A 71,873-nucleotide genomic window follows, 5' to 3' on the forward strand; every position below is an offset into this window, starting at 1 on the left:
ACAGTGCATTTGCAATTTGGAAAGCTGTTGTGGCCACAAAACAATTGTATTGGAGGGTTCATTTAAAAAAAAAAAAAAGAAAGAAAAAGATGCTGAATTTAGTTTGAGAATCACCCTTCTTATTTGATCTAAATCTTAGCTTTGCAATAACTACACTTCCTGAGACTATTTTCATGTAGCTCTGAGAGGAAGCATAAGTAACAAACCTACTAAAGAGCACGATGGAAACATAAGGTTGGCTGTGACTGTGACAGGCTGCGGCACGGGGGATTTCTTGGAATGAGTCTGTGTTCTGGCACAGCCAGTGCCTTGGTACACTTCACTGGAGCTGGCAAGCAACTGCCTCTAGAGACTGATGCCTGAGCACCCTGGGCAGGGAAAGAGCTGTTCCCAATAGGAGGAACAGTTCTCTGCAGGGAAAGTGCTCAGCCAGTGCAAATCTCTGTGCTAGAGCCCTTTCTTGACACTGTCTTGGAAAACAAGAGAACAACCCTGCAAGAGCCTGGTGTGAAATGCATTGGATATGTCCTTCTGTCTCTTGTTTGTGGGGAGGTTTGTCAGTCCCACAGCAACAGGAAGGTGAGCACAGGCAATGGCTGCTGATTTTTTACATTAACTGAAACAATACAGTCATTTCATACTTGAATAGGAGATGATCATAGAGCGGTTTGGGTTGGAAAGGACTTTAAAAGGACCTTAAAGCCCTTCCAGTTCCAACCCCACCTGGCCATGGGCAGGGACACCTCCCACAGGACCAGGCCTGTGCCAGTGCCTCACCACCCTCATAGTAAAGATTTTTTTCCCTACGTCTAATCTAAATCTACCCTCTTTTAGTTTAAAGCCATTACCCCTTGTCCTATCACTACACTCCCTAACATGAGTCCCTCCCCAGCTTTCCTACAGCCCTCTTTTGGTACTGGAAGGGCACTATAAGGTCTCCCCAGAGCCTTCTCTTCTCCGGGCTGAACAACCCCAGTTCCCTCTGGCTTCACAAGAGAGGTGCCCCAGCCCTCTGAGCATCCTTGTGGCCTCCTCTGGACAATGATGAGACATTGCACCCTGGCTGCAGCAATGTGATAACTCTGGACAAAGAGGTTTTGTGGCACAACTGCCCTGAAGACACATCATCTGAGAGGAGCCAGAGGGGGAGCATCAGGTTTTGGCACAGCAGAAAGGTGGGAAGGACAAGAGCAGAAAGTGCTGGAGTGACACAGACACAGCAGACCTTGATGCCACTCTGTTAGCTAGAGACAGTAGAAAGAATGAGGGATTTCATAAAGATACTTGCTCAAATTAAATCCCTTCTGAAAGAAAGCAGCATTTGGAAATCACTCAGGGTTACATTTGCTTTCATGACTCTGCCACTGGAACAAATCTATTCATCACAGCCCTGTATTAATGAATTAGTTAATTAAGTAGCTCGTTATTTAATAACACAGATTGTAAGTGTGATGAAATAAAAGTCCCCTTTGTAGCTAGAGGCACATCTTTGCCAATGAGCTAAGCAGTTTGTAGTTAATCAGGCATGCTTGCTGTCTGACACGGTCAGAATTTGCTGAATCACAGGCAGTTTATTTCCAAGGTTATTGCTTACAGTCATTTCTTGGAGCTTGTCAAGGCCTCCAAGCCCAGGAAACTTAGAAGCTGTCCAAGGGCATGTACACATGGAAATGCTCAAACTCATTAGAGGGCACCAGGGCACAGTTATTTCTGAATCAGCACTAAATTACCTGTTGGTTTATATTGCCAGGTAAAGTGCTGATGGATAGGTTGGTTCATTAATAAGCAATAAAGCCCCAGAGACTCTAGCTTTAAGATATTGAAAAAGGCAAGGACATAATGGAAATATGGGTTCAATGTTTGACACTGGTATGGCTTCCCTGGGTGACCCTAAGAAAGCTCCCTGATTTACATCTGCTTTGAGATACCTGGGAACATTGCTTGGTATCCAGGTCAGGGTTTGTACTTCAGCTCCACATTAGGAAGAGATTTGTGGGGCAGCAATGCTCACCTTTATCTTGGTCATGTCAAAGATGGCTGGGTGTGAAGGCTGAAGAAATCCTCAGCTTGCTGGTCTACTGGGGCCCTGGGACTCTGGGGCAGTGCAGAGCACTTCAGCGTGCAGTTGAAGCCTTAGCCTCTCTTTGCCTCAGGTTGTGATAATGTTAAACAAGCCTAAGAACTTTTCCTTGCCTTACAGAGGATGTGCAAGCACTGTAAGATGCTTAGGTACTATGATAATAGGAGAGAAGGGGGAATAGGCATCTAGGAGACGTTTATAGGCCATGAGTGTTTCTCCAGCAAAAATAAGTTAATCTCAACAAGATGGCCAAATTCCAGTTCACGCATATGCATTTCTAAGTTGTCTTTGTGTAAATTACCATCTCCATGAGTTCTGGCACTTGAAATCAGACACTTCTCCCACTAGTCCTCCTGCTGTGATCCTCTACCATCATCCACGTTTTTGTTCTTTTCCCCTTCACCTCCTCCCTTCTGACTAAGCTCTCGGCTGTGATTTCTCCCTCCTTTTGCTCCTTGAAGCAAGTCTGTTCATTATTTATTAACTGCCATACTCTTATACCATCTGTCTCAACTCGTTATCCATATTCAGCTTGTCAAATAGGCCCTAAAAGGTCATTCTCTGGAATCCTAATGTGTAGTCTGGCCCTCCTTATATAGCTCTGTGCTGCTAAGCCATTGGTTTCCAACTCCTACTGTTCGACGTTCCTCTGTATCTCACAGACACCCAATTTACTAGTCTGTGTCCTTAACTTCAGAAAAGCCGTTTATTCTGCTTGACTGATGCTTGTTCCTTCTTTCATCTGCTACATATTCACTGTGCCAGCTTGCTGCAGCACATACTGTCTTAGCTATGACCTTTAAAGCATCTGTACCAAAAGAATATCAGGCTTTAAAATATAATCTCCCTTAACAATCTAGGGGACTTTCTGTCCCTCGGTTCATAATGTAACGTGGCAGATTACAAGTTCAGCCCACAGTCACTCCACTGTGAAAGTCACCACCACATCAGGCAGTTGGATTTTAGTGCCTGATGTGCTGGAAACCAGAAACCTCCCTCAGCACACTCAGGATGGAATAGCACAAAAAAGTGTAACAGCATTAGAGCAGTAGAGCCAGGTTCTTAATGTGAATCAGGATGGCTCAATGAAAAACAGCTGGACTCCTGACATTCATACCACATCCAGCTGTGCCCCCAAATTCACAAGCTATTGTAAACGCATGATCTTCAAACATAACTTCTCTTCACAGAAATTATGTTGCTGTAGCAAAGTAATGCAGGATGCTCAGAACATATTAAAGTAGGTGTTTTGCCACGGTAAAATAAAATTTACATGGTATGGACCTGCACAGGAATATGTATAAACCACCACAGATCAATAGAGATTATCCAGAAACCATAAGACAACTTAAGTTCAATAAACTCTGTAGCAGAGAATTTTGAACTGCTTTCTCTGTTAAATAATTAATCTGATCTGCTGGTAGCGCACCAAATTGCTTGAGCTCTCTTTTCCCTTCATTTCTCAATATACTAGGGCTGTATCAGCACTGATCATCCTCCCATTTACAGCATAAGCAAGCTGAATAAATGAGTCCCGTCCCAGAGATCCCAGCAGCACATTAAAGAAAATCATTGATTTTTACACTGAACAGAGGACTTTTACCCTACTTGTCCTACCTGTGCTGCAGGGGAGCAATCATTAGGTGCCATCTGTACTGCTGAAAGCCAGTTCTTTAAGCCAGGTGATTTCAAGCCAATGACTTTCAAACATCTTGCTCTCCTTTTAACTCACAGCTACTCATGCAGGATCTGTGGCACAGATAGCTTGCTTAATAAGCTCCAAGGAAAGTTTCTGAACCTGTGTTACATATCTATCAAATAACTTCTTAATAAAAATCTCAGGAGAAAATTGTTTTTGTTCTTAGTTTTCACTTAATGTAGAGCTCTCCTCTGAAGCCACAACAAAAGAAACCTCTTTATCCAGAGCTCAGACTCTTTTTAAGATAGGTACCTGTTACAGACGTGCATGAGGCAGCTTTGATTTTTAAATCTCTGTTGTCCAGACCCAGTTAGCCTCTTGTGAGTATTTGCAGTGACAGCTGATTGCTATAACAGTAAACAAGTAGCTTTGCACCTGAAAACCATTTATTGGCATGCCTACACACACATACAGTGTCTTTAGTGGCAAAGTAGCTCCCTTTTGCTTCCAGCTACCATGTGGCTGATTAAAAAAAAATAAATAGAAGACTCACTCACCTGCCTTGATTTCTTGAAATGAAACAGCTCTGCTTTCTGCTAGATTTTCTAAGAAATTCAGGCTGGAGCTGACATTCCTCCAAATCCAAGAGTCTCTGACCTGGGACTGTGATGTGGTCCTCTCTCAAGAAGGCCTGGTGACCATGGTTTCTTTTGGATTTTATTTGCAAGGACAAACATTTCTTCCATTCTTGAGAGACTGGAGAGGAGATGGGAGGAATCAGGAGGATTTTTTAAGTGGTATATACACTGTCCATTTATCTGACCACGATCATATATGAACTATATAACTTCTGTCTGAAGAGCTGACCTGTATTTGTAAGGAGACCAGATCTTCAGTGAATTAAATCATCTTGATTTACTGACTGGTGTTCAGATCTGAGACCATCCTATTGGAAACTCCTCGGGGACTTGTTTCTCATCATCACCTTAGGATTAGGATACTTGATGGAAAGAGAAAGCAAGGAAAGAGACTGATGAAAACATGCAAGACATGGCCTATATGGGTACAATTACCTCAAGTGGTCAGTAGGGCTTTTTTTTGTTGTTTGTTTTGGTTTTTTTTGCCTGAGTGATATTCCCCATGGCCAACTGTGTCCAAAAGTATTTCATAATCATATACTCCAAGACTTTTTTCCCCGTCTGGTTATTATTTTGTCAGTGAAGTAGAGTTGCAAAAAGTCAAGCAAGAATTAGTGAGGATTACAGCTGAGCTCTGACAGAGATGGCCTGAGATGGGTTTATAATCCTTAGGTATGAAGCAAGAGCTGCTGTTATTACTAAGGAATAGATTTTTTTTTCCCCCTGTTAGTGGATCAATAACCTGTCAGAGCTGCCATCCTTCCCTGGCCATCTCCCACTCTCCTCTGAGCAAAATTTGGACCATTATCCCCATTCCCTGACTTCTGATTTCACTTGCTTTCTACCTCTCTGCCACCTTATCCCCCTCATTCCTTTTTTCTAACTGCACTCACAAATGTATTCTCTCCAGGTCTTGCCACTTTTCCCTCTGCAGGATCCTTGCCAAGAGCCCAGCCTTGCCATCTGTCCAGGAAAATGATGATTCTGCAAAGCTCTCTTCTGGATGTTGAACTGTGTAGCTGGAGCAGCAATGTTACTGTTAGCAAAAATATATATATATATAAAACAAAACAAAACAAAAAAATAATCAGAGCCTTGTGATGAAAAAGAGCCTTTTTCTGCCCCACAACAGAGGTCAAATACTTTCAGTCACATGCATATAAAGAACAGGGTTACTTTTCCTATATTATATTTTTCTATATTCCTTTCTTAACAACATCCCTTAGAGAATATTACATAAATGACAGTAAATTTTCGTTGATAAGAAAAATGTCAGTTTTTCAAAACATGATTTTTTCAGGTAAAAAACTGTTTCAACAAACATTTCTAATAAAAAATGGATCGAGTAGCTGACAGGCTGGCACTTCCTAAATTGTTTTTCCTTTTGAAACAATTCTCCATGCTTTTTTTTTGTTTGGTGTTTATGAGAAGGGCAGTCTTCTGCCATAGGTAAGGTGAAACAGGGAAAATAATTTTTAATAGTTAAGAACTGTGAAGCTGGACTGCAGAGGTCAGTGGACACCTGACAAAGACCTTGAGCCTCATTTATAGAAAAGGGAACACAGGGAGCTCATCTCCCACCTGCAATTTATTTAGGCTTTTGGGGCACAAGTTGCCACCTATTCATGCAGACACAGCTGCAAAGGGTTTGAGCAATCAAGTGACAATGTTGTGCCCTTCCCACTGGGAGCTGGGGACCCCCAGGCAGCTAAGTGACAGTCCCCTAAGGCTGCTCAGAGGGTCTGCAGCACAGTGCTGCAACACCTTAATCTAGCAGTGTGGCGACCAGACCTTGCTACAGCCCTCAGTCTAGTGACACTCGTGTAAATGTTGGCTGTCTGAAACCCAGGCTAGTGCTCCCCTGGGAGCTGCGAGTTGTTAAGCATCTCAAAAACCTGCTCCTTCACTTGTACAAATGGAGCCATTAATTGCATCCTCATTAAGAGGATAAGATTGGAACTTTACAAAAGCCAATAACACCGATCTGCGCTATTCCCTTTCCGAAAGGAGGATTTCCTCTCCAGCTCCTTCACAGCCAGCTTTGTCACTGCAGTGTCCTTATGGCCGCAGCAGGATCTTGGGCATCTTCCCACTGCTGCCAACAGAAGGCAGCTCTGGGGGCAGGGATGTTTTGCCAGAGGAGTTGTCCTTCAGGCAGAATATTAAACCTCTCTGCTGTCTGTCTTACAGGGATTTTTCTGATGAATGCTAAAAATCCCTTGAAAGCAATCCTGCAGTGTTCCTGCACTGCTCCCTACCATTCCTTCCTTTGCACTAGCATTAACAGAGCCTTCCCCTTCAGCTCCGTGAGACCTTCCCCTTTCTGAACGGGGAAAGGCAGAGAGGAGAATCCAGATTTCAGGTCCTAGCTTCTCTCTACCCCCACCACATACAATTATACACTCACAGCTCCCATAAAGCAATGGCCTTGATCTTCTTGCTTTGCCAGAAACTCCCTTGTGCCCCAGGTATTCCCAGGTACTTTATTTATTTGAGTCCAAAGCTGTGGATAGTGGGGACAGAAGCACTTTGAGGAGACCCAGAATAAAGTTTCTCTGCCTCTGCCTCTCTCCCCTGCAGACTCCACCTTAGGACCTTACAAGTGTTGCATGTTTAAACCTTGCCTGCATGCCTTGGTTTGGTAGCGATCATTTTAAAAGGGTCCAAGCTTGAAATAGGCTCGATGTTATGTGTACATTTGTCTCAAGCTTTCATGCACCACTGTGAAGCATAATTACAGTGATCCAAGCCTGCAATCTTTATGAGAAGCCATGATTTCTCATCTCAATGCTAAATGGGGCTGCTAATATGAGTAAGTGCAGCTTAGCTCAAGTGAAAGGGTGTTAAAGAATCAGGTCTAGAGTGAATCAGCCCCTGCATTCATGGCAATGGAAGGAAGCAAGTAGTGTGAATTATCTAAGTGAAATATTGAAGAGTACTAAATAACAGCCTGCCTCTGAGCACTGCCCCCTCTCCTGGGGGAATTCTCCCAAAATATCCATCCTACAAGTTCAATAGGAAGCCAGAGACTCTTATTTGCTGAGTCTTGTTTTCTGAATTACACATTCTTCCTCACACGGGTGGCAGTCACTTGTCTATGGGACTCACCAGCTCGTGTCAATATTTCCTATGCTGCCCATGATGTGAGCGAACTCATAGAGTAAAAAACAATCTTTGTGTATCAGCAAAAGAACACAGATGCTTAAACAGATGCTTTTCTGAGTTTATTGTCTTTTGTGCTCCTGCGTTTGTAGGAGGCAGAGCGCCCAGCTTCCAGCCATGGCTTTTTAATAGAGAAGGAAAAGATTTCCAGTGCTCGGTCTTCAAGAACATATTTCACTTTTTGAAAAAGAAGGTGTAAGGCTAGAGGTAAGGTCTGTGGAGATCTAGAATCTGATGAATCCTACTCTTAATCATTAATAATACTTCATTTCCTAAGACCAATTTTCAACCCACTTCTGAAGCAACCAGAGGATGAGAACAGTGAGGTCACTGCAATTCCTGCTCTGATGTTTGAGGTCACTTTGAAATATAACCTGCCAACAAATGATGCTTAAAGACTTCCAAAGCAAGGTCTAATGATCCTTAGCACATATTGTTCTTCTTCTATTTTTTTTTTTTAAGGTTCTTTCCTCTACTTTTCAAAAGAAGTTATGTCTCTATGGAGCTACATTTTCACTGCCTTGGAGAACATGCTGTTCAGTCATGACACATCTCTGTGTAATCACAAAAGTTACTTCAAGACTGGGAGGTTCTGAGACTCAAAAGTACCCTTGGATTTTTTTTTTAACCATTAGTGGTGACACTCCAGCATTGAAACAAGAGCTGTAAAGCTGATTTAAGTGCTTTTAATGACTGTAAAATGTATTAATTCCCCTCCATATTAACATTTCCACTGTGGGTGCAAATGCTTCCTTTTACTGCTACATGCACTGTAGTCTCCTAATCTTTCTGACTTGACCAGAAAGCCTATGGGATTTATTTTATTTAGTTTTTTACTTTATTGATTACTTCTTCTGCCCTGGAATAATGCCCTACTGCCTTTTTAACTTCATACAAAATGTATTGTGTGATTCAGCATAAAGAAAGGAGCAGGAAACACATTGAAAGCAGTGACAAATGACAGAGCATTCAGAGCAAAGGAGGATGCTCTGGAAGGGCCTGCAGAGACCGTGTTGTAGTTATATGACATGAATATAGAGGTAGCTAAACAAAAATGAATAGGAAGCTTTAAAAAATTTTCTCAGAGCAACTCCCATGAACAGCATAGGTGAGACTCTTCCTTTTATCCTGAACATATGGGATGCAAAAAATCCAAAGCACTTGTAGGAGTGATGCCCTTCTGAGCACGTTTTGAGAGTGCTTCTACCGAATTTCTCCTCTGGAGTCATTTTAGCTGCATGTACTTTAAACCCATACATGTCTGCTAAATAACATCACAAAGTGCAGGGATAGCACTGTTAGGTGCAGTGTGTGCTTTTCTGCACAGCTCTACAGCGTAACTGTGTGGGTAACAGCCACACGTGGCACTAAGGAACACGTGGTGGGACTTAGTAGGTTAGATTCATGGCTGGACTGGATGATTTCGAAGGTCTTCGAACCAAAATGATTCTATGATATAAAAAGTCATGTATAGCCCAAGTCATTTTTTAGCTAATGTACTTTTTATTTAGGCAAGTAGCTCAAAGCTTGAATTGAAGTCCACATTTCTGTGCATGCCTACACTGTGCTGGCTCCTCTAGCGTGACACTACTCAGTTTCCCATGTGAGACTCCTTTCAAAATCCTTGTCTACAGCTGTGTGCAGCAACAAACGCACAATGCTGGAGAGCCAGCTGGCTGAAAACAGCTTGAAAAATAATGGAAATCAGGTGTCTAAAATCAGAATGTGTTTAGATGTGACTTGGCTTCCCTTGGTTTCCCCTGCAGACTGCAGTGATTCCATACTAACTTTGTTTTTTGCTTTCTGTGAAAATCATCCTCCATCGATGGTTAGATATGGGAGAGCAGGGCTTGGTGGGACTTTGGGTGACTTTATCTTGGCAGACACTGCCTGTTAGTTGTACATCTGTCACACAGATGGGTAGACACCAGGGGAAGAAAAAAAAAAAAAAAAAAAAGAAGAAGCCACCAAATAAAAGTAATTTGGGGATCTGGATGAAAAGGAAAACCAAGCTCATATTTTGTGTCATTATGATGTTAACCACTCCAGATACTCAGGATGAGCATGCTCTGGGTAGGTGGCTATACACGGATTTGACAACTAGAGAGCTCTCTTCAAGCAATCCAGCTCGGTACTGTTCTGCTCTCTGCAGAAACCAGCACCACACGTGGGAAGTAAGACTTCTGGGAATGGCAGAATTTGAGACCACACATTACCTTACAACCTCCTTTAGATTCCTTTACAGTCTATGCTAGGTTCTCACTTAGCTTGGTAATTTTTCATGCCTGTTTTTGTTGTTGTTGTTGTTTTTTTCCCTGAGGCTTTGGGTTTTGCAGATGCAAAACCACTCCCCAAACATTCTGTTGCCATTTTTTGCAATGGAAAAAATGTGCGTTCAAAATGTTGGATGTTAAACTCAATGCATGCGTGCTTGTGAGCTTACCTTTGTCTCATTGCTATTGTTCCCTCAGGACGTGACCTTCACCCCCATGATGAATAGAGGAAAAGCTGTCAAATCCTCCTAGCTCCCTGGCTGTGCAGTTTGCTGTTCCCTTGCTGTTCACCAGCCAGCAGCCCCAGCTCTTCCCACCCAAAGCAAGGAAGAAGCCAGCAAGTCACAAATGACAGCTGAAAAGTGAAGCATTATCAACAACTGCGTGAGACTGTCAGAGGGAAACTTTATATAGAAATTCTCCCTCGGAGCCTGGGCAGCCGTGTATCACATCACTTCCAAAGAACAGAGAGAAGACATGCTCAAGTAACTCAGAGCAAAAATCACACAAATCAATACATATATCTGAGTATCTGCACACAGTGACCCACAGCACCAAGAACTCTGCATTCACAATGGATGATGGCTACAGAAACACAAACCTCTATCAGGGGGGCAGGGACACAAACCAAGTTTCGGATGACTATAGGTACCAGGATGGTAACTACGAAGGTTACACACCCAACAATGGCTACTACCGTGGTGGGGACGAGCCCACTCATGAAGAAGATGCCCAGAGTGATGTTACAGAAGGGCACGATGAAGACGATGAGGTCTATGAGGGGGAGTACCAAGGGATCCCACACCCAGATGACATTAAAGCCAAGCAGAAGCAGCGAGCTCCTGCTGGGGATGATGACTACAGAGACCGTGCTGACCTTATGGCAGAGAGGATGGAGGACGAGGAGCAACTTGCCCACCAGTATGAAAACATCATTGAGGAGTGTGGCCACGGACGCTTCCAGTGGACGCTCTTCTTTGTTTTAGGGTTGGCACTGATGGCAGATGGGGTGGAGCTGTTTGTGGTTGGATTTGTTCTGCCCAGTGCTGAGAAGGATATGTGCTTATCCAGTTCGAACAAAGGCATGCTAGGTAAGTGCCACTTGCAAACTGCTTTCCGAACGCAACAGACTGTACTTAGGACATCTATTTCTAGTGAGACCAGCTTTGGAAACCCTTGGTGGCCCCTTTCTTATGTTGCATGTCGTGCAGAGTCATAGCTGGGTGGATCTGATTTGAGAGGGGATTGCAATCTGCTGAGAAGGCAGCTACTGTAAAACAGCAGCAGCATCACGCCACATCTCAGCCCACCTTATGAATGTGCTGTGGACCCGGTACTGGCCACCACAGGCTGGATCTGAACCAGGCAGCTCACAGTCAGCAGGTCCACAAGGCAAAACTCCTTGAGATGTTCAGGGTCAAATATATAAAAGGTTAAGGTTGGCTTTCCCTAATTAAGCATCTAATGACTCAGATTTCAATGCTTTTAGAAATTAAATGGTAATGAGAAGTCCACAAGGCAGTACCATCCGAGTATGATGAATATAACAGGCAGGGGTCAGCTCGGTCTGGATCACTTTGCCGTCACGTTATGGCTCCTGATGTTGCCCTGCTCTCCAAAGTTTCTCACTACACCCAGGTTCCCCTTTTCTTTAGCTGGAAGTCCTGGCTGGCAGATCAGCTGTGCAGACAGTTCGTTCTACACGCTAACTTCTCAGCCAGGGCAGATTGCTAATATGTGCTGGGTCAGAAATAGCCTACAGAGGTTTCTCCTTAGGTCTGTGGAATGAGATTAATGTGCTGCATGGAGATTAAAGGGCCAAGCTACTGACAGCATCCCCTCTGCATCACCATTAACACCTCCCTGCGGTCAAAATACAAAGGCTTATTTATCGTGAGTGAGACTGGGTAGAAAGGTTTGGATGAACACTTTTTTTCCCCTTGCACATCATAAGCCAAAGAAGGCAAAGTCTCCCAGATCTCTAAGAACCAGGAAAGCATCCAGCATGTCCCGTAGTGAGAGCCAGCTGTGCAATAGTACAGCACATCTGGAGGGAAAATAAAGTAGGTCTTGGAAGAGCTGCTTTAGGACGAGATGGTGTGTCTGAATAGAAGTGTACCAGGGTCACAGGGAAATCATCATGGCCTGCAGTGCATACTATATGACCCAGAAGACCTGCCTGATGCAAGGTAAATGCAGATTTGGGATTAGACCAAAGGCCTTGGCTCCATTTTATTTGTATTATTTTCATGTGACAAAGGTGTTATATAATTACCCTTATATAGACCTCTCTACTTGGTGTATCAAGGTCCTAGAGACTCCTCTCCTCTCCTTTTTTTTTTTTTTTTTTTGCTTGTTTCTTCTTTTTTCATCTCAGGATGCTTATTCCCATAGTCAGCTAGCTTTGTTCCCGGTTTTGTGCCTGAAAAGGTATGGGTAATATTTTTTTGCTTCTCAAACCACTTAAAATTTCTAGCTCAAAATAGCTCGAGTCAAATACCTAAAATCACATTGCTCACAATTGGATCTTGATTTCAAAGGGACTTCCAAATTGAGCAGCTCCCTATGGAACACCAGGCTGGGTGCCTTTTCAGTGACAAGACCTTTTTTGAAAAGCAGGTCATTTATTCTGGTGACTATATAAAAACTGAGATCTTTTGAATCTCCGACCCCTTAAATATCCATCTCTGCAGTCTCTGGCAGGCACCAGAGTTAAAAAACTTCAAATGTCACACGAAAAATCTATCTTTGAAGTATTTCTGGCGCAACTACAGGTAAAAAAAAAAAAAAAAGAACAAGAAACTTCCCAAGAGAGATCTTTTCTTTCCTGCTTTTTCCAGCTCCGTATTTGCAAGGCTGAAAGTTCAGGGTGTTCTGATAAGCTCTGGACAAACAAGGAGACATTTGGGTCCATATCCAACTTAAGCTCCAGCTCACTGCACATTAACTGAGCTAAACCGGAATTCCTAACTGGGGGAAGAGCATTCCTCCTGCTGCTTTTTCTCCCTGCTTAGAAAGACAGCTTCTGAGAACCTGGTTCTGCAGAAGTTTTCTCTGTCCTTAGCCTGTTCCTATTGAGGGATCTGCAGTCAGAGCTTGCATTCATACTATTTTGTTGTTTAAGCACGAGGAAAAAGAAACAATTTTCCTAACAACAAGAAAAGTTTATTCATCTTGGTCTGAGACAGACTAAAAAGAGAAGAAAGTGGATACTGATGGTAACACCCATTTGTTACTGATGTGTGTTGTTCACAAGGAATGTCTGTGATTCGGTGTCTTTCTTGTTAACACACTTCCTCAGCAGCTGGGTATTTCTCTGCTGCAGGTTCTCTTGGATTTGAGGTTTGCCAGATGATCCTTTCTAAAAAAAAGGAATTAAGTGTGGCTTAGAAAGCATGAGACTGCAGAGCACTGCACTGGTACAAGCAATGATTACTCAAAGGCATCAAGAAGTGAGGATGCAAGGAGGCCAGAGCGTGTACGGGGCTGCTGGTGGGCACAGGACAGTGAGTTTTGGGGCAGAGCTGGCTCCAGCACAGCCTGGTGTCCCAGGCTTCGTCCCTGCTCGGAGCAGCTGTGGGTGGACACTGAGGACAGACAGACACCGACTCCTGACAGGCAAGGCTGGGGAAGTGCTATTGATGGAAATGAGAACATAATCTTCCTCAAAACCTTTCCTGGATTAGCTTCAGCACCCATCCACTGGTGACAAGAAGAAGCTAACTGCTAACGAAGCTCAGGGCCTCCAACATATGCTCGCTCCTCTCAGGGTTTCCATTCCCTCAAAGGTCTTTGGGTTGTGCTATTGCAAATTGATCTTGCTAATACCCGGGGTTCGGTGGCACTTACAAGCTGACTTGTCACAGAAATGGGTGGCAATCAAGGAGCTCTTCGCCTCCATTTCTGCCTAATGTGTGGTGATGAAATTGTAAGAGTGTGTCTGCACCGAGTGGAGGGAAGGGTCAGCAGGGAGGCTGCAGGTTTCCCTTACATTATCTTGAGGTTTTAGGAATATGGGGTCCTTACACACACACAGGCATTGCTGTCCCTTACCTTATCACCAGGTAACAATAGGTCCCTGCAGAAAGCTCTTGTTTATTCCCAGATAACTGTTCATCTCAACACATATTTGCAAAGGAAACACAATCAGCTTATCCCAGGTTTATATCAGTTTATCCAGGTGGCGTTAGGGTCGCTTCCACACAGCTGCAAATGGTTAAACACCTGAAAGGTCTCAGCCATAACCAGTGAGGCCAAGAGGGAAAAAAAAAAAAAAAAAGGGAGAGAGAGAAAATAAATCAGGTGAGTAATTGAACTCACACAGAAATAGGAAGGGACAAATGAGAACTAAAGTAGCTGCCCCCTAAAGACCAATTTAGCAAAGTTCAGCTTTTGCTTAAAGGACATTTCTTATTAAATAATCTGTGTATTGCTTATTTTTCCTCCCTCAGAAAGCAAGAGTGGAAAAATATCAGGGAAATTATGGCCAAATTATGCAAAAATTACAAATAAACAGATGCCCACAGTGTTTTATGAAATGTGTGAAATGAATTTAGCACTTCTTAGAAAACGTTTACATTTTGTTCTGAAAATAAACACATCTACATCAGATGCAAATTAACAGCTATTTTAGCCCTTACTATCCCTCGTGGGACAAAACACATATTTAGAATTTTTCTGTGATGTGAATTGTTATCTTGAAGATGACTGCAGGGGTATTAAAAAAAATTTAAAAAAAAATTGAAAAAAAATAAAAAAATTGGAAAAAAAATAAAAAAATGAAAAGAAAAAAGCGCCAACAACTCTAGGTGTTTTAGCTGTTTGATTTTATAATTTTTAAAACTAGTCATTAAGTATAACCTTGCTAACTTGTAACATTGTTTTAATATATTCATTTCATATAATTGCTTTTGCTGAGCTTTCCTCAGCAATAGTCATAATAATAATCCATTTGTTAAATTTATTGCACTAGTATATTCTTTTTCAGTATATTTCAGTATATTCTTTTTCAATATAACATATCCTGACAGAAACAGTCTGTATTTTCATTTGATAAGGACAATCATATGGAGAGTTATAAATTTTCTATTTGCTGATGTGCTGAAAAGCACACACCATAATTCTTTGGAGAAATATCGTATAAACGTGCATCTTCAAGTGCTATTAATCACCTCCCAGAGGACTAAATCTTATGTTGGCAAGCATGGAGTAGTAAGTACACTTGTACTTACTACTTACATGTTTTAAACTTTCTCACATCAAAAAACTGAAGGCACAGTCAGAGCATCAGACTTCCCAGACACCAGGGCTGCAGTTGTTATCATCATTTCACAGTTCAGTAAACTGAGACAAGAAAAATGTAAAGCCCTTTGCCCATGACTGCAAAACATCCACACCAAAGCTGAGAGTAAAATCTGTCTTTCAGGCACACGGCTCCCCTTCCTTTTTATGGTATAGTAATAATATTTTAAGGAGAATATCATCTTACAGACTCTTAGACTCCTAATGTTAGATCAAAAAAAAAACATTAAAAAAGATCCTATTCGTAATTATGCAGTTATGCAGAAATTCAAGAAAAGGATGCTTTCTCATCAACTGCGATAAAACCTGACCTCATCTTCTCATTGACCTGAATTCACCTGATATGACAGTAAATCCTAATTCCCTCAGCTCAGTGGTTTTTCTCCACTTCTTCTTCTTCTTCTTCTTCTTCTTCTTCTTCTTCTTCTTCTTCTTTTAATTAATTAATTAATTAATTATATTTTTCTGGATAAATGCAGACCAGGAGCCCAGCTATGGCTCCCCTGCTTTTTCCCACCTCCATGCCAAAACCCACCTTGACCTCCCTGCACGGGCATCCCGGGCATCCCGCACGAATTCCTGGTCTCACACTTGTTCACGGGCAGGAAAACTCCCGTGGCCCAACGACAGCAAGCATCCTGAGCAGGAAGGATGTGCTGGGCAGAAAAAAAAGGTGCTTTTGTGATTTGAGAACATCCTGCACCTCATGTGGGGCTGGTATGGGGAGGGCTGAGCCCCCCTTTGTAAATGCTGCAGGAATTTCATCTGCAGAGAGCCAGCACAAACAAAAGCAGAGAGGCTAGATGGGGGGACCAGATGGTCCTGTGACTGTTGTAGTGATGGACAAGTCCTGTGGGGGGCTGTGAAGCCGGATAAGTGTAAGCAGCCACCCACGCCGTGCTGGCAGCGCTCGCTGAGGCGTTCGGCGTGCGTTGCCTCTCTGGGGCCGTGCCGAAGCGCTCGTGGATTCACGCATCCACCTTTGGCTTTCCCGTGCAGAATCCCCTCAAACTCTACAGCTAGATTTGCTCTGTATCCACCCCCAGAGCCCTGAAAATGGAAAACTGCCTTTCACAGTTGCAATCCTTTCTCGGCAGTAGAGCCATTAGCGTAGACGAGGTCTCTCTGCTGATATTTAATCAACAAGGCGAGTGCAATGAGACTCCCCTTTCACTTGATTCCTGTTTAAAAGATCAGTGCAATTCAAGGGTAAGGACTAATAAGCCTACAAGCAAGGGCAGATAAGAAATTTCCCTGAACTAACCCTCTGCTGAGACCGTTCTCTGGGAAATGCCGGCCACCGTTAGAGCACAAGCCAGGCAGGACTGCTGGGTTTTATTCCTCTTCAAATCACTCACACACAAATGGGTCCTGGCTTTGCCTCATCCTTCTCCCAAATAGGCCAGACCTGACTCACAGCATTTCGGTCATGTCCATTAAATGCATCCTTATATAATAGATGCTAAGCTCATAAGAGTATTCATAAGAGAGTTTCAATTTTGTTTTTATTACGGTTTGAATAACAAGATGAATAAGGTCCTAATCCTTTTGGGTTATCAGAATGCTTTCCCCGTTCAAAAACGCTCTTATTACTGTTCTGCCAGCAGCCTGTGTATTAAATGCAGGTAAGAAATCCCACGTTCCTGTGGCTCCTGGCTCTGTGTGGACCTGTTGGCAGAGGTGAGCTGCTGCTGCACCCCTACCCATCAGCTTCCTCGCTGTTCTGACAGCCCGAAGGGATCTGGGACTAATGCTTCCCATTTGCTGCTTGGATTTTCCATTTATTCCTTGAGTCCTTTGCACAACTTGAAAAGGATTCTTTTAAGATGTGCCTAATTTTTAAGAACTTTAATCCCATTAATGGTAAATGAAAGTAATTCAGGCTTGTGATGGAGATTTAGGTAAATCTTGAAATTTTCCTTTTCTTTCTGAAGTCTTTATGAGTTTGTTTCTAATGATGCTGAAACAGTAAAAGACAGTTTGCACATACATAGGCACGTCCTGCATCTGTCTTTCTTTACTCCTAGAACTTTATCCTTTATGTCCATGATTCCTGTCTAACATGGAGCACATAGCTTCAGTAAAGGCTAATAAATTTCTTAATGTGAAAATTCTATATATGTTACCTCTTTTCCAGTGGGAATAAGCCCAGTCAGTGGTCACATATTTTCCTTATAACTTCAGCATTGGATGACTCATAACCCAAAATTTATTCTTAGGATTTCAGCTCTTTGGTTTTCCACAGATTTTATGGGAGGCTATAGCAGACTTTCCCGCAGGCATTCATTATACTCCATTACTCGTGGAACAGTCTGCAAATAATGGCTTATTCAGAGTTACCCTTAACATTTCACCCATCCATTGCATGTGTTCATTTGGAAGCTGATCTCTCCTAGCACAGCCTAAGCTATATGGTTTGAAGCTGAGGTTTGAAGTCAAGTTTCTGGTACGGACAGTTGTAATGTTGTTCCCTAGAACAACTGGTAGACAGAAGGAACACAGCAGAAGAAATACCATTTAGTGATCACTTTTCTTGGCCCAATTCTCCTTAAAATTTGTGTTTCCTTGTTTCGTGATGGTTCTCTTACAAAGGAAACAACCATTGCCACATTCTCCTGGCAGTACTCCAGAAGACTGTCACTCTTACATGGACAAGTAACTAGTATGAGTAGCAACTAGTATGAGTAACTACTCCACTCAGCCCTGGGTCCCCATCACCTTATTGAACAATTTAGCGTCTTACTGGCAACAGTGCTGTGTGAGTCAGTGATTTGGGGATCCTGGTAGTGTGGGCAGTGCTCAGGTCGGATCTGACTGAGCAATCTTTCCATCAGCTTGTGTTTTTTTTCCCCCAAAATTAATGAAGTTATGTCATGCAGTCCATAGTGCAGGGCGGCCAGACTTTCTGGCCCAGTGGTTGTACAGCTGTGGCCGTACACTAGCCCCCTGAAACAGCTGAGAAGTGCAGGATGAAGGCAGCAGGGAGCCAACAGGAAGGGGAGCTCTGTAAGAAACTTGCTGTCTGCTGGAAACGCTGTTGGGAAGTGATGCATGCAACTTTTCAGAAGTGATTCGCTGTGGAGGAATGACAGCCAAGGTGGGGTACTAATCCAGGACACAGGAATCTGCAAAGCCTGAGGTAGTTCTGTACCTTGGGCCCCAAGATCTGTTAGTGGATGGAGTGTTTTATTGCAGCTGCCCCAAAAGAAGGTTTAGTAATATTGGCCGGAACACGCAGTCTTCCCAGAATGGACCTCTCCATCACCATAAAGTGTCCTGCTGATTTTGTTTCAGCCCCGGAGTAAGCATTTATCTAACCAGCATCCTTCCCCTCAGAAACTGGCTGAGCTAACAGTCCCTGGTCATCCCTCAGGCTACCTTTACTAAAGATTTTCATTGCTTTAAGTTTCTAAGGGACAATGCACCCATTGGCTTATCACAAACAATAACCAATTAAGGCCTCGTGCTCTTAATGAGTTATTGATGTTAATAGCTCTGCTGTGTTTTACGCTGCTCACTGGATGCTGTGTTGCAGAGGTTTAATCTTCCCTCCCATCACAAGTTTGGGCTTCTGGAGTAAGGGGAGTCCTGTACTGGTGCTTAGAGCTGGCTGAGTCTTTGGGAATAATGAATACAATTTGAGAAAACCTGAGAAATCTCCACATGATCAGTCTCTTTTTTATGTTCCTGATCAGGGAGAACTTTTTGCTGCATCTGCTGTGTTCTGGACACTGGAAATCATATGTGAAACATTTTAACTGCCCTGTCTCCAAACTGTCTTTCCACAGATTTTTACACTTCTCAGGGCTTGGTGGATGTGTTAAGCTCTGGGGAGCACAAGCTGTTGATCTGATGAGTAGGTTGAACACAAGCTACTGCAAGATGGCAGATACAGAAAGGTTTATATTCACCATATCCCTGTGGTCACTATTAATGAGCCAAATTACACTGAAGACCAAGTCAAACCCTACTCCTGAACTCCACTCCTATGTCCATGGCATCCTCTCTTCCCTCCAAGCTGGGAGGCTGCTGAGCCCTGGACAGAGCTTGCTGCCTTGCAGCAGCTAGGGCACTTAGCTGTAAAAAATCCCAGGCTAGAAGGGCTAAAAGACAGTAACAACATCCTCCACCGCCTCCTAATGAGGGACCTTTTCTGTTGTTAAGAAGCTTTGGATCAACATCTGTCATCCAGGGATTTTCTCAGAAAGGAAAAAAAAAAAAAAAAAAGCAGCAGCAACAACAACAACAATAGAAACACCCTTATATGTGTATGTATAGGCAGATTATTATTATTATTTTTTTAATTCATCTGGGTCTGGTGACGTGGGCTGAGCTGCGCCACAAGCCCTGTGTGCTGTGCTGTCAGGTGGTGGCTGCGATGCACAGGGTGCATCCTCACTTTGTGCTGCTGGCTGCCCTCAGCACTGCTCCATCAGATGTAGCTCAGGAGCCAGGGTAAAAGCATTAAGCCTCACGGCACTGCATTAAGGTTCTTCCTTCAGAAAGATTTTGTATTGAAAGCTTTTTTTTTTTTTTTTTTTCCTCAGCTCTCCCTTGTAATTTGCACTCGAGTGAACAAGAGGGAGCCCGAATCTAGTAGAGAAAGAGATCCCAGGTCTCCAGCTGTGTGTGTATTGTCTCTGAGGGCTGCAGGTGACTATCTGAAGGCCTTGCACACCTTCAGCTCCCCTCGGCAGGGCAGCAGGGCTGAGCAGGGCAGGCACTGAGCAGGGTATGTACCGCACACAGCCGAGTGCTCACCGTGGAGGTACAACCACGCTTTGCACTGGCAAAATCCCACGCCCCTGCTCTGGTATAAAGGCAGTTAAGGAGCTAGAATACATCAGTCTTTCACCTTTGACACACAAAATCCTGATTGCCCATAAACATCGTGTGGATAGAAAAGAAAGCTGAACTGTTCGCTGAGAGGTGATCCCACCATCCTGCGATGGAACAAGGTGTTTCAGAGTCTGAACTTTCCTACTTGTGATCAGTGTGAGACAAGCATCCTTCAGAATGCCGCAGTGGCTCTCTGCTGCATAGCTTTTAATTTGGTAATGTATTTTACATCAAGTGCAGGCATTTGCAAGCAAAAGAAAGACAGAATCAGCTGCCAAGTACCTCTCTGCATTGGTCCTTAGCTAGCTTTGCTGGATGGTACAAAACAGACTTTGGCCATCTGACTGATTGTCTTGCTATAACATTAATGAATTGCAAAAATATTCATCATCACCTTATTTCCCAAGTGATGACTTTGTCAAAACAGGTCCTGGGAGAGATGTTGGCTCTCAAGAGAAGTCAGCACTTGGATCAAGGTGTGGACTGACCCTCCAAAGAGCTTTGGAGACACATGCTCATGTCTGACCCCTTCCATCCTTACATGTTGTTCAAACACCTGGTCCATTTGCTGCCAGCTGCTGGACTAACCAATTCCAAGATGCTATGCCTATCTGCAGTATAAAACCTTTCACTGTAGCTGATCAGTTTTTCTAATCCCTGCAGCATTGATTGCTATTAGATTTTAAATGTTTAATATCTGATCCTGCCGTTCTTTCACGTTGTAACTCCTGCAGGCTTCAACAGGAATTTTGCCAGCAAAAGGAGCACAGCTTGTGGAATGTTCTTGCCCAGTGAAGTCTCTAAATCTTGAAATTAGATAAAAGAAATGAAAATGAAAACAGTCCTGGACCTGCGTGCATTATTAATTAGTGTTAATTTGTGCTGGTACCCACATAAAGGAAAAGGTGGAATAATAAATGGCCATTCCAGTGACGGTCTCGGTAGAAGAGCCAGGGAAACTGCCTGTTTCTTTAGGCCACAGTTGCAGGCACATAGTGAGCTGGATATGAGGAGCCTGTTTGGAGAAGAAAACCATTCTCTCCTATTCACTCTGCACTAAATGTGCTCACAAAAGCTGTCTTTCAAGGACCCCACGGTAAAAGATCTAATGAAGTTGAGTTAAAAAGAACCCATTTTTCTTAACAATGTCGGAGTGGTTACTCCATAGAGCAAACTATCAAGACAAGCAGCAGGTTCTTCCTTCTCCTGAAACATTTAGATGAAGACTCTGCTCTCTTAGACATCAAATCTTGGTTCAGTAGTGAAGGAAGTATCTGTGCTATGCAGGTCAGATCGGTAACAGACTGATCCTTTCAGGTACTGCTAGGAGAAGCAGCAAGTGAAAGAGATGATATATTCCAAAGGAAGCATGGGCAGGGTAGGCAACCTGCAAAGGGATTTATCCGTGCTTTAGCAGTCTCTGTCTCATGGCTTATGTGTATAAACAGCAGCCAGAGAGCCTCCTCCTTGCACATCCTCAGTCCCACTGTGCTCAGGGGGGTTAGCAGAGATAAGACATCAGACTTCTGTTGTGCCGGTGGTGGCACACAGCTGGGACACGTGCACCCTAAGCTGCTTATGCCTGGCCATTGCTTACGTGCGGGGGATATGTGAGCAGAGAGGCTGGGAAGGAAAGATGTGGGTCTGGTCAAATGAGGGTATATCTGTACTGTAAGATGTGATGCATTGGGAGCAGTGAAAGGTCATGGGCAAATAGATGGGGAAATTAGGTTCTGCCAATGGACAGAGGTTCTTTCATCTGAGATGGCTAATTTGGGGAGAATGGGGGTATCATTCTTCACTGCAGTGTGCAGTGCAGGGGCAGCTTTTAAGCTTCATGTAGAAATTCCTAGCATCAGCCCTGAGTTCAGAATAGGTTTTGCTGACTCTCCAGGTGAAAAGCCTAAAAGGGATGAACAGAGTTACATATGACAGTTACAGTAGAGTGTTAGATTTTGGAACAGCCCTTATTTTATTTATTTGGAAATACTAATGATTATTACTTGGAGCAGTAATAGTGTCTCTTGATGACACCTGCAAAATAAAAAAAAAAAAAGGGGGGGTTTAAATAAACCTGAATGTAGTTCTCTTTAAATTCATGTACTGATTTTGAAAAGCGTTGTCTTTGTAATTTTTTGGAAAACAAGAAGTCATAAGAGGTATGCAGAGCCTGGCTGAGGCAGGTCTCACTCTGCATTACGTATGCTGGTTCCTGACAAGATTGGCCTGTCATTGAAATAGCCTGAATATTGTGAGGCACACGCCCTCGCTGGTATTTCCATCCTCATTTCCCTCTCGGGTGGTAGCTGGCTGTGACCAGGGGGAACAGCACCTGGTGTTGGCCACGTATGGAGCAGCAAAAGATTTTCTCATGGCAAACAGGATAACGGGTGTTAGCAAGCTCACTGTTTCTCTCCCTCTCTTCTAGGCTTGATAGTCTACCTAGGGATGATGGTGGGGGCCGTCATGCTGGGTGGCCTGGCTGACAAACTGGGAAGAAAGAAATGCCTCATCATATCACTTTCAATCAATGCTGCCTTCGCGTTCCTCTCCTCTTTTGTCCAGGGATACGGATTCTTCCTCTTCTGCCGCCTTATCTCAGGCCTCGGGTGGGTAGCAGGTGAATCTGTCCCACGTCCTGGAGGAGTCCCATCACAGCTCGGCTGCTCCTGAGCAGCACCCAGGGGTGCAGGGTGGGCGAGGAAGGCAGATCGGGCGATGCATCTCCGGTACCAAGCCAGGGGGGACACTGTGGTTTAACACATGTGGTTGTGTTACCTTGCTCTTGAAAGCTTTATCAGCAAGAACATTTGGTCATTAACATTTTTTTCCGGTACTGCCAAATTATGCATAAAGGCCAGGGAGACTGATCAATGCCCACCTCAGTTGGCAGTCGCGGTTGCCAGGGCTTTATACAAACTGGGCATTAAATGCAGCTTTCAGAGATAACAAGAAGCTTGTTTATTGTAGATATCTAAGACTAGTCCAGCCAAAAAGAGATTAGCATTTTTCCTGCACAGCATTTTGTGCATCACATCTGGTGTGGCCTTCCCTTTTAACTTGAACAATCCCAACTATGTGATGTTGAAGACTCTTATTTTTCTCATGTGTTGTTTTTTCTCCTCAGTATCGGGGGATCCCTCCCCATTGTGTTTGCCTATTTCTCTGAATTCCTGTCTCGTGAGAAGAGGGGCGAGCACCTGAGCTGGCTTTGCATGTTCTGGATGATCGGTGGCATTTTTGCTTCAGCAATGGCTTGGAGCATCATCCCCCATTACGGTAATTGTTTTGTGCTTTTGACTTTTGGCAACATCACCTTCCTGCAACACTACACTACCCCAAAATCCGGCACAGATAACATTAGTCAGTCCTTACGCAGCCCAGCATGAACAAAACTGAAAATAATAGACACCTGAAGTGCACACAGAGGGGCTGATAAATGTTCTGATCGATTGCTTGGCTGATGCCAAGATTGTAAGAGGGACTGCTTCATGTGAAGGCTGTTTTTCCTCAAAAAGCTTGAAATACACTGCAGGAATTATATCTCCAGAGCCCAAGCAGTTAATCAAAAGGGCATTGTATTAAGGGAAAACTGGACTGAGATTGTATTGCAAAAAATTGATCCGGTTGTCAAAAGTAAGTAACTTTAATGGGGGAATTACTGGGTGCTGTGAACGTTAGCGGTGAGGACAGCACATGTTCTTTTCCTCAGCCAAGTGTCAGCAGTCTCAGGGCTGTGTATCTGGTGACACATCTCTCCGGCGTGCCACAGGCTGAAGTCATGTCTGGCTTCACCTAATGGAGCTCAGGGGTGGGTGGGTTCCCTGCACAGAGCTGCAAGTGGGAGAGAAAAATTCGATGGGTGAACTCTGAGCTGCGCCAGTGCTCTGAGGAGCAAAATTTGCTTGTGACGTGGTCCTCCTCCCAGCTCGTGTGCATACCCCAGGAAAACATTGGAAGCAAATATCTCCTGGAAAAGATTAATTCCCCCGGTATTCAGTGACAGCAGCTGTCTGCAAAATCCTGCTTGAGGAAAGTAGGGCAGGTCACAAAGACCATGAAGAAAACCACTAACACTTATGCATCTATCAATTTGGTTTTAGTATGTCTAAAACACAGTCAGTATAAAATAAAATGTTATCAATATGACAGAGGCTGTTGGAACAAATATGCAAAGTTACTGCATAGTGGTGTCAGGCTGTAGTATGTATTTTTTATTATTTGTAAATACATAGTGTTTTTTTTAATATATATGTATTTACATTTCTTTTTCTTTTCTTTTTTTTTTTTTTGGGGGGGGGGGTGTTTTTATATTTTCTCTTTTTGATTTCCCAAGGTTCCCCACTACTTTGGAACTTGAGGAAAGGATTAGAGCACCATGACTGACTCATATGAGACCTCTGAAAAAGCCGTTGCTTGATTATTTCATTACTACATGAACAAAAATGTCTAAAGAAAATGTCTATAGAAAAAAAATAAAGTAAATGTTCCTTATTAAATTTGTGTCTAGGGAAAGTAAATTAAAGAAAAAAAAAAAGCTTATATTCAAATTATCTTTTCTTTTATTTTTTTTTCTTTAATTGCCTTTTGTTTTATTTTAAGAAAGTATCTACATGGGTGCAGTTTGTTAATGGAGCAACATAAGAATGATCCTGTATTTTCTGCTCCTTGTCAGGGGAATACTGACCTGGTCAGACATCAGGGAAAAGCTGGGAGAGGAGGAATCCCAAATGCTGGATTAGGATCTTGATTCTTCTGAGTTTGAATCTCAACTCAGTATCTGTAGCTCTGGGAAAAAAAAAAGAAAAAAAAAACTTGCTTCCCTAGCTTGCTTCCATAAAAAGTGAAGTACATGTGTGAGGTATGAGAAGGAAAGGAGCTGTTTCTAACATGCCTGCCAGATCAGAGAAGATTTAGCCTTTGTAAATTTTCTGTAACAGTACTGAGAAGCAATAAATTATGGCCTGATTCCTCTACCCTTTCCCAGTCTTACTTGCTTACATCTGCATAGAGCTATTTGTATTGTTAGATGATTTCTAAACTCAAAGACAAAAGACTTTTAAATGGCAGAGCATGAGCAAGGATGTTCAATTTTCTGTAATGAACGTGAACTCTCTTGCTGTTATCTACTGAACATGCTATCGAGCCTCTAAAAGCCATCATTACTAAGAACAGCAAACTTTCAACCTGTCCCCATGTCACGTAGAGCTGTAGAGTTCAGAGCTGCTTTAGGACAGAAAAATCAGGCTCCCCGGTCAATGTCTTTACCTGTTGGCTCTTGCTGTTTCCAGGCTGGGGGTTCAGCATGGGAACCAAGTACCACTTCCACAGCTGGAGAGTCTTTGTTCTTGTCTGCTCTCTGCCCTGCATCGCCTCCCTGGTGGCACTGAAGTTCATGCCTGAAAGCCCGCGGTTTTTGCTGGAGGTAAGATGATCCATGTGAACATTGCAGCCTGGTATTAGCAGAGGATAGCTGGTGATAGCATGTCACCATCTCTCTTTCTTTGCCCCTTCAAACACACACACCACAAGCACAGAGGCAAAAGTGGTCCTACACATCTAAACTAGCCCCGCAGATTGCTTAAACCCCAAAGACTGCAGATCATGGGGTTAATCAATGATGGCCAGTGCTTTACTGGTGAATGTGGCATAGGAAGAAGGTGCTGGGTGCCAGGAATTTTATAAGCCCAACCAAGGCATTTTGAAAACATCTCACAAAGTCTGGGCATGTAACTAGTGAATGCTGGTGGAAACGCAAAGGACAGCCCCTGCAAGTCAGAGGTGGGAGTAGAGCCCAGCTCTCCTCGTACATCTCCTCTTCTCTGATTAGGACATAATGCTCTGTTCCTGACTCCTCTCCTGCCCCAGACAGTTTTGGGTAACTCCTTTTCCCAGCACAGAAATGCTGCACTGTGCATACAAACCACACTTCTAGTTCTTTGCCCTTAACTCAGCCAGGCCGTACGGGTGTTCTCCAGTATATTCGACCTTTTGATTTCTCTCTACACTTTGATGAATTAGATGGCTGGGAATTGCAATATTTATTTTCCTTTCCCCCGGTGTTTCCAGATGGGCAAGCATGATGAAGCCTGGATGATCCTCAAGCAAGTTCATGACACCAACATGCGGGCCAAGGGCGAGCCAGAGAGGGTGTTTACGGTGAGTTTTACAAAGCCACTGGCATTTAAAAAGAAAAGCAGGACATAATTTCCCTGGTGCAGCACAGCACCAGCTTATTCCTTCTTGGGAGCCTCCCTTTCAGTGTGACCACCCCCAGCCATCAGGGCTCTGAGCTACACTTCATGCATTTAAAGTTAGGTGCCAGCCTGTTTTTTCAAGAATCAATCAATCCTTTGAATTGCTGTGAATACTATTTGTTCCTGATGTTCCACTACATCGTATAGAACAGTGATTTTCCAATTACATATACACTGAATTGGTCTGCTCTAAGAGACTAAAACCAAGTAAGAGTGATATTAGTCACGTGGGAGATCTGAGTCACTCCTTTATCCATTCCAGCTTCTAATCAAACTCTGATTAAACCTCATGTACCTTCTAATGAGCTTCCCAAACTCCATCTGCCTCATTCCCCATCTTTAAAAGTCTCCAAGAGAAAGCAAGATGAGTGATTACTACTCATTAGTCGGCTGCCTGTTGCAAATAAGGTCACACCAGGGGTCCTGGTTTATAGCAAAATCAGGTAAAAGGTGTATGCTGGGGTTAGTTGCAAATTACTGTAATTCAGTTGTGAACTCCCAGTGAGCCAGCTGGGGAATAGCTCCTGATTTATGCTTTTAAAGATAAGAAGATGCATGCTGTTGAACGATAGAAAGAAGGAAGAAAAGGAGTTATATATGTATGCAAAACATATCATTTCGAACAAAAATTTGAGCCAGGCTCCCTGTTCAGAAGAGTTGTCATGAAACAATGCCCCTCAGGAATGATCCTTCGAGAACATAAAAGATTAATTTCCCTACCTGACAATTGCATGCAGTTCAAATAGGACCTTAATGAGCATGCGTTATTTTTAGCCCATTAGACTGCTGTGAATTAGCAGAGGTGAGAGAGAGCCCAGCATCTCTAAATGCCTACCTGGCTTTCCTGTAATGCCACATCGGGCTGGCCAGTCTGCTGCTTATCCATGAGGAGAGAGGCTTAAAAATGTGTATATCTGTAAGTAAGGCACTGTGAGAGTCTGAGCCGTGCTGGAGACCCAAGGAGCAGCCGTGCAGCACGGGGTTGTGCTCATTGCTCCATCCAACCACCATGGGCTGGGCTGAGCTGAGCATTGCACCTCCAGGCACGGCACCTCGGCTGAACCGAGATTGACTGGCAGCCACTGGCACAGGCAGACGATGGGTTCGGCTGGTGTACTACAAACTGTCGGATTTTGGGTTTTTCTGATAGGTCAGAAGTTGCCAGTTTGTGGTGAATCAACTGTAACCAGGACAGCTCCCAGAGCTGACATTTAAGTGGTGCCAGCAAGAGGAACACGGAGACTCTGCAGCTGAGCCAAGGAGCTCATTCACACTCAGAAATTTATTCAGCAGATTTTCACCTCCTTCTTGTATTTACAAACTGATCATGGTTTTCTTGAGCATATCCTTTATTTAAAGTTACTGAGCAAATATTTTCCAAGACTTGTTTTTAAGGTTTCTTGAGCAGCTCAGTTAAGGTGTTCAATGTTGGAAATTCAGGCTGGTTTGGTGGAGTGAACCGATTGCATGGTGTGAGCTCACCTCACCAGCGAAGACATTTTCAGATGCAAAGGTTCCCATCTACTTGTTCATTTGTCACAAAGGTTCTGCCAGGGGTACTGAAAAGGTGCTAAATGAGAAATGCTCCTGCCAGTTGTGATTGAAAAGGAGATCCTGGGGCACAGTTTGATGTAGATGCAAGTGGCTGATCGTGAAGATATTTTTTACTGTAATTGTCTGGTCCTAATTCCTAGTGGGAATCTAAGGGATGCAGAAATAATGTAGAGCGTAAGCACATTAACCAATACATGAAAGACTGAAGTGGAAGTGATGCTCTTTAAATACTTCAGGGAAGCAGAGAAATAAAGAGAGAGAAAGGATGGAGGGAAGGAGGGCAGTAAGGAAGGAGGGCAGGCCGGAGGCTTCTTTCTATAGTAAGATCTCATGTTGTAAATAAATCAATTAACTCCCTTTGTTGTGATAACTTTCAAGAAAAAGATAGTAAGGGATATCACATGGAAACATTGTCCAGAAGAGAGCAGAATTTAAAATCCACCCAATATCAGTTCTGTAAACTTTGGTCCAAATTGTTTTTTTTTCTCTCTCTCTCTTTCTATTTTATTTTATTATTTTTATTTTATTTTTTTAGGTTTCCTATATCAAAACTCCAAAGCAAGTAGATGAATTTATTGAAATCCAGAGCTCAACAGGGACCTGGTACCAGCGGTGGCTGGTCAGAATCACGACCACTTTCAAACAGGTAAAGAGAAAACAAAACATCCCAGAGGCGCTTTTGAGCTTGGGGCTCCAGTGCCTCCTTGCCTCAGGTCATTGCATCTTGAAACCCTCTCACTCCAAAACCTGATGCTGCTTGCTAAGAGATGTAGTTGGATTTAACTTTCTATACAGATGTGAGCACATGAAAGGTGCCACAGTGGCAGCCAGGCCCCGAAATGCCCCTGTGCCCAGCATGGCAATCACGCTGTGCTAATGGCAGCACAAAGCCACAGCCCCAAGCACTTGACTCTCCTTCAGAGCAGATAGATATCGATTCCTCTCCCCCAAGCCTAAGTGAATTTACCTCCTGCAGTGGATTCGTGAGTGCTTGTTCCTTGCTCCTGCTGAGACTGAGTTTCTAACAGCTTTACATCATCTCTTCAGCTAATTTAACCCTTCACACATGTAGAACTTTGTGAAAAATCTTGTTGGATGATTCTAGTCTAGGAGAATGAGCTTAAAGTAAAGGAGTGTCCTTCTTAATTAATAGCAATGTGGTTTTAAACTATATTTATGTGGCAAGTTAGGAACATGAGGAAGTATGTCCCTGTATGTTTCTGTCAGTAATTCCTGCAGTAGGTCAAGAAAAGCAGATCCTGTTTTCTATCCTGCTCTGCTTGGCCTCATCCCTACCCAAGTTCATCATACCCCTCTTAAAGTGCCAACCGAATTTGGATTTTTGCTCTTCAATGAGATTTGGAGCTTGTTTTGAAAGCTCTTCTGAGGTCATACTTATATGTGAAAAGACAAAATTGTCAGAGGGTCTGAGAAGAGGCTCATAACCACATTTACTGGTGTAGGCTGAGGGGCATGGTGTGTCACCTCAGCTAGCCCTCATCAGGCACTCCAGCTCATTACAGAGCATTCAGATCAAGTACCCTGGCACACAGCTGAATATGTGATCTTTCTGTAAACCATTCATCTCAATAAACATGAATTTGAACTAATACTGAATATAAGACATGCATCTGACCTTCCCCTAGTGAGCCCTTTTTACTGACAACATTAAATTTATGATGCACTCAGAAATTAATATTTCAAGTCTCTGTGAGGATTTCCTTGTAGATAATTATTTCTTATGGATTTGTAGGTCTGGGACAACGTGCTATATTGTTTAACAGCCCAGTACAGGATGAACACACTGATTCTGGCTGTGGTTTGGTTTACTATGGCCTTAAGGTAAGGCACTTCCACAACATTTTCAGGAAACTAGAGGGCTCTCAGAGTCTGCATAATTATTTACACTTTTAAATAAACAATTTCAATATTAATCCTGGTATTACTTTAAAGATTGTTTGTGTACTAAGCCTTGTCTCTGATGAACTATTGATCAATCTGATTGCTTTATATGTGAACACAAGGTGCTTTGAACAAGTCAGGACTTGAGAATTGGTCAGTAGGACAAGTAGTACTTTCTGATTTTTAGTCCTTTCATTTAATTTTGTCCACAAAACAAAAACAAAACCAAAAAAAAACTACCCACTTTTAACTGTTCATCAGTCTAAATCAGAACTATTCAGGTTAGCTCGAATCTAATCTACAAGTAAATTTTATCTAATTCACTCTATACTCTCATACTTGCAGAAATCTACCTTCCAGAGGAAGCTTCCAAATTTCTTGCCGCTCTGCTGGTCTCTTGGGCAGCAAGGACAGAACATTGTTGTATTTTCCAGCTAAGGTGTCAATGTCAGTAAAATTTAAATGCGTTGCCCTGCTTTAAGTGAACAAAAATGGACCTACATACTTCTGAGAGCAGCATTTTAGAGTAGGGAGACATTTTGCTTGTTCCTATGTCAGAGCTAAGCAAGAATTCCTCTCAGAAATGCGTTTGTATTAGGAATTTAACAGGTTTACAACTTATGAAGTAGATGCTTGGGAAAAGCACTGCAGTACTTTCAGTGCTAGGACCTGGTATCCCTAATGTATTTCTCCCATTGTGCTGTAGTTACTATGGCCTTATTGTCTGGTTCCCCGACATGATCCGGTATCTCCAAGAGGAGGCATACGAATCCCGAGTGAAGATCTTTGACGAGGAAGAAGTGTCACACTTCACCTTTAATTTCACCCTGGAAAACCAGATCCATAGAAACGGGGAATACAGAAATGATAAGTAAGTGAACAGAAATTGATTCAATTGATGCTGACAGGGAAGAGTGCGTGAGCAGATGTGGGGATGACATCCACCAAAACACACATACAATTTGAAGAAGTAACCCTGATTGCAAAGTAACTGAAATTAATTTTTGGTAAGCTCTTTTTTATTAGTTATCCACAGAGCAAATGTCCTTTTTCTCCTGCTTTTCACACACACTGCCTCAGCCACTCACATCTCCATACCCAAGGGCATGCATCCGACGTGTCCTGCTCCCAGTAGCACCCTTACTGGGATTAGGGCAGTGGGGGCACAGGGCTGTGCTGGGCAGCTCGGGATGCAGCCATGACTTCTCTTTCCTTAGCACACACTGACATCTACTGGTCTCGGGCAGCAGAGCCCATCACTTGAAACATCTTTTTTGAAAATTAAAAGCTGTGTTGCGCTGAAGTCCTCGGTATGACTTACCCAAGTGTCCATCCTGCAGCCCAATAGCGTGAGCAGTGCCATGGCCAGTTGCACTGGTGTGCCGGCCGGCATCTCCCCACAACGTGCCGTCTTCTCTTTTAGTGCTCTGAAGTCAGAGAAGGTACTCTAGGAGAACATTATTGCTTCCCTCCCTTTCTTCTTTTTGGGCTGGGCCTAGGTTTTTCTTCTGTATCCAGCCTGACCTCAACCACTGTAAGCTCTGCAGCAATATAAATCCTAGTGATTTGTAGCAGGACGTTTTCACTTTTCTAAATCCCAATATAATGGGTGGGAAAATACCCCTATGTAAACTTTATGGTGATCCCATTGCCCCAGAGGGCCTAGACAGGGTGTTGTTACTCCAGCTTCTTGCACTGTGGGGGGGATCATACAGGGCACTGTTACAAAATGATTTATTATTTCATTCTCCAACTGGAAGTGAGGATGCTCAGCACCTTCCAGGATGAACATGTATAACTGTGATGTATATCACTACACTCCTGCCTTTGTCCTCTCCAGTTTAATAACTCGAACTTGATTAAGCTACATTCCAGCAATGTCCAAAGCATATCTCATGATTTATAGCTCCGTTTTCCCTCTAGCCCTTGACTGTAAGTTAAAACTCCATTGAACACCAGGCCATGGCTGCATGACTCTTTTAAAGACAGATGTTAAGAAAGCAAACTGCAGGCAAAGGACTTCTAACAGCCTTTGTGAGTAAATACATCAGAGGCTATTACTGGGCAAATGCAGAACAGCTGAAGTGTTGCTGTAACCTGTGAGACCTTCTACACGATGCAAAAGACTTGAGTAGTCTTCTTGTTATATTTTGAGCATTAATAATATCTGTTTGTAGTCTCGGTTAAGAAGCCCTGCAGTGTTCACTTAATGGTGTAAACAGCCATCATGTTAGCCTGTCTTGTAAGTGCTCAATTCAATTATGTTTCTGGGCATATGTTAGTAAGCCTTTTTATTTGGTGACAGTTGTGGCGTCCTCAGCTAGAGCAATAATGCTTGCACTTAGTACCTCTTACATCTTCCAAACATGTCTGTGCATTAACTAATACATCTTCCCGGTGTCCCTGCAAAATCTCACAGGTAAATCAATATTGTGTCATCCTTCAGGCAGGCAGGTCAGACATGTCAAGCTTCCCATCAGAGGAGAAATCAATCATCTGACGCTGTTGATTATTTTTAGAGTAATCTGTTTTCTTTACACGATATGCAACAATCCTCGAACAGAGATGGTTACAAGCAGTACCCATAATCTCCCTGCTCCCTCTAGAAAGCTTACAGCAATTTTGCTTTAAAAATCACTTTGAGTTTAAACAGCTGTCAGAAACCTTTCACCAAATGGCCAAATGGGCTCCTGATAATGTCTGTTTTTATTTCTGCTTGAGGAAGGGGCAGAATAAAGAAGTCAGGAAGGTCAACTGCCAAGGAAAATGCCATGCACTGGGTGAGACCATCTTCTTTGGACGGGCTAGCATTTAAAATGAGAGGATTTGTGTCCACTTGGTTTTAAAGGCACATTTTCTTTTTTGTGACTACTTTGAGGAATAGAAAAACTGCCAGAAATTCCATAAGATCCATCTCTTTAAAAATGTCTTCAAACCCCTCTTTCCTAATAAAGTACAAAAGCATTTTGTTGGAAGATCAGTTACACATTTAAGCAAAACCTTTTCTGTAAATGACCCTAGAAATTATTGTCAATGCTGTCTCTTGAAACAGCCATTGCATGTTATATAATGTAGGAAATACCTCAAAGTACAAACTTCTGCTTCCTGCCCCACAGATTTATCGGCATGAAATTCAAAGAAGTGAGATTTGAGGACTCGTTGTTTGAGGAATGCTACTTTGAAGACGTGACATCCAGTGAGACCTTCTTTGAAAACTGCACCATCATCTCTACTGTCTTTTATAACACTGGTAATGGGATTCCTAATATGGTTTCAGCCCTGTAATTAGGAGCCATTTTATCAGATTCTGGGAGGAAGGATGATAGGGATCTGTGTGTGTGTGTGCGCTGGCTAATGAGAGTGGTGATGGAAAAAAGAGGGTGAAGGCAGACTAAAGGACTGGCTGCTATCTTACCTTTATGGCTGGGGTTGTGGTGGTGCTTTTGCCTTATGGTTTAGCTAGACATGTTTCTTTTTTCACTAACTGAGTTTAGCTTTCCATGCAGGCATCAGCCTGCCAAAAAAAAAAAAAAAAAGTGTGCCTCCACTAGCATTGCCCCGAGGGCTGAGGCTGCTCCCATCTGTGGTTCAGGTTCTGTTTCTTGCTTAATTCTGTGTTTCTGTTGCTACATTTGGAAGGATGCTCCAGGTCGCTCCCAGTGTTTTTAACTACTTGGCTCCTGGTCTCATTTGCTACTGCAGAGGAAATGCAAAAGTCTGTGCTCAGGCCTCGGCACATTAAAGTAGTGGCAAAATGCCTAGCAGTTTAAAAGCTCGATCCAATGAATTTAGCTTAAAATATAATTTTTAGTTCTCTATTTTAATTCATATTCAACTTTTGGTTTGATAATTACAGATAATAAAATATTCATTAATTTGTCCTGCAAAAGCTTTTAATTTCTATTCTAATGGAGAATAAACTATAATGCCATGAAAGTGAGAGTCTGCTTTGCCCCATCCATGTGGCATGGGGATACTGGTTCAGGTCATTCAACAAATAAAATATGCCACCAGCTATCAGGCATGCAGGTAGAATTTGTCACTAAAATAAAAACTCCCTGACTGTTTTCATTCAGTGAGAAGCATCTCTGAGATCTTTAAGTTGATTTTGATCCTGGCTCCTTGCTGTATGAAAGGACATCAGTAAAGCAGGATCAAGACTTTGCCTCTTCCTCTTGCAGATCTCTACGAACACAAATTCATCAACTGCAGGCTCATAAACAGCACATTTCTGAAGGAGAAGGAAGGCTGCCACCTGGACTTCGAGGAGGACAATGATTTCCTGATCTATCTGGTCAGCTTCCTGGGCAGCCTGTCCGTGCTGCCGGGTAACATCATCTCTGCATTGCTCATGGACAAAATAGGGAGGATAAAGATGATCGGTGAGTGGTCTGTAGGGGTCTGTGCTGAAGCAGGACCACCTGGTGCTGTGCAGTTGATGCTGTTTTCCACAGCGTTCTGTATAAATAAATGACTGATTTTGCTTGTAGTGATGAAAAATCACAAAAATTATTTGCTGTAGCTGTTTGACAGCCCAGGAGATCCATCTTTGAGGTTTCTGATCTTCAGATGATTTTAAAAACAGCTTCAGGGAACGTATGGTAGATTAATTGCCCATGTCACATCCAAGCAAGATGCCACCCATTAGACATATGGGACTAAGTTATCACCTTATCAACTTCTGATTACTTTGGGAATTTCTGGTGTTGCTTGCTCCAAGGTGCAGACCTTGCTCTCTTGCCAGGTACTGTGGAGTCATGCCTCAAGGGATAGACAAGTGAGCTTAGTAAAATCAGGGATGAGACACTCTCTTGAGTATCTCACCTGTTTCTCTCTTCTGGGAACAGATGGAAGCTTAGTTAGCTGAGCTTCACTGTCAGACAGGTAAAGGTAAGGAAGATGATCCCATCAGTGTGTCAGGAATTTACACTTGGAGGGCAAAATGAACCTTCATGTAGTGAATTTAGAAAAGACCCAAACAAACGAGTGGGTCTGTGGGAAATAAATTAAAGCTGAATGAGAATCAGGTTGTCCACCCCGCAGACATGTCAACATTTCAGCATTTTCATCTGGAATTGAGATGACAGCTGGAAACCTAAATGCTTATTTCTTCTGCAGAATGAAAAGTACAGGACAAAAATTGGTAACGACATGCTGAAACGTTTCACTATGGAATTTCCAATTGAAACAGCCTTCTGGCATCCCACCCGTATCACTCTGCTGAACATATTATTTCTGGTCAGCTTAACGTGAAAACTGAATTTCTCTTTTGTGTTATGTGCCTCACTGGGACATCAGTTCAGTTTTATCATGTTCCACTAAATCCTCTCCTGTGCTGAATGTCAGATCTGGGGCACACACGGTGACCCTGATGCTGCACTGTACCTCTGCAGCAGAGGAAATATCTGCACTGCACAGAGAGGGATGTGGTTTGGCCGTGGAGAAGAAGCGGGCAGGGGTCCTGCATGGTAGCTTTCCATAAGCAGAACATCACAGTGGCAAAATACAACTAAATATACAAAATGAAGCATTTCAGTTCCAGTTCAGCATCCAAATCATTTTGGTTGGTGTTAAACTGATTAAAAAAAAACTCAAACAAGCCAAAAAAAAACCAAAAAAACCCTTTGGTTTCCTGGTGATAAATGGAGATATTTCAGCAGCAACAAAACTTTCCAGTGAAAGAGATTTTGATTTTGCAAAATTGCTTCTTTCAGGTGAAAATTCCCAACTGGGGAAGAAGGCTGTGATGTAGCCATTAATATTCCTGAATCTGAACTGTGGCTAACTGAGCATGAATGCTCTCACTTTCTCCCTCAGTGGTGTTCAAAAAATTATAGCTCCTGTGCAAATGTGCCATGAAATCTAATGATGTTCTTATAATTAAAAGAGACCTCAAGTGCTTCTTACAATCGGCTGTAAATTATCCTAATTGAGTCTAGAAATGTGTCAAGTGATTTCAATAAGATGTGAATTGCTCTCTCTCTTCACTCAAAACTCAAGTTGAAAAACCTTCACAACGATTCTTCCTCCTTGTTGGCTTTCATGTTTACTTGCCTCTACTCTTCCTGGGTCCATCTGGAAGTCTGAGGTGCTGGAAATCTGCCTGGAAAAGCCTGTCTTCAGCCTCTCCGTAGAGCAGGAATATCAGCATGATCAGATGGTTACTGAGAACATTTTCAGGCTGGTTTCCAGCATTACACAGTGACAGATAGGCAGCATCACAGTATTTTTGGATTTTTGCAGATTTCATTCATTTCGGGGTGAAGCACTGTCACTTAGAAGCCATCTTTATCAACACTGTGGCAGCCCAGCCACGGATGAGGGAAGTTGGTGCCAACATTTTTCTCCTGGTTCCCCCGCAGGTGGCTCAATGTTGATCTCTGCAGTGTGCTGCTTCTTCCTCTTTTTCGGCAACAGCGAGTCGGCGATGATCGGCTGGCAGTGCCTCTTCTGCGGGGCCAGCATTGCCGCCTGGAACGCCCTGGACGTGATCACCGTGGAGCTCTACCCCACGGATAAGAGGTGCTCAGAGTCTTCTTCCTCTCCACTCTTGGCCCTCTGACTCTGGCCTCTCTTTTCCTGATAGCAAAGGCCAAAGCTCACTCTAGATACGTTGATGGGGGAGTTGTATTATTTTTATTTTAAGCAGCCCTTAGCGGCCTGGTGGTCCTGAGGCTATACTGGATCAACATAGACATTTGCAAGCATAATTCTGCATGCACCATGGCTTGTACTCAGGGAGTTGCGGGGGTGGTATGGAGATTATAGGCAGATAAATTATAGAGAGTACATCATTTCTGAGTATGTGCATGAGGTCTGGTTCTTCAGACTGTGTCCTCCAGCTTCTCATCTTAGCTCATCACCACAACAGCCTTTCCCTCCACAACAAAGAGACAATCACGTGCACAAAATGATCTGGGAGATGAGGTAGCATTGGAAACTTTGGGAGAATGAGCTGCAGATGAGATCTTTCCTGCCAGCATCATTATAAACATTTTTTTTTTTTTTGCCTTTTCCAAGCTGTTGGGGAGAGCCAGAAGTGAAGGGGAAAGACTGCTATGAAGACAGCATGCTTTGAGTCGCTGGGTGAAGCAGGGTTAGGAGAGACCTAGCTGTTGCTCTGGTGACAACCCACCTCAGCCAGTGCTTGGAAGGGCTTTGAGAAATTCTAGAGCAGGTTGGGTCCTGTTTTCCTTGGGAAGGGCAAAGGCTGTCAGAGTGGGCAACTGAAGAGCTAGGGAGAAGTTAAGATGAAGAGAAACGAGTACACACAGACATTTACCTCATACAGACAGACATGCAAAACAGTGGTATTTATTTATTTACCATCTATTCTGGCTGGCTTACTTGCTGGGAGCGTAGCCTAGGCAACATAAAAGCATTCACAAAATAATCCATCCAGATCTTCTGTAGTTATGCCAAGAAGATCCCTCCTAACCATTGCTTTCTGCTTCTCTTCCCCACAGGGCAACAGCCTTTGGCATCCTCAATGGGCTTTGCAAGTTTGGTGCCATCCTGGGGAACTCGATCTTTGCCTCCTTTGTAGGGATAACCAAGGTGGTTCCCATCCTTCTGGCTTCCTCTGCTCTGGTTGGAGGTGGCCTGCTCGCTTTGCGCCTGCCAGAGACTCGAGACCAGGTCCTGATGTGAGCAACTGAGGCCAGGGGGGTCAGGGGTGGACGTAGAAGAAGAAGAAGAAAGAGCCATGTTTGGAAAAATCAAAATGTCCTTTTCTATTCCATTTTGTCAATACCTCAAAGAGAGGGAGCAGAAGCGAACGAGCCCAAAGGGATAAAATGAAGCCCCTTAGTATCTGACCCTTTTACAGCCATGATTGGTGCATGCAGCTACTTCACACACCCTGCAGAGCTTTGCTGTTTGGGTTTAATCCTGCCTACACTGGGAGCCTGTCCTTTCCCTCTCCATCCCCGTGTAGCGACACAAGACACGAACAGGGGCTTTGTGCGTGCATGTGCCTGCGGGGGTGTGAGCAGATCCTGAGCTGAGCTGTGAGAGCCTGCCTGCCTTGCTGAGCACTCCCTGGCCATTCAAATAAACTGTGCTCAGACAAAAGGCACCCAAATGGCAGGCAAGTAACAAACCTACCGTAGGTCAGATCCAGCAACAGGAGCAAGAGCTGTAAATGTGACCAATGACCTTAGCTGTCTTGATTTGGGGGTTACAACTTGAAAAAAAATGAGAATCCTGGTTTCTGGAGGATTTGAGAGTGGGTGCTCAGCTCTCTTAGAAGACTCAGTATCTCAAAGCTCCTTACTGTCTTCACTTGGGCATAAAGAATCACTAGGCACCTTCTTGGTCTGGGAGAGAAATATGTACATAATTTTATATCTATAGACGTATTTACACTTACTTGCAAATGTATGTGCACATATTGAAGTGATCAGCTAGTGAAATTTATAATTTTTAATTTCTGCACTATTTAAAAGACGTTAAGAGAGGCACTAAAAACTATTACCACTAATTCAAGTTTATCTGGAGCTATGACCAACTTAGTGACACATCATTCTTTATACCAGACACCAAATATTTAAATGTATTGATAACTGGGAGTATATATTTCTATGATGATAAAGATCTTTTTCCTACAAACTTTCATGGAGGAGAAATTGTTATGATGATGGAGCATTCCACAAACCAAATGTGTACATATAATCCAGTGTAAATAGAGGACTTTTTGTCTAATACCTAGAGTATGTTAACAGAGAATTTACCAGCATTTTAGCCATATTAGTTAAAGAATATGATGCTTCATTTTCTTACATATTTGGGTCTCATCGAAACACTGTAAGCACAGTTACGTATAGCCATTTAACTTGCTACATGGGGAATGCACACAGCAAGCTTTCACTGTACAGAACATTAAATTCTCCATTAAGTGGGACACCTAAGTTTGATATCCTGTAAAGACTCTTTTTGAATTTCATATGCTCTTTTTATTGTACAACTTCAGTTCTGTTGCACCTGAAAGCAAAGTGAGCTGTGTATTTTTGGATATATTTTCTTGGGAAGCAGGAATGAAATGTATACTGTTAAATAACACATATTAATACCTAGATAGTGCTAATTAGACCCATTCAACAAGCTCAGCCATAGACCGGAATTGAGTAGAAATGGTCACATAATGCAGGGAATTTGTCTCACCGTGATATTTTCTGACATTAAAAGTTATAAGTTATTTTGTACTTTTGCTAGTGACCTTTTTACTTTTTGTTGGTTCCCTTTTTTTTTTTTTTTTTTTTTTTTTTTTTTTTTTTAAGAAAATCAAGCAGTGCTAGGCTGAAATCCAGCAGGACTAAAATCTACCACCTCTGCCTTCAGCTGCACAGGGGCAGTCAAATACACCCACAGCTTACACCAGGGCCAGCCCCACACAGCTATGGCAGTCGGTGTCAGCACCACTGCAGAGGACAGATGAAAGACACAAAGTATGGTGAGATCACAAGAAGCAAATCCTTGCCGATGAGACAAAAGTGTCTAAACAGCATCACTTTCGTCACTGTGTTGGCTGGGGATAAGCACTTAAAGAGCAGCTAGACTACAATGGGCTATTTGGGATTTTTATAGATTTACTCTGAGGTTTATGAAATTGATAAAATCACAAGCGGCTTTAATAGCGCGGCTTATTATGCCTCATTTCTCATTTTATGGGTAGCTTAGGGCCTTTTTTCTGATTTGTCTTCAAAACAGCAAGGTTCCTTCGCTGAGGTAGGAGTGAATGTAATTATGTCCTTTGGCAGTGGTTCACAGCTTCTTTTGAGAATCACAGCCCAGAATGTGTTTTTTCTCTAAGAAAGTCTGATCCCTTTGCATGGTAAAAAGCAGCTAAATATGTGTTTCAACACAAAAGATCACCATGGTCTTTATGTTTCATTCTTTCTGTGGGGTTGTGAATGCCCATTAAGTCATTGTATTTACAGGGAAAAAAGGTTTGTTTCATGGTCTGGACTATTCTGTTTTGCTGCTCTGTGGAGTCAGAACTTATCTTTATTTATTCCGTGGAGCACTCTTAGTTACATCCATATCCAGTGCTCTGACAGCAAACCTGATTGTTTGTGTTCTCCATTGACGTTGCACAGTTACCAAAATAGCATCACTTGTTTTGCAAAACTTCACCATTGGTTTCCTTAAAAAGAAGAAATTGAGGTCTTAAGGTGATAGAAATGGTAAGGTAACATCAGGAAATGTTATCCAATCTTAGGAAACTTTCTTCTTTGCAGAATGGGTCCTTCACAGGGTCTGCCTGGTAAACCTCATGTCCGAGAGATTAGCTGGGGCAAGGTAAAGAGCAATAGGATCTGGCAGTCAGTGTCACCCTGGCTACCCATGTAACTGTACCCCTAAAATGCATGGGTCGGTCACTTCGGAGCTAGGGGACAATGGGTATGGGGCTTGACAATGTTTCTATCCCTGCTTTTGACCAGGGAGTTCATGACCAGATACATAAGCGCAAACACACACTGCAGCTGGTACACCAGGGCCTGGCAAGGACAACAGAGAAGGATGAAATGAAAAGCTGAGGGGAAACCACATAAGCTAGCCTTAGACACCTACAAGTCAGCTGTCTGAATTCAAACTAATCGCCCAGGGTTCCCATTACTCCAAGTTACAAGAAACAGTGAACAACTGTGGCCACTCAGTTTTGATTTGGCTCCGAGTTTCAGGCTGTGTGCTACCAGCTAGGCCGAGCCCAAGCCACGGGGCACCGAAGCACCGTGCATGGGGAGGTTTCTCGTCAGGCACCTCCTCTGATGGCTCAGCTTCGTTTCTGCTGTAAAATCAGCATTGTAGCTGCGCTGCAAGTGCCAGTATGCCTCCTCCAATGGTTCCCCCCGCCTACACTTGCCACAGTGAACAGTCTCCATGTCTTGGAGTTCTGCTACTACTGGATCATCCGCAGAGAAGAGGAAAACTGCTGATCACAGCCCAATAACAATCCTCGCTGAGCACCACTTTCTCAGATTCGTGAACTTTTTGGCAATGAGGGCACAGAGGACCAAGACAGGGGACTTGCCTTAAATCCCAAAAACCTCCTGTAGAGGACAGTTGGACCTCTTCATGCATATGTGGCACACCAGTCCAGCCACTCAACCCGGGACTTTGTGGCATGGAAGAGATGGGTGTAGGGAACCCAAACCAGCCTGCTGGGTCTTGGTGTCTTCATCCATACAGCAGAGTAACGGGGTTGCTGGAGCAGTTCATTGCTGGGTTCCTGAGCACGCAGAAACAGATTTTTAGAGGAACAGAAAGCACTGTTACTATTGTAAAAGACCAGTGGTATTACAATAAGTGTTCTGCCTCCTTATGGTCCCGTTGATTTAACGGGTTGTTGTACTATTTTTCCCAAACTTTGGTTGTGCAGCACTGCTTCTGCTATCACATTTCGTTCTGCCACATCCTGCTGGTGGTGGCTGCTGCTTGGGGCTGGGTGGGGTGACCCCCTGCTTGCCCATATCATCCTCGTCTCTCAGAAATGCTGTGCAATTTATAAATGGTGGTTTGTGGATCTTTTGGACTAAGAAAAGGGTCACTCTAGGAAAACCCAAGCCCAGAGCCAGATGTTCTGCACTCTGGGGAGAGGTCCAGCAGCTGATGTCCTTTGGTGACAGGGGAAAGGTGCAGGACATTCCCTGAGCCTGGGAGCTGTCTGGTCCCTGGGCTGGGTTCACACATGTGCACAGAGCAAAGCTGTATGGAGCTGAGCTTTCTGCAGATCTGAAGGTCTCTTCTAGGTCCTGCTTTGAGACTTCCAGCAACAGAGTATACTCTGACACTGTTAAGGACGTCCTAGGTCCCTTTCTGTCCTTGCTTATGTCCTTTGGCTCTCCAAAGGGCACATAAAACCTGAGAGTATATTTTTAGGTTTATGTAGATTCGGGCCCCATGTATTATATTTCCATCAAGTTTCTCCCTTGGTTTCTCACCCTCATATTAGCCAATGCTGCTTTTAGGAAGAACGAAGCCTGGGAACTGTGAAGGAAACAAAATGAAAGAAATTTCTTTGCTGTGTGTAATGCTAGAGCTGTATAAATGTTCACACACTGCAAGTTCCCCTGTAAATAACACCCAGTGTCGTGCATTTAATGAAGTGTTTCATTTAGGTGTTCTGTTGGCTGTGTGTGTGAGATAGCCAATTCCAATCCCTTGGTTCCTTGGTTCCTCTTCATTTAAAACTTTTTTTTTTTTTTTAAATTTGATCTGTGTCTGGTTGTCACTGAAAATTGCAGCTGTTCCAATGGACTTTGTTTTTGTTCTCCCTGTCACATTAAAAAGCTGGAAGAAAAAGAATGGCTCCTGCAGTGTTTGTGTTTAATGTGCACTTTGAGTCCTTTTACAAGTGCTGCTGTGGGTGACTTTGTACTCTGAAAATGTGGGGACTTCCTCTGATGTTTGCAATGTGTACATCCTTGCTATCTCACACCATCCCACCTCAGTTAAGACTCCCTTCTACTACTGCATTATCACACTGTGCATTTCCTAATGCATTACATAAGAAACTCTATAGCCTGAAAAAATTTCTGGTGAAGAAAGCATAACATATTTTTAAGTGCCATGTAGAAACAGAAAGCTTTGCAACAGGAACATGCCCAATAAAAATGTTGTTTTTTGTAGCTACACACACCGTTTGACACAGAATGTTCTCTTCAGGCTTGTTGGTAAGATGTTAGGTGCAGAAAGGTTAAGTCCATCAGTGTCCAGTTCTCTCCTCGCTTGCACTACACATGCAACATGCTAAAGCTAATATTCAAACGAAAGTTAAACAGCTGTAAGATATTGGAAATATAATAAAGGAATCATGAAGGTTCACCAATCATCAGGAGATGAAACCAGGCATTTTTCCTCAGCTTGGGTTCAAGCAGATGCCATAGGACCCATCTGGGCTGGGGTCTTACTGGGTGGACCACAGCCAGCAGCTGGTAGGGACTGGTCTTGGGGAGCTGCCAGCTGGGAATTTTGCAATACCTGTGTCTGGCTACAGAGTACAGAGCTACAGTGTCTACAGCTCATAAGTCCCTTGTGTGTATTCTGCTTTTATACAGAAAGCTGTGTATTAGCAACCACCGTCAAAAATAATTTTCTTAGAAGAAGCAGGCTTTTAAATAAAGGTCAGAGATTTGTACCTAAAGCCTCAGAGGTGCTTCTGAGTGGTCCTTACTCCAGGCTATCTGACATTCTGTGTTTAAGGCTGCAATCTCATTAAGCAGGAAAATCCTATATTTGAATGGGCAGACAAGGTTTCTGAGAGAGGAGGTAAAAAAACAGAGGTTAAAAAAAAAAAAAAAAAAGGAGGTTAAAAAAAAAAAAAAGACTAGTTTTAAAGTAGGACCCGGGGAATTTAAGAACAGGATTATGTGACACAGTCGCCTCAGATAGCATGGGATAGACTAGATGGTAAGAAAAGCTTTGTAAATCTGTGTTGCTGTTTTTCCATACTGATGATTTTACCTTGACCATCTCGTGTTCCTCACCAGGTGGCGTTTCAGGCACAGATTCCCGTAGCCACCAATAAATGACCCAGATTCCCTGGATGTGCAGGTTCAGCCAAGTTGTCAGAGAAGGTTACCTGGTGGAGGAAGAAGGCTGGAAATGATGGCATTTTCAGCAGCAACTAAATCCAGTAGGTCTGAGTGATGCTTGAATTGTGAATTGGGATATTGGGAATGTGATTTGAGTTGGTGTATGGTAAACTAGACCATTATTTTGTCAATGCTCACGTATCTCAGAACTTTACTGGTTTCGAGACTTTTCAAGAGGAAACACAATTTGGCAGTTTGACTTCACACTCACTCAAAAGTCAACCACTTGGCCGGGCAATTGGTGCTGGGCATTGGAGTCCCGAATTTCCAGTTTGGGGCAGAAACTGCTGCAGGCTGAGCACCCTGCTGATGTGCAAACACTGCTACAGCTTTGTGGCTGATATCAGTTCAGTCTGTAGCTCTCAGACCACTTTTTTTTTTTTTTTTTTTTTTTTGTAAGCTGATGTATAAAACACAAAGAAAGATAACCAAAGAGATTGCAGCAGTTTTTTGCTTTGTTTTGTTTTGTTTTGACTCTTTTCAGTGGGAACTGAGGAACTTGCAGCATCCTTGACCCATGATAAGGTTTGGGGCTTTTATCTAAGTTTTACATTTTGAGTGCATTATAGATATTAATTAATCCTTAAAAGTACTATTTGAAAAGTGAGAGCTTATTTTTTCCATCACTTGCTTCACCTATACAAACAGCCATGTACCTATACCTACATATACGTGCACACACGTGCATATATATAGTGACCTCGATTACCGCAGGTGCATTTGCTGGTTCTGCCCCAGTCCTTGTGGATCAGAAACGAGCCTGGCTCAGGCCAGAAGATGGCAGCAGCTGCACACAGCACCGGCAGCCCCCGCAGTGCTGGCTGCTGGTGGATGCGCCCAGCACCGGGGTCCCAGCAGGACCCGCACCGGGCACGGGTGCTGCCGTCGGGTGCAGAGCACAGGAGTCTGGTCCCTCAGGAAAGTAAGGGAAAGGCGGCTAAAGAGAGCAATGGTTAGAAAGTTTTGAAAGGACAGAGCCCTGCCTAGCACCAAAGCTTTTGAAGAGGGAGTTGTGCAAACCTGGAGCAAAGCAAATGTAATTATGGAGGAGAAAATGAGAGTTTCTGCTTCAATAGTCTAGTGCGATGGGTTTCAAGCTTTCCTGGCCTGCAGCTTCTATGTGTTTTCCAGCAAAGAGGCAAATACCTTGTGGCAAGACTCCAGTTAGATGAGAAAAACCCTGAGCTGGCTAGGGCTTTTCCCATTGAGCTAGGAGCAGGTCGGCACCAGCGTGGCTCCTGCGGCAGCCACAAAGGTAAGATGAAGGGCATCGCACATACCTGTCAGTACTTTGCTTACCATCTCAGAACAACCCACAGCCACAAAACCTCAGTGCCTTGCCAATATGGGTGGTATATGATTCAATCAGAGGACTGAGCCTGCTGAAAAATAACCCAATAGCAAAAACAAATGGTGCAGCTGCCTTTCTTACAGCTTCTAGAAATCACGGAGCCCATCCTGAGGCCTGTGACATGGTTAAGTGGGTTTTTACACCCCAGATTTGTGATCTAGGTCTGTTCAGTCTGCACCACCATGGCTGGCTGCAGCTGCTGTCCAATGTGAATTTTATAGTGAGGGTTTCTATCTGGGAACCAAGAGGCTGGGTTCCCCTGGAAAACTTCTGCTTCAATATAAAAAATAAACAATCAAAACAAACAAACAAAAACAAAAACAAAACTATCCAGTAAATACAAGCAGACCTAATTACAAGGAGACCAAAGCCAGATCTCAAGTGGCTTGCTCCTCTCTTTTGTAGCCCTGGCAAAGCAAAGAGGCTTATGCCAGCGCTGACACCTCTTCCCAGGGCTGCAGCCCCTCTCTGTGAAGAAATGCCTCTGGCAGGACAGCAGCTGGAGCAGGCTCTGTGCAGGCTGTGGGATTTCACAAGGAGATGGCAATATTTCTCCAGAGGGAGCCCTTTCTTAGCCTTGAAATCTGCTACAGACCGGGAAGAGGTTATTGTACGTGGCCTCCTGAAACACATCTTTGAATGATAAACTCAGTGCTTTCATCCCTTCCTATTCAGGATAAGGATAGAAGAGCTTTGAAAACTTCCCAGCAGCCCTGTTCCTTCTCTTAGGCCCCTGAACAACAAACTGCTCTGCAGAAACTAGCCATGTACTGAGCCCTTAGGCCTTTAAATGTTTCAGAACAACTTTTTTTTGCAGCCTTCGTTTGACCTAACCAAAGAGAGTTTGTGTCCCTGGCTCAGCACAGCTGTAGGGTGCTGCTGTGTTCACTTTGTCCCTTCTGTGTCCCACCTGGAAGGGGACAGGAATAGTGCCACCTTTGCACTGGTCTCTGGGGGCAGATGTCTTGCTCTCTGTGTGGTCACCAATGCATTAGGTGCCTGAGAGATCTTCTTCAGCAGGTTTTTAGAGGTTTTGTGGGGGTCGTTTACTTTCAGTGTCCTCATATTGTGGTATTTCAGCGTGTGCCTCCTCCAGGTCATTTTAAAAGAGCTTCCTTTTAAAGCGGTGCAAATTTAACTCCAAGTAACCAGTTTCCCTGTCTCCTTAGGTCAAGGTTCAGTAGAAGACTTGAGTGGAAGAAATGTTGATTAAGGAGAGAAAAGAGGTAACACTGGGTGAATGCCATACACACCTCAGAGTTCAAGGCTGCAGCTTAGTGTATCCCTACATCATGACCAAGTTTATTGCAAATTTCCAATGTCCACTGGGGATGAAAAAATGCCTTTAATTAGTTTAAGAGACAGGATTTCACAATGAAGAAATCCAAATAGGAAAATGACGCATGAAAATGTTAGAAAACATACAGAAAAAAATAAAATAAAACAAAGTTCAAATCCAAACCCTTTTCTGACCACTATCTGCTTGATGTGAAGCATTATAATGGGCCTTTCCACCAGGTTCTGGTTTCTCCTAGTACAACACTGATGAAAATGCAAAGCAAAAAACCTCACCTTGAATTTCTATCACGTATGCAAGCCCCAACCAATGGAGCGTGGGTGGCAGGTTCTCTGAATGAGAATAAGGACAATGCTGTGGCTCACTGGAAGACTGGCAGTTTTTTCTCACTTCAAAAGGAAGACTTTCCAAACTAGATCTCTGAGATAATTCAATGCATAGCAAAAATATGTGAAAATCAGCTCCTGTCACTTTCTTTCTCTGTTTTATTTGTTTATCTTCAGGTATGTCTTCCCCAAAGATCCACCCCTGCAACTGAAATCTGGCAACACGATGCAAATTCCATGTTGATTTTTAAGCAAGATTATGTAAATCCAATGTGTTCAGTCACTGTTGTCCCAGGAATTCCCAGTATGTGAGATAGTGCCAGGGAAGGAATAAGGGCTGAGCTAATCAGCATGTATGTCTCGCAGGATTTTCTTGTGTTTCTTTCAGAAGAAGGAAGCTGTAGGTTCCTGTGCACCTGATCTCTGGGATTCTCCAAATACAGGAGAGTGCTCTGGTAGCAAAGAACCACACAGTGGATATCTACGAGCCCACTCTGCTGAGGGAGGCTCATATACAAGGCATGGTATAGTGCATTATGGCTACTTCTTACTGGAAGATGACTCCTAACAGATCTCCTCTGCTGTTGTTTGGTAGATACCTCCCCAGACCACTTTAAAGTATACTTCTGAGTATAATGACACAAAGCATTAAGGAAATCAGGGAGGAAAATCTCCATCTTTGGGTTTGCCGTATAGGGCTCCTAGTCTAGTTGGGTGTCTGCCCTTGAGCTAATTCAGGAACAAAGGAATACAATTTATTTATTTATTTATTTGGTCTGAGCAGCTCCATGGTCATAACCCTGAGCTATTAGTTCTTGTGTTCCCCTTTCCATCTGTAACAAGAACCTATTGCCTGACATTAAACCTTAGAGTGAAGTCCTTGGATGGGGGCCTTATTAATTGTGTTTCAAACTGAGACATGGGGATGATGCTGACTGTATTGGCCTTACATCTTTCTTACTAACTATCTTTGCAATCACACCTCACAGGTAACTACCTTGTTTCTCTTTGGACATAATTGTGCTTTATTTATTGTCATCATTGCTGTTATCATTCATAAAAGGGATTTCCAAGGTAACATGGCTGATGGACTTTCAAGCATTTGGCAATGACTTCTGCAAACCACAAAGAAAAATATACCTTCCAGTCTGAGGCATAAACAAAAGCAGGGCAAGGTGATGATGAGCTTTAAGGAATAGGTGTCCTTTCAAGTCAAAGATTCATTCCACATCGATTATCATACAGTAAATAATGCACCTGAGTCTTTGACAATAGAAAGCAAATTTACACTGTTGCAAAAATACTAATCACTAGCCTAGAGACTCACATTATTAGCTGAGAATAATTATTTTCTCCAAGGAAAGCACAGACCTTCAAAGGAGATAACATCTTAAATCACGGCAAATTTTAATTTAAATTCAAAGTGTAGGAATGTCCATAATACCCTATCTCTACGTTATCTGGCTGGGATGGTGTCATTATAGTGTTTTAAAGACAGCCCCAATCATTAAACTAAATACCTGCAGCCTAACAATTTGCAATTTCATTTTCCCCTTGTCAGAATGTGTAACGGATATTTGTACCGGAGGTAACAAAACAGAAAATGTGAAGGTGTTGATAACTTTGCCATTACTGCCTCTTAAACTGCCTGAGAGATGGAGAGGACTGGATGGCAGTGGAGAAGTGGTACCTCTATAATGGGATGTAAAACAAGGCAGCCAGTCAGTGCCCGCTGGGGTAGGGATTCATGGTGTCTGGGGACTGATGGCTCCCATCGGCAGTCATCAGCTTCTGGGGAAGCAGCAGATTCTGGTACTCTGTTCCCCCACCCAGGGATCTGTTTCATGGCCTTCTTGCTGAGAGTCCACCAGGTGAATTGGAGTGATTCTTTGGCCTCTCTTTGAGCTTGTTTTCTCCTCTGAATGCCTTGGGTCCGGTAAGAGCATTTCTTCTATGACAAATTTCTTAAAAGTGTCAAACTACAGAAAGGGTCAGGCAATGGCACATTTCTCTGATGATTTTCAGAAACATCTGAAAATACAAAAACTACACATTGCACTCAAGATGCTCAATTACACTGACGTTTTATTCCACAAACTAAATACAAATATAAATAAGTTAGATGAGCACATTCAAATGATTCCTGAACCTTCACTCATCTCTCTGAGTGCCCTACTTCAAGATCCAAAGTTTATTGCCTGTTAATGGTATGTGTGCAATTGAAGGGAAAAAAAGATGTCCCTAAGTCAGACTATTCACATACCAGGAAATTTCTGTCTTTTGCTTGTCTGTCCTGAGATACAGAAATACAGAAAGATATTAGAAAGGCAGGGGAGAAAAGGCACAGTTTAGAAGTGATTACTGATAGATATGCAAGAGATACTTGGTTCTTTGAAGACATGGATGCAATGAGCTAGAAGCAGAAGGACAAGTCTGTGGCTGTAAAATGTTGGTGGTGAGGATTAAAAAGGTGACATTCTGGCACCACAGATTTCAATTTACTCACATTTTCATATAGGGGAGCTGGATATATTTTCTTGATCTCACCACAGCTTGCAGTAGAAACCTTCAAGAGTCAGGTCTGCAAGACTTTGTATTGACACACCTTCAGAAAACTTGTCCTCAGCCATCATAGCCCTAAAGCTATGTGAAATGCCCAAAGACTTAATTGTCTCCATTACTTTCTGATCCTTGGCAGGTTTTGCTTTCAAGTTTGTGCAACACAAAGTGCGCTAGGGAGGATGAGGCAGTGAGATGCAAATGGCACAAAGAGGTGATCATAAGTCTGAGGCCTTTTGAAAACTTGGACTTTAGTGTTGAAATTACCGTTCAGGAAAACACAACAAAAGAAAACACGTCCCCTTAAATGTGAATCATTTGTTGAGAGAGTCTTCAGGGGTGATACATAATTGCTATCTGTTCTGCCTCCGAAGCAACTCAAATCAGCCTGGTGACATTTGTCACAAACGGAGGCAGATATTAATAGGCTGCATATTTATGAGGCTTCTTTACAATGCAAATTGCTTCTTACTGAACTGCCTTCATCCTGGCTTTTGGGCCATTTTATCCTTTTATTCCTGACATTTCACTCCTCTGTGGTGCCTGAATATTCTTAGAAGACAGAGGGGTGAAAGCCCAGTTGACTTTGTAGCTTGGGACAATACCAGGAGCTCTGGAAGTGCTCTGTCAGGGATGTAGGGCACTCTGCTCCAGCAAGAATTGAAGGCCGTGGTCCTCCTACTGTTGGTAGAACAGACCAGAATAAGTCCTACAATCTGGCTAATGTACTTGTTATCCAATGCTCGCTGCTGGAGAGCAAGATGCTTGTACCCATCTACTTGGCAGAGCTGATCGAATAAGTTTAATTTATTTCAACTTCGGAGATGCTTTGGCAAATGTAGTTGGGGGAACACTGTCTTCTTTTCAGCATTATATGAAATGTGTATTTTTAGCACTTGTGTTCAGAACTAATTTTTCAGGAATTTCCTGGCTCTCAGCCTCTCAGTTTGAAAAATAATCAGTAAAACATTAAGAAAGGCTGACGAAAGGCAACAGGGATAGGGACAGTTGTAAGCAGTAGCTGATGTCACATGTTGATTGTTGTTTGCATCCTCAGTGCCAGGAAGGAAAACAGACAGAAGGTGGTAAATACAATGCAAAACAAAGTATGTAAATGCAAATTAGCCACTAATAGTGGCAGTGACACAGGGGCAAGCGCTTGCTGGAGACTAGAGGCTTTCAGACTTCCAGATGATATTTAAAGTCACTGTGCTGAGCTCTCCTTGTCAATAGCAGATTAATGAAAAGCATACACACGCTGTGTAGTAAGATGTCAGAAAAGTGAGTGCTGAAATCCTGGCTGGATATTTGTGTGCAGCTCAGTGCACTGAGTGGCAACGAGAACCCAGGTTTTGCTTCTTTGAAAACATGCCCCCACGCTGGAAAATGCCCATATATTTATACACAGATGAAATTAGACTTACTGTAATATGTGTATTATATAAACAGACTCTGGTAGCTTTTGTGGTCATATGTGATTTACAAATGCAAATTACTGTTATTATTAATAACTATGATCATGACCAGCTGGGGTTTATAACCCAGGACACGCTGGTCCTGGCAGTCTATTACTAATGTATGTCTCTTGATCATTATCTTATAAAGCAGCCAAGCAAAGTGCTATACTGCATGTAGGAAATCATCCCCTTTGTGCTGCTAAGTGAACTAAACACATAGGTGCCATTAGCCCTCCATTATGTGCTCTTCCAAGTACAATTAAGCACAGACAAGGTCTGAAACTGGGGCCTGTTGTTTTTCCCAAGTGCATGATGCAGGTGGAGTTGGCTTATTATGCCCATTTTAATTCTTTTTTGTCTGTTTTTTTTTTTTTTTTTTTTTTTTTTTTAATGCTAAATGGTCTCATTAAAACCTCATAGAGGAAATCTATTCATCTTAACCGAAATATTTTTGGGTCCTTCCAAAACCAGTAATCAGAGACTGAAGACAGTCATCTGCCTTGCTAATGGACCGCAGTTACATGTGTAATTGATTAATTAAGGAAATAAAATCACTGCTGAGACCAAGGGAGGAGTCCACAGCTTCAGCAGACATTGGAGTGAAATAGCAATGAATTTGCCTTCTGGGCAAAGCGGCTGAGCTTGTTTCAGTTATTTTTGTCCTCCTTATACTGCTGCATCCTTTCTATACAGATTCTTATTAGGTATCCAGTGTCACAGGCTCTCATGGTTCACTGTGAGGGTAAAAAATAGGAAAATGATAAACACCCCAACCTTCCTTTTCTAGCTGGCAGGAGGAGCAGAGTTAGATTTAGTTTTACCCTGTGTACTTTTATTTCCATGCAGTCATCCATTGGCTTTGCGTGTGTGAGCAGTTGTGCCGTGTGCATGCAAAGAGGTGACCAGGGGAATTCAAACAGGAGAGGCTTTGGCTGGCTTTGAATGAGCGTGTTGATGTCTGCTGTTATTTGCAAGCTGTGTTGTCATGATTTACCTCCTACAGGGGCCATGCCTTCTGCCTCACCACTCGCTTTACTAGCTGGGAGCTTCACTGGTGCCTCATAGCAAAGTGGCTTCAGTGGATTCATGTGTAGGGAGATTTCATGTGCAGGGAGAGCCAGACACAAATATCTCAGCAGACTGAACAGGGGAAGCGGTGCAAAGCAGTCATCTCTGGCAAGCCCATGGCAAATGTATTGCTAGGAGGATGAACCGTGTTCTGTAAGAGCTTCCTCAAGGCAAAAGACTTATTTGAGCACCTAAAGAAGTGCAGCACTGAGGCACTGGTGAGCGCTGGGACCTTGGTGCCTCCACAGCACACCCGACCTGAAAGGCTCCCAGCACTTGGAAAGGACTTGGTAGGGCTTTCAGTGATATGGCTACTTGTGGCTGCATCAGAGAGAACAGAAAACAAAAATGTAAATATTTGCCCTTACAAAATCTACTCCTTTTCTATGGCTTTCACACACCTTCCAGCCTGGGTGCATTAGTTTTACCATGCACAAAGCTCCGGGCAGATCCAAAGACCAGATGGAGTTTATAGAGGGTTAGAAAGAACAGAGAGCTGAAAATTGATGAAGAGCCCTAAACCTGCCTGCAGATAAATGTCCTGAGCCCTCTAATGGCCAAGCCATTGGCAGTTCAGCCAGGCAGCTCAACCAGCACCAGTTTTTAGCAGTTAGAGGCCGAGCTGTTCAGCTTGCTCTCTGCACCTGCCTGTTAGCTACCACCCATTAGGCACTGCCACTCCAGTTGTCCAGTGGTCAACGGTCTCCTGGAGAACAGATGGCTCTTCCAAACACCACAGACAAATTTTCTTTAGGCTAGAATAGTTTTATTTATTTTATATTCTTGAGGATACGTAGACCACAGGTACAGTTTTGGAGTCCTCACTCCATCTACTCTGGCATAGAGTCTTTTATGAGTCCACTCCATACATTTTTCAGGTTATTTCTGTCATTGTTGGAGAATAAGTGTACTGATTGTAAAGAGATAAATTATTGCTTTGGTCATGATGAGTCAAGATAGCATCTGAGATATTGAAAGGTTTTCACTGTGGTGGCCTCATTATTTGATCATGATTTTCAGGTATTGAAAATTGTAGGTAAGCAGCTACGAAACAGCACCCCCAGGTTACCTTCATATTTTGAAACATGTAAAATAAGCTTTTAGGCAGATAAAATGAAACGTACAGAAGCCTTCTGAGTTTTATGGCAGCTAAGAGCAATTTTTATCCCAAGAACTTTAAAAATAGCATCTTTGTGCATTTATTTCTCAGAGCTTTTGTGATTTTTGAGAGTTGATTGAGCCTTCTTATCCCAGCTTCCTTGAACTTTTGCTTGTGAGTGGCAAAGATCTAAAGTCAGGTACATTTCCTTAACTGTTCCCTAAAATATTGGTCCTTAACTCCTATGAACAACTGTAATAAGCTGCTTTTTGAAGGTCATTTACACCTGCATTGCTAAGGTATTCAGTGCCATAAAAGGATTTGACAAAGCACTACTCATCTGGGCTGAATTTTAAGCATGACATTAACCGTGTCTAACTCTGCTTGGTATCAGCGGGGCTCACAATGAGTTCTGAATGTTTCACTGAATAAGGATGGATTCAAGCAGGTGCATATTGTTAAGCAGGCACATAAGTACCTAAGAGAGATAAATGGAGAGAGTTACAGAGCAGCTGGTATCTCTGCCTTCCTATCAGGGTGATTCCATTTGGTGAGCAGGTAAAAAGGGAAAGAAATCAGAAAAGAGAAAAACTAGATTAAATTAAAGGAAGAGAGACAAATAGGTATTTCCTGGGTATGTTCAGAGTGATGCACTGACACCTTCTGACATTTCCTCGTATGGGTGTGTCCTTTTTTGTTAGGGACAGGCGATACTACGGTCATGAATTGTGGCCCAATAGAAGGATCATCAAGATGAGTGCAATCTCATTCATGGTCCATAAACCAGCAGAGGAGAAGCTCTTGGTTTTCTAATTGATGCCAGCTCTGAGATCAAGCCAGAAAACCCAATATCATGGAGCAACATTGAATTCATGTGCACGCACATGTGTGTATGTGTATGCAAAACCAGTCAGACACGGTAATGGAATTTTACTGAACAGGAAACAAACTTTCCTTGTCTTTTTGCTTTCTGATTCATCTCGGAAATGCAAAACTAAGGTACCTCCTGCCAGCCTAAATTGCAATGACTTATGATCCATGGTTATTTTATTGTATATTTTATTTTCTTACAAATTCAGATGTCAACATAGCTGGGAACAGAGAGTGTGAGGGTAACATCCAGAATTCCTGGGTTTTCTTCATCATTTTGAGGTTTGTCTGTTGTTTGATCTCTCTCGAATAATTTGATTTCCATCCTGAAATTCCATTTTACCTATAAAATGGGAAAAGTGATACTTTTCTTTTTATCTAGGAGGCCCCATTTTACTCGTATGTGTGCTGTGTGGTTTTCCTGGCACTCCAGGACTTGTAATGGTAGCTCTGTATTGATCTGTCACTTCCTCCTTCTTTGGATGCGAATTTATTTCACACACATACACCACTCAGTTCATGCTCTGGTCTGCTGGGAATATTTAGCCCTCTCATGATACCCAGCCCAATTTGAAGAAATCAATTCATTCAGACTTGTGAAGACAACGGTCCTGCAGAAGGAAAATAAATGAGCAGCGGATGTTTACTCTAATGGATGATGAAAAGCTAAAGTGTTTTAAACACTAATTTATTACCATTGAGACTAGCAGTTGGATTTAGGCACAGGAAGGGCTGAAGCTCCTGAATTGGTTCATTTTCTTGCTGACATCTCCATTTTTCTAGTTTAAAACCCAAAGTTTGTATTAATTAGTTAAAGTGGACAGTGTCTGTAAGGCACAGCAGATAGGCTGTAGGATGACTGCTTAAGGACTGGAACCTCAGACAAAATTCGTGCCTATGTTAGTTAGTTATAGAAGTGACTTGACCCTTTTGCTCTTCTGATAATTTCCAGTGTACATCTATCTGGGAGGTAATGAAATCAGAGCTGTTCTTGTTGACCGGCAGTTTGTCAGTCAGGGCAATTCTGGACACAGTTGTATACAAAAGCAAACTGAACTACCCAGCATAAAGAGATTAAAACTTTGAGGAGGCCTAGCAGTGCTTGGAGCTATTATTAATTAGTATTGTGACCATCATCTGATCTCCGAAGCCTGGGTAAAGTCCTATCTGCCACTGTGGTAAGTGCTATCCCAAGAAAAAATAAAGAATGTGTTTGCACCAAAGTGCTTAGGACCAAAGACTAACTCTACAGAAAACAGAATGGAGGATAAGAAAACAATGAGGAGGCTGCAGAAAACATGGCAGGCAGGGATATTTGCAGAGCTGTCTCTGCAGTCCTGATTTGCAGAGGGTAATTGTGGCAAACCTGGTTTTGTTCATCCTTGTGCAATTAGGACCTGCTACAACAGAGATAGTTTATAGTTTCTTTGGAGCAGTTTTTATTTTGGAGACTGGCATGGTAGCATCCCACATGCATTTGATATGGAATGGGAATGCTGAGTCTCAGGGAAAAGAGAGAGAGAGTGCTAGGCTAAATTTGAAAGAATAGCGTGTGGGTATAGCACAGGTATAGCAGCTGTAGCTTCCCCAGGTAAAATGCACTTTTAGGAGCATGTCTCCTTTTAGATCCTCTGCAGAGGTAAATGTGCAGTCTTTCCAGCATTACACTATCTCCTGTAGGAGAAAAATAAAATAAAAGGTTTTAAAAGTGCAGACAAGCACTGAACCATTTTACAGCCCTGACTATCCCAGCAGGATTGACAAAGGCCAAATGCTTAGCTTCACTAAATGCATTTCATTGAATGGTATTGACATTTTCCATCTTCCCTTTCATTATGCCCCTTCCAAAATCATTATGTATAGGAATGAATTATTATCTTCCAAGTGGAAGTGAAAGAATATATAGTCTTTTTTCAAATTGCTTAGGGTTTTACTTTTGTACGGAGGGGATTGGGCTAGGAACTATCAGTGGGCATGTGAATAGGAATATTTTTGTGTTCCTCCCTTCAATGGAGCTTGCAGGAGTTGGTGCTGAGAGGTGTATGGGGAAAGCTGAGCCATACCATGGGCAGTGGGCTGCTTCCCTCTGGGCTCACCATTGCTCCTTCAAGGTGTGTGGCTTTGTTCCTGTGCCAAAAAACAGTCCTTGGAGATGGCTTGGAAGTAAAATGTTCACAGGTCAGGAAATGCGCTATTCAATTTCACTTGTCAACTTCAAGTCTGATGCAGATATCGCTGCCTTAAAGTACACTCTTCCTTCATGCCCTTGCTTTAATTGTTTCACAGCCCTAAAACACCACTCAGACCACCAGGGTTGTTATCACTGTTGCTCCCCTCCAACTAGTGAAGCTTTGCTGGTCCCACTGGAGGCTTAGGTCATAGCTGTTTGTCACAAACCAGCCATATCTTTGAGTTTCTATATCCACCCCAAACCTACAGTATGCCCTGGGTGTCTGGTATCTACAGCACGGTGCATCCAGAGCCTTGCAAGCTGAGCCCTGAAGAGGTAGGTTCATCTGACGATGTTTGGTATCTGTTAACACAGAGACTCACTACAACAGACCGGCCACTTAGGCAGAGAAAATACAAGAGATTGCATTCAACGTAATGAATACAGGAGTCCTTTTTTTCAGCATATATCCTATTAAATTAACTGGAAATGAGTGTTCATCAGTCTCTAAGGGAAAGAGCCTGAAGCCTTTTCTTTTCACTTCACATCAGACATTCATCAGGCCTTTGATCTTACTGCTCGTGACTACATCGGCTTACAGAAAAGGTCAGTAAACAGCTCTGCAAGTACAAGTTGGATTTCCAAGGGCCAAGTCCTTTAATCCTTAGATGGGATTTTTTCATTAAAATAATAGTCAAATTCAGCAGGTCAGTCTCAATCTTTTTATTCATTCAGAGCTGTTTGGGCTGTGTGGAGACTTCAAATTCCCTGTTGCTTCTCAGTAAAAATGGGATGAATTCAGGATCAGGGTAAAGTTATCCTGTTTTTCCATGCTCAAAATCATAATTTTTTTACTTCATACTCTAGGCTTCCTTTTCAAGGAAATTCTCTTTGACTGTCAGATACCATTCCAGTTTTGGGGCAAAGCTGAGGTTTTGCTTTAGGGAAACTGGCTGGACTCAGAAATGTGAAAATACTTCTAAATGCTTCTTGTTACCTCTTCTGGTGGAGACTGCCTCTCTCTCTGTTTTGGTGGCAAGGTTACAGATGCATCTAGAATTATATTTTTTTTTACTTTTTTTTTTTTTTTAAACGGTACTTATAGACTTAGAGATAAAGTCCAAGTTTGGTAAAGTTAAAATCTCTCATTTAATGCCTCTTGTTATATGATGCTCTACTATACAGAACAGTATTTGGGGGGAAAAAAAAAATCACAAAATTCTGCTTGACTTGTGACTCGTGTGTGCTTTTTGTGGATGAACTGGGTGCCAGAGTCCTTCTGCAAGAAAGCAGCACAGCTTTTCTTCTCAACTTCGTAATTCTAACATAGATTAAAAGTAAACTCCTGGACCCAGGCTCTTGAGAGAAGCTTAATACCTCATCTGCAACCCTTACATCCTCCCAGTTCTGGGGGGATAGCCATCACACAGGCTTCATGGTGGATGACACCTCCTGCAGTTACGATATTGTAAAGGGGCTGTTCTTGTGCTGTGTGAAGCTTTTCCGAGCAGTAAATGGTGCTTTCCTCTCTCTCCATATCCATCAAAACCTCTTCATGAATTTGATTGCACCCTTGCCATAGAAGTGAATTAATATCAAGAGGAAAAGTCAGTTTTTCATTAATTCACATCGTTTTTTCATTTGTCACATTATCTTCTCAGCTTTAAAATCCCTAATGCTCTGGGTATAAGCCACTGATTAATGACATAAACTTTCACCATTCATCCATGCACTTGTATAAAGCATGAAAAATGCAAGGCAAAATCAGACCATCTACAGAGTGTCTCTGCTCTACCTTTTAGTCTCCGCAGTGACCTGCACAAGCAGATGTACTTTGTGGGATGTCACGGTTAGGTTAACAACTCTGGGACGATTTCAAGTGAAAGTTTGTCACAAAGCTGAGGAAATACTGTGCTGTCATCTCCCTCCTCCAAAGTGAGGATGATCTAGCCCAGTTTCCTTTAACAAGTGCAGTCCTGGTGATACAGCACGAGGTTGGCACTTGAACGGATGATTTACCCTGAAGACCTACAGAGCCTTCAGGACAACCTTCAAATGCTTCCAGAGCAAATCCTCTGGCAAGCACATATTTCCATTAGCCTTTGCAACAGCTTTTCCTTCTCACTAACTTCTTGCACGCAGAATTTTTCTGGATGGAGGCACCGAAATGAACACTTCCTCAAGGGAGGGGAGCAGTTTTCCAGACTGCAGCCAGGAGCACTGTGTAAAAGAGTAAATCTCAGCCTGGGTTCTCACCTTCCTCTTCTGTAAGACAGAGGAGATGGACCAACAGTCAGACTTTGAGCCACTGCAGGCCATCTTATTGCTGGGCTATACTGGTTTTATGGGAAAAGAAATCAGTGATTAGGCAGTGGTCAGGTCCCCTTATCAGGCATCTCATTATTGAACAGCTCTGTCTTGCTTAACTGCTCAAAATTATACTTCTGGTCTGTCACGCTGACTAATGGGCACCGCGGACATTATTTTCGTTTTAGACTAGATGCAAACTCTTGTCTCCATGGATGCATAAATGAATGAATTTATCTTATTGAGGTTCTTGGCCCTCAGTAGAATGTCAGAAGTAAAGTGGATTTTTTAATTTTTTTTTATTGTTATTGGTTTCTTTGCTCTTAGATAGGAATATTTTGGGCATGTTCTGTACACATGCTTCCTGGGGAAATTAATTATTGTTATTTTATTATTATTACCGTTTAACACTTGTATGGTGCTTTACATCTTCAAAGCACTTTGCGAGCATTTAGCTAATTAATTAAAGTGCATTTCATGCAAACTGTTCCATTTCCATCTGGATTTACAATCAGCCCTCCTTTATGGGGAAATTATGTCACACATAAACCGAACTGAAATAAAAAAGCCCATCGTAGCTAGGAGCAGTAGCTCGCGCGGAGCAGCGGGAGGCAGGACGTAACGATGCCTCTACAGCTGCCACCCTCGGCTGGGGTCCTGGCAGCTGCTGCACCACTCGCTGCTCCGGACAGACCCCAAACACCGCAGCTCACAGCGAGACACGCACCCAGAGAAAGATTTAGAGGCAACCCAGTGGCCTTATTTCAGAGGAGAGTTTTGGAAGTGTTGACGGCCGCCTGTTGTTAACAGCGTTCCCCCATCCTGTTGTCATCATGGCACTGACAGCAGTTGTTTCAGCATTATCCCAGGCTGGAGTGATGGCACTGACACCTTCTAAACATCTTGGTCCTGGGGATGCAGAGAACGCTCGTCGCAAAGACTTCTTTACCCCTGTCGGAGTTCAATGAGGCTTGAAAGACACTGAGTGCAAGTGACTAAATGGGAACATTGCTTTTGACAATGTGGCATCTGGGACCTGTGCCTTGTTGGTCAGCCTTTTCCAGTGCCACATGTTGGGTCTGGCTCTGCCTGCTGGCCTGTCTGCCTCCCACATCAAGATATTAAAGGCTAAAAAGTGCTCAGATGTTGGGATGAGGGGAGGAGAGACCTTCAACACCGTGCCTTTGATTGCTCATGAAAAACCAATCCTGGTTACCTCCAGAAGAGGGTTTGCCAATGACTTTGAGATATTCTACAGCATTTGCTAAATAACCAGAGTAATCACCAGAAATATGAGAAACAATTCAGTAGATGCAAAAAGGTTGCAGCTCCTAAAACTGTGGGTTGTATTTAGATGTTCTGGAGTGGTCAAGAAAGAGATCATATGAAATGCTCACCTAGAAGAGGAGAAAAGGAACATAGCTGGTACCAGTGAACTTGTAAAAATAACCTACAGAAAGAAAAGAATTCACCAATGAGGAGAAAAAAAAAATATATTTTGTTGTTGTTGTTGTTGTCAAAATTATTTTTTGATCGTGAGATGTTGATTTTTTCCTGTTTTCATTGTTTTTTCCTATTCTGTATTAAGCTGCAATTTAGGCAGTCAATGATCAGTATTTTTCAGGGGAAAATTAAAATATTCTTTCAGAACTTCAATTATTTTCTAGGCGCATTCCCAGACTTTGAAGGAAACAATAGACATTTCTTCAGCACTTTTCCCTCCAGTGAAAATGAATGTTCTCTTAAAAAGAAAAAAAAAAGAAAGAAAAAAAAGAAAAAAGAAAACCCTTGATTTCTATAAGAATGTACAGTCACAGTAATCTAAGAAGCATGGTAAATCACGTCTGTAATACTTTAAAGCTATCCTGCTTCTCCCCATGTGTCACTGTTACTGGACTATGCAGTCATAACGAGTACAACTGTGGCTTGTAGTAATTTAACTAGTGGCCCAAGTCCATGAGAATCCTGATCTTTCACTGAGGTGAGAGCAGAAAACATTTTTGAGCCCCATTGCAGTCGAGATATCTGTATTCCTTTACTACCTGTTAAGTTTGTATAATATCTATGAGGAGAGAGCTAGGGTGAATGAGATCTCAAAGCAACCAGAAGTTCATGGCTGTGTTTGCTCTTCGAAATCTAATGCATATAAATTGTAAAATTAAGTTCTAATACACATTTTTCTTGAAGGGAAAAGGGAGCAGGTGAAAGTTGGCTATGAATAGACATTTTCTGCATCCTGGCTGCATTCTAAAGACTTCCCCTCCTTCTAATGATGCCCTTTGGCTTTTTAGTTTTTATCTATGTTGGTTTTCCACTTTGATGATCATTTCTAAATTGTTATTTATTATTGCCATATTGGTTCTTTGCAGAGTGCTTCCAGCAAGATGTGTTAAATCACAATACAGAGCTACTATTATAACTACAATTGATAATCTGCTGTGCCTGCAAGAACTTTGCCAAGCTGGGAGGTGAGGTAATCTGAATGCTCCCGCAAGAGGAGCAATTCATTTTCTCTCATTTGAATATTTTTGGGTGCAGAAAATTCTGTGACTGAACTTTCATGTCTGGATAGCACAAAGCAGAACTCTTCACACCAAGACCTGAACTGTCCCCAGAGGACCACACAGAGCTATGGCCTTGGCTCCTGGAGAACCACAGCAGCTCCAAGGTAGGTGGCAACCACAAAAATTACAGGGCCCTCTGTAAATCTCTACAACTTCACCGGGCTTTCTGTGGGAGTGGGAGAGACACTTATCTGACTAAGAACACTTATCTGTTCCTTCTTCAGTCCTACTGACGACGGAGCATCTAATTCTGGTAGATGGACATCTCAGTGGCACCAGATGACTGTGCACTATTGCCTCGAGGTCATTTATATGTGCAAACCATGGCCCAGACTGACTTTCCTTTCCCCTGGGGAGGGAAGGGTTCCCTCTCCTCTCTGAAGAGCCAGCAGGACTAGTTATGAAAAACAGTGCTCAGTAACATAGCTCAAACTTGGCTGGTGGGTGCTGGGCTTTCAAATTCCAGCCCCCAGTGGATTACTTCCCTAAGCACAGCAGGGAAAGCCATGGATGGATTATTTCTTGGCAAACACTGACTTTAGCTAGAGAAACCAAAGGGGAAAATATTTAAGAAATTATTTTCTTTTCCCTCTGTGCCTGACCGCTTTCTTGCCTTCCTGAGATTCAATTTCTATAGCTGAGCTCCAATTTTCAGCTCTGTGCCTCCTCTCTGAACTAAAGATTGAATTTAGTGTGATAGAATCGCAGAAGAAAGATTGACCTACCTAATTCAGATCTTGGTCTACGTTCATGCTTCATCCTGCTCGTGTGGTTGGAGGTAGCTTTGTAGCTGAAATGCCTGGACAATTTTGATTGTCAGAGTGCAGTTCAAGAGGCTTCTTGCTCCTCACCAGTCTTTTTCCCACTTCCTAAACCTGACTGCAGTTAGGATATTTATTGTGTATGTTCTTCCATTGGGCAACTGCTCCTAACTAAAAAGCTTTTTTTCTCAACATCATACCTTCCCAAACAAGGAAGGCTTGAGGTTGCTGCAGGTCCAGAGAGATGGCTCTAGGCAGAGATGGAAACACTAATAGGGTCCTCCATTTTATCCCTATTCCCTTGCTTCACCTGCTTTTAGTTTCTTGAATGCCAGACTGAATGATGCACCCACCTTGTTCATGTTCCATCCCTCTCCAAACTGACGGGGGAAGCAGCAAATGAAGCTATGGCCCACTCTCTGCTTTTATGTAACGGAGAGTTTTCAGTGACTGATGCCATGGCTGGCTAGGATCAGCTTCACCTATCAAGGCATCCTTTGAAAAAGGGACTTCATAAATCATTCAGCCATCACCATCCTGATAGCGTTCCCACATCCTGACCACAGGGCAGCAGCACAGCAGCTCAGGCTGCACAGAACGTCTTTATTCAGGGGGTTGTTTTCATTTCTTTGGGCTGCCAATATCCTGTAACATTTCAGCAGCCAAAGAACTATTTGTTCTTGGGCACTACTTTCTGAACAGGGAATCAGTCAAGTACATTTGCATGGTTAAATTTCAGTGACTTTTTGTTTGTTTGTTTAAGCTCTGATCCCCTCCAGGTTTTGAAAATTCACTTTTTCCCTGCATTTAGTAGAGCCTGATTTCTTCCATCCCCCAAAAATCCTAATGAAGTTTAAAATAAACCTCCCCTTTCAATCCAAAGCAAACAAACAGTTTGTGTCCTTCTGTCCCAGCTGCCTACCATGTTTTTGGAAGCAGGCTTCTTGGTTAACTTACACTCTTGGACTGGCTGCCTTGCCTCCTCCGGCACATAGTGAGTGGAGTGCAGGCACCGTGCTTGTCAGGGCTGGCATGAGCAGGCTTCCTAGCAGGACTTCATGGTGATGGATTAAGAAAAAAAAAAAAAAAAAAAAAACACGTTGATCTATAAGTAGCTGAATTTATGAAACCTCTTTCCTGCCATTTTGTGTCTGGTGTTTGGATTATCCTGGGTTTAATAGTGTGGGATGCAGCTTTTCCCATGGAACACTAATAATAGCTCTGACTTTCTTTGCTTCTCTGGTGTCTAATAAGGAAAAGGGTTTTAACCCTAGTATCAACCTGAACATAAATGCAGACTCTTTTCTACTTGCTGGACTATTTCCTTCTGGGAACTTAACATTTTTCGGAGTATTCACATATCTGGTTCAAATCAGTCATTGGACTTCTTAACGATTTTTAGAGAGCCATAGGCAAAGAGAAAACAGTTGCATATGTAGAGTTGATCACATAAACCTCATTTTCTCAGGTAAACTGGCCAAAAATCATCATCTTCTGGTTGGCCACAGATTCACCCTGGAGTGCAAGAGTTCCTTTAGTCGAGGCTTTGTCACCCCCATTGCATTTGGTGACATCTTCTCCTCCCTTGCCAGTAAACTACAACAGACTCCCAGTCTCTTTCTGCCTGCTTCCACAGAGCTATGGTGGGAAAGGGCTGCGGCTGAACGGCCGTGCTTCTGCCGCTCTGCATCCAGAGCTTTCAACCCATTGTCTTTTTAAAAAAGAAAAGAGAAGAGGGAGAATCCCTGGCTCCCCTTTCCTTTGGTCTGTGTTTCCAATTCATTCTCAAAACAGCAGCAAATCTCACCCTCCTCACTCCCAGGCCCCAGAGGAGCAGAACACTGTTAATTAATTCTAATGAACATCAGACGGCCAGCTCCTCTATTTCTACATTGGGACAGGGGTTACTTTTATCTCCATCATTTTCCTTCCTTGATCAGATTTCCCCCCAGCTAAATTAAATCTGCCCTCTGTTTCAATTGATTTTTCCTTTCTTGCTCTCTTTTTAACTGAAATAAGTTTACATAAATGTAAAAGCAACAAGACAAGGTCTCAGAACAGACACATTGGCTGTCTAATGTGACCCAGGATGCTGTAAATCAATTGTAGTGCAGTTTAATTTATATTTTCGTAACTCATTCAGTTCTTCCTCTCTTCTTCTCCCCTAACCCTGAAAACTAAGTTTTATTTAAATGTTACCGGATCCTGGGAGACTTGGGTGGAGTTGCCTGGCCCATTGGACCATTCATTTGATGCAAGAGGTGGAAAGTCTCAGATTTATGTCACAGGAGCAATATTTCTTACATTAGCTATTTATGGATTTACACATCTTTGCATTTTCTCAACAGTAAATAAAATAAATAGCAGGCACCAAAGGTCTGGCAGCGTGACAGGAACCTTTGTAGGATGCAGAACAAGGACAAAATTAAAAGCAGAGAGTAAATAAATCTTTGGGCAGGACTTCTGCCACGTGGGTAATTGCTGCACTCTGTGTATTGCAGTCATTGTATCTGTGTGGGGTCAGGGGGAACAGGAGAGAGGTGGTTCTTGCCATGCTGCTGTAACGTGAGGCCAGCCTCACGGGGAATCTGGTATGGGAGAAACCTGGAGATAAACTGGGAAATAGAGGGAGAGCTGGTAACACCTTTGGTTATGAAAGCTATTTCTTATGTTCATCTCATGAACTTGGAAAGTCTTAGGCTTGTGTAGGTAAATGTGATGGCTACCAACAGCAAGCTGGCTTAATTATTTGAGAAAAGCATTGGGGTTATAGATGATGAAAGGATTTGTACCTATTTGGATGAAAACATAATTCAAGATTTTTTTGATTGTGAGCAAACCTCAGAAGTATTTACACTCTCTGTTGTATATAACTCAGGCCAAGGAAAATCCCATTGACTTATAAGACTCCTTAAAGAAGTGCACAGCAAAACTACTCGGCTCTAAGCTTGCAGGATTTGGCCCCATTTGTGTACAGCATCATGGGTGCATAAAAAGGCTGTAATGGAGCAAATATGTATGCGGGAATATATACATATATACCCACATATAAAAAGCATAAAATATTTGCTGTCACCATAGTGACAGAGAACATGTGTGTGTGTTGCCGATGCCTTGGTAACAGCCTGTGTGTGTGTACACTGAGTTGCCATGGGATTGGGTGTGGCATATGCTTAAATAGAATAAGTTAAAACAAAACAAAACAAAAAAAATACATAGGCATAAGAAAGCCCAACAGGACATCTGTCTGGCAAATCATTACTCCCTTTACACATCTCCGCACAACCTCAGCATGCAGAGCAGCTCTTTCCCATAACTAAGGAAGACTGAAAAGCCTTTGGAGCATCATTTTTTACTGTGCTCATCTCCATAACTCCACGTGCACTAGGCAAATGACAGGTAAAATTTAAAGAAAAATAACAGCATTACAACACAATGGTACGTGGGCAGGAATTAAAACTGTTTTAATTGGTGAATCCTTTTGCCCTAAAGAATGAGTGCAACAGAGCACCAGTAATAGTGCACCAGGGAGAAGGAAGGCAGAGCGAAGTCAATTATATCTACTTAGGTAAAATCATGCTCTAGTCCAAGTGGTAAGAAATTCCTGTTAGTACACAGTAGCCATCAACAATTAGGAATAGTTCTATATCCCTGATTTTCTAATACAATAATTAGTAACACCAAACACTGATATAAGCATCAATACCTAAACTATTTCAGCAAGATTAATAAGTTTGTTGGGTGCCTTCTGAACAGAAATGTCAGGCTACTCACATTCATACCCAGAACAGAAGGGAGTCATTGCTACCTTGGCCTTTTTCTAAAAGACATCTTGAATCACTAAATTTAGATATAGGTATGAACAATCTTGAAATTAAGTAGTTCCCCAGGTTTCAGGATAAAATCCCAAACTCTAGGCAGCAAACATGAATCATCTGAGTACTGGAGCAAATTTTAGTTGTCTCTTACAAGAAGCTACTAGGGGTCCTAAAGTTTTATGAAATAAAAACAAGGAGGAGATGGGTTTAATATTTACTGTGTCTTTTTTTGTCAGCACTGCTTATCTTGAATTTGTATCTTGTATGTGATCATTTTAAATTGTATCATACACAGTTGCCCATTGACCTGAGTATGAGTAAAACTCTTTTTGGAATCAACCCCAGGTTCCAGAAGAAAGCACTTTTGGAAAGAAAAAGGTAGTGAAATGCTCTGGGTAGAGAAGAAAGGACAGTCTTGTTAAGCTGTGGTCCTACCAGTAGTGAATGTCACTGGTTTTAGATTAGACATTATAAAGCAGCACTATAGGACAACTGTTGTGTGAGAATCATGAGAAAACTCTTCATATCAAAGCAAATCAAACTTATTATCCTATACAATCATGCCCATGAACCCAGGGATCCTTGAAATTCCCCTCCTGCATTTTCCTGCATTGATTTAAAAATCATTTTCACTGGTTTTATTAGACTGGAAGTGTAAATCCTAGCCTGACTGTCATTCCATCTCAGTCGGTAGGAAATTATATTTAGCAGTGATGAAATTAATGCCTGAAAGGATACAATAAATAGAGGAGGAATGAGGGAGAAAAAATTTCATATGGAGGAAAAAATAAATAAATAAATAAAAATAACAGAACAAGGAGCAGCGTTGCATTAGGCTGTGTTTGATTGCAAATGGCAAATGCGACCCTGATGGCAGCGCTCTGCGTATTGCTCTTCCAAGTACTCGTGCAATCAAAATGTGGAAAGTCTCCCTTTGGAGCACGGAGGCATGTTCCTGCTCAGAGCTGTCTTCAACACTCGCTGCATACTAAATAGATTCTTTTCATGTTTCAGAAAGTTTGATTAACAGCGCTTGTCTCCGTGCCCCTGCCTGTACCAGTGACTGTTTTACAGGCGGGTTTTTCTGCTGGCAATTGTGGCTGCAAAGTACATGCTCCAAGTGGGCCAGTGAATGCCCAGTCCATAATGCACAATTTCATTTAATGTTCCAGCCCTGTTAAACATCAGCTTTCTGCTGAGGACTGTGTGTGATATCAGCTCAGGGAAGCCTTTTTTTCCTGGAAGCTCATACTGGTAACACACAGGGCTGGAGTTTTACCAGAGCCTGGTAATGAATGGCTCTGCAAGATAATCCTTGAAGCTTCAAAAGATCTCATCTCTAACTTGATTATATATTTAAAAGGAATCAATTTTTAAAAACAATGAACAGTTTTATAAGCATTAGGAAATACTGACATGAACGACTTATTTCTGCAAACTTCTTCAGCTCTTGTGGAAGAATTCTGTAGAAATTCAAAGGAAAAAAAAAAAATCCCTGAAGAAGTTTGGGGTTAGAGGGTTAATAGAAAAATCATATTACTGGTGCAGAATTTATTTTTTCTCAGTGCACCTCAGTATAACATTCTGTTGGACATCTAAAGGAAAAAAAAAAAAAAATCTATCAGAAAGTAACATTTTCTAATCTAGCTGACTACAGTTCTGCCCTGCAAAGAAATAAAGGCTTTCTCATCCCATGAATCTAGCAACTGTGAACGGCAGATAGGAAATAATTTGTCAATAGATTTCCAGATACCACAGAGATGTGGAAGGTTAGGGCAGGCATACACCTCTGCACAGAACCATAATTTGTCTAATATTTTCTTTAGCAGCTCAAGGAAAGCAAATAGTGTTTCATGAAACTTTTCAGGGGAGGGCAATGAAGAAGCAGGCCCTCAACAGCTGCTGACTTTAAAATTGCTTTTCAGGTGTTCACAACACTGTCTCTTGCCTGCTGTATGGACCAGACGCCAAAGGAAGACTTCAAGTAAGAGCCCAAAGAAAAATAACTTCATTAGTTCTGAAGACTGCTCAGTAGGCTACATGTTGAATACAAGGTGTGCTTTTTCAGGGTTTACATTTTTAAGGTAAATCTAGGCAGCCAAATGGCCAAAATAAGTCAGGCTGGGCACCTAATTCCTTCAGCATCTTGCAAAACCCACCCTAGGGTCATTGATTGAACCAGTAAAGGAATGCCAGAATGCAGGACTAGATACAGCCAACATCCCAGTGATTTTATCTGGCACAAAAAGAAAGTTGTAAACACTGTTAAATGCAGCAGGCATTAGCCTTCCCTGGCAGTAACTTTTTGTGGGTTTATTTATAGCCTGTTAGTACTTATAGAAAGTTAGGGAAAATAATCTGAAACGGAGTCAGCAATTGCATGGCCAGAGTCAGAAAAATCAGCTGCTCTCATAATATAGCTTGCTCCTGGCCCAGGATACCTTGTCCTGCTCTCCTGCCTGTCTGTCCTCACACAAGTTACCTTACCCATGCAGGTGGGTTAAGGGGTGCAGGGCCTCAGGAAATCTGCATTATCCCACGAGAAATTTTAGCTAAAATATGGAGAGCACAGATCTAGTCAGGGAGAGTCCAGAAGACAGTTGTTCTCTCCCAGAAATATTCTGGTAGAAATAACATATTTCATCCCCTTTGTATCTAAATCACCTTACTAAAACTTCAGGATTTTAGGTGAAAACTATTTTGTTTCCATAAAAAACGTCTATTCTATAAAATATATATATAGCAAGAAAGAGAAAAAGCAGCCTCCAGACATAGTCTTGGAAATGCTATGAATTGTGACATAGCATTGGCAAAGTCCCATGTCGCCTACCCAAATATTTACCCTTCCCCATGCAGGAGACCCCAGCACCAGCTTTCGATCTTTTGTATGCCTGTGAGAGAGGGGAAGGGGAGTAAGGGAGCTATAAATAGAGCTGCCACAGGAGGCCCCAGCCTTCCTTGTGATAAGATGGAAGAAGCGTGCCATCTTTCTTGATTACTAATTGAATAACTGGATTACAGGCTCATCAGAAACCCCAGGCCTGGATTAAATGATGCCAAGGTGTCTGCTGTGGAGAAGGTCTCCTCTCTGTCCTCACTTCCAGGAGAACAGAAAGGAGCCTGATTTCCAGCAGCTAATGCCCATCAACATTAGGGGAAGGAATTCATTTTTGCATTTGAGTCTCTGGAAGAGGTGTCACTGTGTATTTAGAACCAGCTTATCTGGAGAGCTGTTTTCCTCCTGCAGCAAGGAGTGGATGCAGGCTAGGGTCTGGGCTGTTGTCCTTGCACCAAGCAGCTTTCCTTGGGGGTGGTGGTGGTGAAGGTGCCTCCAGACTCAGCTGAAACCTGCTGGGGAGCCTAAAGAGGAGAGGAGCAGCAGAGGAGAGGCGGGCTGCTTGTAACCCTGCTTGTTTAATGTTCAGTTAAGTGCTGCCCTATGCTTGCCTTTACCCCTGACTGTCTAAGACCACTTAAAGCTGTAAATAATACTTAAAACTTTCCTATTTCTAATGTCAGCCTACCTTGTGCTGGACCAGAATTGCTACCCACAGCTGGCCCAGACCTGCAGGAGATCAGTTAGAGCAGCAGCAGGTAAAAGAGCAAGGAGTTTTTTCCCCTCTCCTATGGATTGCAGTCGAGGTGAATGCCTGGAGTCTGCTTGCTGTCGGCGCAGAGGGAGGACAGAGCAGCTGTACAAAGCAGCTTGCAGAGGGCTCCCTGTTGCTGTTTTGAGAAGCTGTCAGATGAAAGGAGTGTCACGGACCGCAAAGCAAAGGGTGGAGGCCACTGATGGAAGAAGGGCCGTAAGATCTCATCTACAAGTGTGGCAGAAAAGCACTGACAGGGAAGGGCTGATCTGTGAGGCTGCTGCAGCTTAAACAAGAGAAGTTAAAGTGAATCTTGAAACCAGCCATTAGCAAGCTGCAAGTGGAAAATTCCCCCCCAAGTCCTGGCTTTTCAAAAAGGGAGAGGTTAAAAAAACATTTTAAATCCTTCAATGCAAATGTGCTTGGAGCATGTGTGTACCTGAGACAAGGAGCAGCACACATCCCCAGCTGTGCAGTGAAAAAGAAGCTACAGGTGTGCTGTGTTGTCAAGAATATTGAAGAACCAACTCCCCAGAAAAGAGTGGAAAACTTGTACGTCAGTCCACCAAATGGGTAGGTGCTGTGTACATGCAGACTCATCACAGCTGGTGGTTCGTGGGATGGGACAAAGGTGTCGGGACGTGTGTTGGGAGGAGAGCTGTGGGAGAGCATGTCACTGGACATTAAAGGAGGGATAGCAGGCCTTGAGGTAGAAAGCATTAGTGGGAACAACCCTGGCTAGTTTCTCTTCTGTACACCTTACTCTTCTTTGCTAGAAATCTCAGTTTTGAGTTGTTCTGGAGCTCAGAGTTACCTGGCAGGTTTAATCACAAGGTATCTCATGTAGGAGATGCTGAGCTTGTGTTTGAATAATTCTGAAAAGGGCAGCTGGGCCCCAGATCCTGGTGATCAGAGTATCAGCTGTGTGGCCCGTAGAACAAAGTGGCTTGGCTGCTTCCATTTAAGCAGCAGTGAGCAGCAGAGCACAAGGAGAGGAAATACAAGGTCTTAAATGAATCCAATTACTCATGCCATTAATTTAGATTTACTTGAGTAGTTAGAGCATGTTAAATAAACAACAATTGATTAGTTAGATCATGTTCATTTGAAATTTAACCATGAGTGGATGGATATTTATCTTATAATGTAGCTGTAAAGGTTTGCCAATAGCTTTCTGTCATGTTTAAAAGGAGGTCATTCAGACTTTTTGGTCCTAGATTTGCAATTATTCCCAGGATTATTTCTTTCCGGAAAGCCTTTTTCCAAGGTTAAGTGATAGGGCTGCAATGATGGCAGGGGTAGGCAACGCCTAGCTTGCTTGCTATAATTGAATTAGTAGCACAAAAGAGAAGGAATGAACCCTAAGATTTGCCTCTGGTTCATGTGAAGATCAGTACTGCTTGAAACCCACACTGGCTGCAGTGGTGTAGCAGCAGGGAGAGGGAACACCATCCTCATGGGCTTTGCAATGAAGTTAAACTAAGAAAGCTGGTGGAGCAGACATGCGTGCTGAAGCAGCTGAAGAACAAGAACTCATTTCACATTGACTACTTCACATACATGGGGTAGTGTTGGGGGTGAGGGGGAAATCTGGATTTTTTTTTTTTCTAGAAACAAGGAAAATCTCCCTTCCTCCCATTTCCTCTAGATAAATCACTGTCTTCCCTGTAGCTCACACCTCCTCTGTCTCTTCACTGATATACAAGGTCAGCTGCATCTTTATGCAACATTTTCCCATGATGTGTTCTACCTTAACCTTTTTCCTGTGTAAAATAAAGCTGGGATTACCTCCAATCTGAATTGGTCTAAGTACACAATCTCTGACCAAAAAAAAAAAAAAAAAAAAAAAGAGAAACATTTCTCCTGGGACTTAAAGTCTTAATCTGAACCCAAGTAAAATGATTATAAAGTAATGTGCTTCTTAACCACATTACTATCAGACAACATTTCCTGCTCATTAATGTTTCTGAGATTGCTCCATGGGTAAAAATGGAATTTAAAAAATAATTTATTATTTCCTCCAGTGGAAACAGAGTTAGGAAGTAGGTACATGTAAAAGCAGAATATTCTCTTATGTTTGGGGGTCTACATAATCTCTCTTGCAGATACATCTTGATTTTTATCCTGCATCTGTGTATCTGCATTTTTAATCCATAAACTCTGCATTTACTTTCAGTCAGTCTGGTTTCTGTAAGGTGTTTTTCTGATGGAAACACTTTGAGAATACAAAGGTAAAGCCTAGTTCTCCCATTTGTGGAATATATGTGCAGAGAGAGTAGAATATTAAAATAAGCTCTGTGTTGTGAATCACAGAAGCATTCTGCCCATAACAAGGGTTTAGATGGCAAAACTGGTCTGTTTATTTGCAGGTTTTATGCTTCTTATTTGGTGGTCCTCACTGTATATCAACTCAGTTGCTTTTACCTGTGTCGTTTTCCAAGTCTCTGAGTGCCTGAGTCAGTCTCTTCAAGTATGCCCTTGTAGATTAAATATTATCTTCTCCAATGCATTTTTAAATAAAGTACTTTCAAGTTCCTGCTTGGAGAAAAAAAATCAAATCTGGCAATTTTGTAATATTTCAGTTGTGTTCGGGTTGTAATTCAAGCAAACAGCTCTATGTGCAGTCTTCTAATTAAAATGAACAGATATTATCAGCTTATTAGATTAGCTTCCCATCTGGTAATTTCACTTTTAAAAATAAAATCTATTCTGCTTAGGGGAAAAAAAAAATGAAACCAGCATAGCAAGTACTGAATTCATCTTGATACTGACAATGCAACAGTCTTTCAAAAGATGAGGATGACATTGCAGTAGGGAAAAAGTCTAGTAGTAGAAGGTGAGGACAACTTGGTGGAGAAGAGGGTGAGTTTGGTCCTGAATGGTGTAGAGAAAAAGGAAGTTGATAATTTTTGAAATCTAGTAATAGAAGGTAAGGATGTCTTGGTGAGGAAGGGGGTGAGATTGGTCCTGAATGTTTTACTTCTCCAGACCAGTTTGAACTGTAGTTTTTCCTCAAGCTTCCAGTATTGTCTTGTCATCAGTCTGTGAGTCCTATGTGAATGATTCCTGCTCATATTCCATATAGCATGGGTAAGTTTAGAAATAGATGTATCTTACTCATGTATTATTACGTATGTACATTTGATATTTCAAAAAGGAGAGTTCATCTAAATAGTCGTTTTATTAATGTGAAGCCATTCTTACATCACTCTTGGTATCTTCTAGCATTGGCAATGGTGCCCATTTGGTATATGAGGTGTAGGTTCAGGTTTTCAAATCTGGTCTCAGCTTCATCACCATGTCCCCGTCATGTCAGGGATGTACCCTCCTTGCAAGCTGTGACACTGAGTTCCCAGCACTGAGCTCAGCATGTGCTTGCACTTTCTCCTGCCAAGG

General features: G+C 42.6%; 1 protein-coding gene across 3 annotated transcripts; it reads left to right on the forward strand.

Moving 5' to 3' along the window:
- Nucleotides 1-10,366: 10,366 nt before the first annotated feature.
- SV2B (synaptic vesicle glycoprotein 2B) lies at nucleotides 10,367-37,354 on the forward strand. 3 transcript variants are annotated; one of them, XM_035554739.1, is made up of 12 exons: nucleotides 10,367-10,883; nucleotides 22,361-22,541; nucleotides 23,060-23,211; nucleotides 25,224-25,357; nucleotides 26,002-26,091; nucleotides 28,279-28,389; nucleotides 29,497-29,585; nucleotides 30,352-30,516; nucleotides 32,762-32,895; nucleotides 33,827-34,027; nucleotides 36,008-36,167; nucleotides 37,112-37,354. In XM_035554739.1, exons 1-12 carry the CDS (start codon nucleotides 10,367-10,369, stop codon nucleotides 37,293-37,295), a joined length of 2,118 nt encoding a protein of 705 aa, XP_035410632.1. In that variant the 3' UTR covers nucleotides 37,296-37,354. The 3 variants fall into 3 exon arrangements, with proteins under 3 accessions (XP_035410632.1, XP_035410633.1, XP_035410634.1); XM_035554740.1 differs by lacking the exon at nucleotides 33,827-34,027; XM_035554741.1 differs by lacking the exons at nucleotides 10,367-10,883; nucleotides 22,361-22,541; nucleotides 23,060-23,211; ... (4 more) ...; nucleotides 30,352-30,516; nucleotides 32,762-32,895 and adding an exon at nucleotides 31,873-31,887 and having other exon boundaries at nucleotides 33,805-34,027.
- Nucleotides 37,355-71,873: the final 34,519 nt, after the last annotated feature.

This window comes from Cygnus atratus, chromosome 11 (assembly GCF_013377495.2).
Source record: "Cygnus atratus isolate AKBS03 ecotype Queensland, Australia chromosome 11, CAtr_DNAZoo_HiC_assembly, whole genome shotgun sequence".
Lineage (NCBI taxonomy): Eukaryota > Metazoa > Chordata > Aves > Anseriformes > Anatidae > Cygnus > Cygnus atratus.

Coding starts and splice junctions, on each gene's coding strand:
- SV2B (XM_035554739.1), top strand. CDS start 10,367: ATGGATGATGGCTACAGAAACACAAACCTCTATCAGGGGGGCAGGGAC. Junction 23,212..25,223: donor GAGCATCATCCCCCATTACG/GTAATTGTTTTG, acceptor TGCTGTTTCCAG/GCTGGGGGTTCAGCATGGGA. Junction 25,358..26,001: donor GCCCGCGGTTTTTGCTGGAG/GTAAGATGATCC, acceptor CGGTGTTTCCAG/ATGGGCAAGCATGATGAAGC.